Source organism: Capsicum annuum, chromosome 7 (genome assembly GCF_002878395.1).
Source record: "Capsicum annuum cultivar UCD-10X-F1 chromosome 7, UCD10Xv1.1, whole genome shotgun sequence".
Classification (NCBI taxonomy): domain Eukaryota; kingdom Viridiplantae; phylum Streptophyta; class Magnoliopsida; order Solanales; family Solanaceae; genus Capsicum; species Capsicum annuum.
Window position 1 is genome coordinate 169443323 of NC_061117.1, and position 72089 is coordinate 169515411.

Here is a 72089-nt window from a genome sequence, read left to right on the forward strand (position 1 = left end):
TTATTTTTGTACTCAATATTATTGTACCTTCATAGATACAACTCCCCTTTCAGTCATATACTCCGTGAGGATGTAGATATCTTAAGGCAGCTCGATTTTGACAATCCAAACAGATGGTGGGGCTTTACCATAATCTGTCACAGAAGTAGCGACTTACGTAAGCAGGTCAGGAACATATCTTATCGACCTCTCAATATCTCATAATATCCTATCTCCTACATGACAAGCTCCTTATCCCCAGTCCATAATATCTTAGTTTGTGTATTGCGTTAGAGATCATTCTTATTAAGTCTAACCCACAAGCTGGTTCTATCAAGTTGGTTTTTGTTCATAATAATGGAAACAACCTTGGTTATGAAGTTCTATCTCTTGAGAATATTGGAATGTCCACTTGTCGGTGGTGTGCCATTGACAAGGTGGTACCACCACTGCCTTGTTATGGACAAATAAGGAGTAGCATTCAACTTTTCTTTAGAAAGGGAGTTGCTTATTGCATTTGCTTTGTTAAAACAATGGAGGAGGTTGATGATATACAAGTAGATGTTCTGGATATGGTTAATGAGACCTACATTGGTCGTACTACTTTCCCTAGAGCAAGTTTCTTCCCAGAGTTGGGTATGCTACATCTCTTAGATTGGAATGGACGCCTCTCCTTCGCCCAACTACTGAAAGATGAGCTTCATGTCTTGGTACTAGATGATCATATAAAGTTGAAATGGGTTGAAACAAAGCGCATCATCAAGATGAACTTCTTGAAATCATCCACGTATCATAAAGAGGAGCAAATAACATTCCATGCCTGCGATAACATGTCTACTTTGATATTTATTTGGTAGCAAAATAAGGGAAATTGATTCTTAGGCTATTATGACATTTATACGAGGGATTTTTATACTAGTGAAATGTATGCCAGCTGCTTCAACGATATAAATTATGCTGAACATGATGCTGAACTGGTCATGTTTGAGGTCGTTGCATTATCCTTCTATAGAGCAGGCTTGTAGGAATTAATGCTTTCTTAGATATTGTTCTTGTTATGCAAAAATATATTTATCTCTGTGAAGAATAACTCGACTATGGATGTTATCTCTAATTGATATTCTGTTTAATCCTTATGTTTTATGCCTCTTGAGTTATCGTGTTTCAACAATTTTGTTTTGCTCATCTACTCTTGCTGGTATTTTGAGTTTATGCTACTGGTATAAAGGAGCTTTTGAAATGGAATCTTTCGATAAGTATAGAGCTATGGAGTGTGCTTTGTGCGAGTATTTCAAAAAGTGAAAGTTCTTTCAACTACGTTGTCATTTGTTAACTGTTATCAACCCAATGGACGTGTATTTTCCCCTGAAGATCATGTGAGATGCAAAGAATAGTTAAATAGGAAATTCTGGGGCAAAGAAAGGCATGCCTATTTATGGGCAAAGAAATTTTATTAAATTGAAATCCGTACAAAATTCGGATTATGCTAAAATAAAAATAGATTAGTCCCAAATAAATATTATGGATTAATATAATTGGATTAATTATTTAAGTCCAAACATGTATGGATTTAATTAAAGTCCAATTTTGAATAGGCTAGCCCATTAATTTGGCTATAAATGATGAGCCCAGTTTGCTAAGCGCAAGATATCCTCATATTCTAGAGGCTTAAATAAGCGTCACGTGTCAAATAATGTGGCATACCAAGTCAAGTGAAAGAGCCAATAGGACCATGTCACATGTCAAAATGATACACAAGCCTAGTGAAATCAAAATCCCATAAAAGGTGTCATGTCACTTAAATCTGATTGGTCAAAAGAAGTTCATATTCATCATGACTCTTCCCTTTCCACCACTATAAATAGAGGTCTCATAATTCAGGAAAAAATCCCAAAACTCTAACAAAAAGCAAGAGAAAGTTCGTGGATCAAACGCCGCAATTTCTTAACAAAGCTCAAGCATTCAAGTCAAGTTCATCAAGATTCAAGATCAAGACCTCAATATTCAAAAACAGGCTCAAAAGCCCTTGAATTCAAGCACAAGTCAAGATCAAATCCCTCAAATCAACAAATCAAGTTCAAATTCAAGATCAAGCTCTAATCCCTTGAATTTATATTTGAAAAGACGAATCAAAGTATTCATAGAGATTGTAACACTCATATATTGAAATCAATAAATTGATTGTTGCAATAATTTCTTGTCTCGATTATCTATTTTTTGACCTCAAAAATTTTACTGTCCAACAAATTTTGGCACACCCAGGGGGGATAATATCTACCTCTAATCTCAACTTTTTCAACATAAAAATTCATGTAAAACTCCAAGTCTGCACCCCGAACGTCACACGATGCTTACGACCCCAAAGGACCACAAGCTAACCCATGACTGATAACTGCTATGAGCACTGAATAATAATACAGAAATAATATGGAAGTTAGGATGAAATGTCAAAAGGTTCATAATATGAATACTGATAAATATAGAAACTGATTATAACATCTGACGAACTGAATACTAGCTGAACTAGTCTAGTCTGAAAAGTCTCGAACTGAACTGTTTGAATGTGGAGTTGATGGGACAAGCCCCCAACTAACTTCGACTACAGAAATACTAAAGTTACTGTTATACTTAAATTAAAGAATATTCTCAATATATGAGGACTCACTACTAAATCTGTTGTTGTTAATTGAATCTGTCTAAGAGCGGTCAGGAACCTGAGCATCCGAACCTATGACATAAGATATCATAGCACAAAGAAAGAGTATGCGTCAGTACGTGGAATGTACTGGTATGCTAGATGAGGTAAGGATGAATGTAAGGGTTCATATGCATGAACAATAACTGACTAAATGATATGAAATAATTGAACAAGAGTACATGGATAACTGAAACTACTGTAAATACTAAGTATGCAATACTGCGCATATACATATATATACTATATCTGAGATTTATACTGAAACTGAGTTCTGAGTTCTGATATCTGACATTGCTGATAACTGAATTGCTGATAACTAGATGATTGTGTCTAACAGTCCTAATTCTTTAGAACTGAACTGATTTTTATAGTGAGACTAAAACTGACACTGTGGGAGGTAATCATCTAATCGATATGCCCCTTTCTGAATAGATTTGGAGTTCAACCTATAACCCTAGCTGGAAGGGTATCACTATCGTGCCACGAGTAAAGACAAATTGAAGAGTCACCCTCATCTGGCAGGTGCCTTGAATGAGAATAGTGGTACCCTGAACTGGCAGGAAAAATACCTTATCAACCCTCAATTGGCAGTTTGATATCTCAACCTACACTGTCTATGTAGTTCTAGAATGCAAGGACTACTTCTAAGGATCACACCCTCTACTGGCAGGTGAGCCCTCATTCTTGGCTTCACTCAGTGTTGAATCCTACTTCGAACTGAAGACACTATTTATTATACTGAGCTGAACTGGACTGATACTGAGTTTCACTAGGTTCTATAACTGACTAAGTACAACTGTTTGTGACATTACTATGATTATCTTATAACTACTGTAGTTCTAGGTAAACGGATAGATTTTTGGGTATAGAATTTCCCCAGGACCCGATTGAAAGTAAAGATGGCATGATCTCAAAAGCATAACAATAGTTGCTTGTTAACAATGCATTCATTTAAACATTTTGTCAAACACTTGAGATACATGAACTTATGCATGAATCGGACCACATAATAACATGTCATGATTTCACTATTCAATTCACATAGGACTTTTATCAAACACTTAGAGAGCAGATTATTTCACATAATAATAGTCAATATATGAAAATCATGGATACAGTACTCAATTCTAAATTCAACGTTCAACATGCAAATCATATAATTTATCACACATGCTAATTTAATTACTTGAAACTTGTAATTAATCATGGATTAAAAACCCAAATAATAGCATGGACATGAATACAATAAATTTCAAATACTTAATTCATAAATCTGAGAACATGTATGTTTAAATAGGGTTCTTGGACCCCAAAGGTGAAAGGACCCCATGAATGAACACCAAACATACCTAAGAGAATGAGGTCTTGGAGGATTTCTTAAGAATTGCTCTTGATTCTTGAAGTCTAGGATTTTGTATATTGGGGGAATGCTCTTGAATTTGGGGAAACTTTAATAAAAAAATGACTAATTAGGTGATTTAGGGCATAAATCTTTTGTTTAGGACTGATAAGGGCAGTGGAAAAAAACCAGATTGCCCTTGGAAAGAAATTAAAATTCATCACTGAAAGTCCCGATTTTGGCCTCCACCACGACATGGTGGCATCGCGGTGAGCCACTGTATCTTGGCTGGAAACTATTTTAAAAAAAGGCAAGCATGAAATTGACCCTTGGCATGCCACGGAGGGATCACGGAGTCACACTGAAAAATGACGATTGGGAAAAAGGCCGTTGGCGCGATGTGCCGTTATCGTGGAGCTTCACTGGAAAAAGCTAATTGGGAACTGGCATTTCTTCGTGATACAGGCTTATCATGATGGAACACTGGAATTTGAGAATTGCCATTTGGACCCTTACTGCGAGGCAGTGCTTCTCCAGTTCATACACTGTTTTACAAAAACTGCTATAACTCTTCACCCGAGTATTATATTTGGGCTAATTTTATATCGTTGGAAAGCTGACTGAATTTTCTATGTAATAATAGGTCTTAAACAGAAAAATTCTAAGTATTTTGAAAAATTTATATAGAAATACTCGTGTACTGAGAGTTAAACTGAGCTAGGGAAATATGGGGTATTATAGTATCTCCCCCTTGGAAACATTCATCCTCGAATGAGACTGATTAAACTAAGAAATACTGATAGACTGAGTTTACATACTGAACATGCACAACTGAAGAATGCGTTCATGACTGAACTGATTCATCAATGCATGACTGTCATGAAGATGATATGCAATGGTAATTGATACTAAGTTTTTCCTTGTAACTAAACATGGAACTGAGTAAAGTTATGGAAGACTATTACCTCAAGCTGAGTCTGAGTTTGTGGAGAAGAGGTGTGGATACTTGGTCTGCATAGCTACTTCTACTTCCTAAGTAGCTCCCTCAATGGACTAATTCCACCAAAGAACTTTGACCAAGGGAACTTCTTTGTTCCTTAGTCTACGAATCTAACGATTGAGGATTTGAACTTGAACCTCTTCAAAAGAGAGATCCTTCTGAATATCTATGCCCTCTAAGGGGACTACGACTACTGGGTCACCAATGTATTTTTTAGCAAGGATACATGGAATACTGGGTGTACTGAAGCTAGATCTGAAGCCAACTCAAGCTCATAAGCTACCTTTCAAAAACGGCTGAGAATTATGTAAGGACCGACATATCGGGGACTAAGCTTTCCCTTCTTGCCGAACCTCTTTACTCCCTTCATGGGATAGATTTTAAAGTACAAAAAATTGCCAATCTCAAACTCAAGATCCTTTCTTCTCATCTCTACATATGATTTATGTCGGTTCTAGGTTGCCCTAAGCCTTTCTCTGATCAACGGGACCTTCTCTAAGGCATCAAATACTAAGTCAGCCCTACTACTGCGGCCTCACCTAATTTAAACCAACCAATTAGAAACCTACATCTCCTACCATAAAGAGTCTCAAATGGAGCCATCTGAATATTGGAATTATAGTTGTTATTATATGTGAATTTGAGCAAAGGCAAGTGATCATCCCAACTACCCTTAAAATCAACAACACACGCTCTTAACATATTTTCTAGGGTCTAAATGGTCCTTTTTACTTGACCATCTCTCTGAGGGTGAAAAGTCATACTGAGGTGGACTTGGGTACCAAGACCCTTTTGGAATGCTTTCCAGAAGTGAGAGGTAAATTGGGTATCTCTATCTGAGATGATGGATACTGGGACTTCATGTAACCTAACCAAATTTTTGATATAGAGTTTGGCGTGGTCCTCAGCTGAATAGGAAGTATGGACTGGCAAGAATTTAGCAGATTTGGTCATCCTATCTACGATAACCTAAATTGAAACATGTTGATAACGAGCACGAGGCAAACCTATCACAAAGTTCATGTTCACTTCTTCCCATATCCATGTGGGAATACTAAACTCCTGTATGGACCACCCACTAGGCTTCTGTTGATCAATCTTAACCTGCTGACATGTAGAGCACTTAGCTACAAACTCTGTCATATCCCTCTTCATCCCACTCCACCAATAGATCTCTTATAAATTATGGTACATATTTGTGGACCCTAGATGAATCTAGTAATGATCACCGTGCACTTCTATAAGAATTCATTGCTTCAATTCATCTACACATGGTACACATAACCTACCCTAAAACACAATACACCATCTCCCCCTCGGGAGAAAACTTTTACTTTCTAATCTTTGACTGACTCTTTCAACTTAACTAGGATAGGATCTCTGTCCTCCTTTTCCTTTACCTCATAAACCAGAGATGATTCTAAACTATTCTGCACCCATACACTATTCTCTACTGAATCAACTAAGCGAACACCTTATCGTTTAAGCTGATGAACTTCCCGAACTAACTTTTTCTTACCATCCTCAACATGAGCAACACTATCTATAGATAATCTACTGAAAGTATCTACCACTACATTGGCCTTTCCTGGATGATACAAAACACTCATATCATAATCTTTCAACAATTCTAACCACCTTCTTTGATGTAAGTTCAAATTTTTTGGAGAGAACACATACTGCAGGTTTTTGTGATCTGCGAACTCATCTACATACACCCCATACAAATAATGCCTCCAAATCTTTAAGGCAAATACTACCTTACCTTTTTGCATAAGGAAACAACCCAAACCTCTTCTGGATGTATCACAGCACATAACAAACTTATTTGAACCATCTGGTAATGTCAAAACTAGGTTGTAGTGAGTCGAGTCTTCAAGTCCTTAAAATTCTTCTCACAATAATCTGACCACTGAAACTTGACTTTTTCTAAGTCAATCTGGACATGGGGGATGCAATAGATGAAAACCCTTTAACAAACTGACGGTAATATCAGCTAAACCCAAGAAACTCCTGATATCTGATGGAGAAATAGGTCTAGGTCAGTGTTTCACTGCTTCGGTCTTTTGAGGATCAACTCTAATGCCATCACTAGAAATAATATGACCAAAGAATGCTACTAACCTTAGCTAGAATTCGCACTTACTGAATTTGGCGAACAACTAATGGGCTTTGAATGTCTGATGTACAATTTTAAGGTGATCTGCGTGATTATTATTGCTATGAGAATAGACAAGAATGTCATCGATAAATACTATAATGAATATGTCCAAGTACTGGTTGAACACGTGGTTCATTAAGTCCATGAAAGCTGTTGGAGAATTTGTGATACCAAAGGACATGACTAAAATCTCGAAGTGACCAAACTGGGTTTGGAAAGTTGTTTTCAAAATGTCACATTCTCTGACTCTGAGCTGATGATAGCCTAATCTGAGGTCTATCTTAGGAAAGTAACTGGCACCCTGAAGTTGGTCAAACAAATCATCAATTCTGGGAAGTGGGTATTTATTCTTGACTGTAACTTTGTTCAACTAACAGTAGTCTATACACATTCTAAGAGAACCGTCTTTCTTTTGGATAAATAGCACTGGTCAGCCCCATGGGGAAATATTGGGTCTGATGAACCCCTTATCTAAAATATCCTTTAACTATTCTTTTAACTCTCTAAGTTCAGCTTGAGAAATTCTGTATGGTGGAATAAAGATAGGTTGAGTATTGGAAAAAGGTCTATTCTGAAGTCAATTTCCCTTTTGGGAGAAACTTTAGGAAGATCTTCGGGAAACATATTTGAGAATTCATTTACTACTGGAACTGACTCAAGACTAGGGGTCTCTGAACTAGAGTCTTTGACTCACATAAAATGATAGACATATCCCTTGGATATCATTTTTCTTGCTCTAAGGTATGAAATCAACTGACCCTTAAGCGTTGAGTACTATCCCTCTATTCAAGGACTGGTTCATTTGGAAACTGAAAATGAACAATTTTGTTTCTATAATCAACTGAGGCATAATATGAATGGAGCTAATCCATGCTGAGAATAATGTCAAAATCTCTCATCTCTTACTCTACTAAGTCTGTTGAAGTGACTTTCTAATATATCATAATCGGACAGTTCCTGTATACCCATCGGGCTGTGATAGACTGACCTACTGAGGTATAGACTGAGAAAGGCTCTATTAAGATTTTTGGTCTGACTTTGAAATTGACTGCTATGTAAGGAGTTACAAAAGACAAAGAAGATCCTGGATCTAATAAGGCATAAACATGTAAATAAAAGATCTATAATATACCAATGACCACATCAGGAGAACTTTCTTGATCTTGTCGAGACTAAAGTATATAAAGCCTATTTAGACGTTGCCCACTGGTGGTACTGGAAGTGACACTCTGCTGATTCGGGCGACCAGACTGAGCTGAGGGACAATTGTACTGACCCAAAGAACCTAACTGAGGAAAATCTCTGATTCTATGGCCTGGCTTGCCATACCTGAAACATACATCACTGCCAGCCCTGTAGACACCCTGATAGTTTCTACCATATTTTTGATATAGAGGATTTTTTCGAGCAATGCTAATAATACCCTGAGATTTAGATCCTGGCGCCCTATGGAACTGAAGATTTTGGGCGAAACTGGAAACGATTAGCGCCCTCTGACTTAGGCCGAGTAAAATTAAAGATGCCTATTCTAGCTCTCTTGTTCTCCCTCTCTCTCTTCTTATTTTTAGCCTCTTTTATCGGTTGGGAATGGACCATAAGCCTAGATATGTCCATATCCTTAATTAGCATCGCAGTTCTGCACTCTTTAACCATACTCTCTGACATCCCAGACATGAAGTTGCTCATTTTGGATCTATTATCTGCTACTACATGGGGAGCATACCTAGCTAACTGAGTAAACGTGAGGGAATACTCTTTCACACTCATGTTTCCTTGCTTGAGGTTGATAAACTCTAACACTTTGGCTTCTCTCAGCTCTAAGGGAAAGAATCTATTTAGAAAAGTAGTAGCAAACTCTTCCCATTCTATGGGCTCAATATTTTTACCCATGTCTACCTTCCACTACTTAAACCACGTATGAGATACATCTTGCAGCTGATAGGCAGCTAACTCAGCAATCTCACTAGAATTCATGCCCATAATATCTGTGACTTTCTACACCTAATTGAGGAACTCTTATAGATCCTCTTCAGACTTAGATACTGAAAATAGGGGAGGATTTATTTGGGTGAAGTCCTGGATCTTGGTTGCAGCAGTATTGGCCACTAGGTTGGCCTAAAAAGTAGCTGGCCGTTCATTTTGAGCTGCTAAGGAATGGGCTAGAGTGGTGAATACAGCTCTGAATTCTGCGTGGGAGACATGCTCGTCCAAGGGATTGCCTGTATGGGCTGAGTCGCTGACTGATTTCCTGTTCTTTTTCCATTGGTCTTTTTGGGAGGCATGTTCTATAAACGGAAGGAAGAAAAAAAATTAGACTGAGAATTTAACTTGATCTCATGCTCACTCGCACGACATAAATACTGAAAGAAGGGAAACTTTTTCCTAGAACTTCTCATAGCCTCTATTCCATAAGTATGGCATGCTACACACCCATGCACAAGACTCTAATAGATGCAGATTTCAAACTCCATGGGACTCTTTTGGACCTTAGTCTCTGATACCATGTTTGTAAGGCCCTGAGTCTGCACCCCGGGCATCACACAGTGCTTACGACCCCGAAGGACCACAAGCCAACGCATGAGTAGTACTTACTGTGAGAACTGAATAATAATAATAAAATAATGCAGAAGTTAAGTTGAAATTCCATAAGGTTCGTAATATGAATACTAATAAATATAGCAACTAATAATAACATCTGATGAACTAAATACTATCTGAATTAGACTAGTCTGAAAAGCCTCTAACTGAACTATCTAAATGTGGAGTTGATGGGACAAGCCCCCAACTAACTCCGACTACTGAAATACTGAAGCTATTGTAATACTAAAATAAAAGAATATCCTCGATAGTTGAGGACTCATTACTGAATCTATTGCTGCTAACAGAATCTATCTAAGCGGGGTCAGGAACCTAAGCATCCGAACCTATGATATGAGATATCATAACATAAAGAGAATGTATACGTTAGTACGTAGAATGTACTGGTATACTAGATGATGTAAGGCTGAATGCAAGGGTTCATACACATGAACAGTATGCAATACTGTGCATATACATATATATAATATATCTGAGATTGATACTAAAAATGATTTTTGAGTTCTGATATCTGATATCTAATATCTGATATCTGATATCTAAGATTACAGATAACTGAATTACTGATAACTGGATGACTATGTCAGACAGTCTTGATTCTATAGAATTAAACTAATTTCTATACTGAGACTGAAACTGAGATATGAAAGGTAATCATCTAACTGATATGCCCCTTTCTGAATAGATTTAGAGTCTAACCTATAACCTCAGCTAGAAGGGTGTTAGTACCACTATACGAGTAAAGACAAACTAAGGAGACACCCTCATCTGGTAGGTGCCCTAAATGAGAATGGTGGTACCCTCAACTCGCTAGTAAAACACCTTATCAACCCTTAACTAGCAGGTTGATATCTTAACCTATACTGGCTATGTAGTTCTGGAATGTAAGGACTGCTTCTAAGGATCACACCCTCTACTGGCAGGTGATCCCCCATCCTTGGGTTCACTCTATGTTGAACCCACTCGCAATTGAAGAAACTGATTATTATACTGAGTTGAACTGAACTGATACTGAGTTTCACTAGGTTCTGTAACTAACTGATGACTACTGTTCATGACATTTCTGAGATTATCTTATAACTACTATAGTTCTAAGAAAACAGCTAAATTTTCGGGTATAGAATACCCCCAGGACTCGTAGCATTGAAAGTAAAGCATGGCATGATCTCAAAAGCATAACAATAGTTGCTTGTTAACAATGCATTCATTTAGATATTTTGTCAAACACTTGATTTACATGAATTTGTGCATGAATAGGACCACATAATAATATGTCATGATTTCACTATTCAATTCACACAGGCTTTTTATCACACGGTTAGGGAGCATGATTGTTTCATATAATAATAGTCAACACATGAACATATGGATACAATACTCAATTGTAAATTCAAGGTTCAACATGCAAATCATATAATTCATCACACATGCTAATTTAATTGCTTGGAAGTTGTAATTAATTATGGATTAAAACCCAAATAATATCATGGACATGAATACAATTAATTTTAAGCATTTAATTCATAAATTTGAGAACTTGTATGTTTAAATAGGGTTCTTGAACTCCATGGGTGAAATCAACCCATGAATGAACACCTAACATACCTAAGAGGATGAGTTCTTGAAGGTTCTTAGAGGATTTCTTGAGAATTGTTCTTGATTCTTGAAGTCTAGGGTTTTGTATTTTGAGGGAATGCTCTTGATTTTAGGGAAACTTTAATAAACAAATGACTAATTAGGTTATTTAGGGCATAAATCTCATGTTTAGGATTGATTAGGGCCATGGAAAAAGATCAGATTACCCCTGAAAAGAAATTAAAAATTGTCACTGAAAGTCCCAATTTTAGCCTCCACCGTGACGCGGTGGCATCGTGGTGTGCCATTGGATCTTGGCTGGAAACCGTTTAAGAAAAGACAAGTGTGAAATTAACCCTTGGCGCGGTGCGGAGGGATCACGGAATTACACTGGAAAATGACGATTGGGAAAAAGGCCCTTGGCGCGATGCACCGTTATCGTGGAGCTTCACTGGAAAAATCCAATTAGGAACTGGCATTTCTCTACGATATGGGCTTATCATGATGGCACACTAGAATTTGATAATTACCATTTGAACCCTCACCGCGATGTAGTGCTTCTCCATTTCTCACACTGCTTTACAAAAACTGCTATAACTCTTCACCCGGGTACCAGATTTGGGTGAATTTTATATTGTTGAAAAGTTGAAAAAATTTCCTACGCAATGGCAGTTATTAAACTAAAAAATTCTAAGTATTTTGAAAAATTTATATAGAAATACTCGCATACTAAGAGTTAAACTGAGCTAGAAAAATATGGGGTATTACAATTCAAGAACATGGAAATGACTTTCACAATAGAAGAACAAATGGAAAAGCAGTTGAATACTTGACAAATTGCATTCAAGAACAAGATGCTAAACTTGCCAGGTTAATAAATAACATAGACAGCATGTATGAGAGAGAACTAAGTCAGACACCCATAAAGCTTCCTAAATTTGAAGAGAAAAAAGAGTCATTAAAAAGGCACACAACAACGACCAAAGAGCTTCAAGTCTCTATTGAAGGTTTGATTCCTATTGGTCAATTAAAAGACTTCATCATAGGAGCAATCAAAGATAAATTTGATTCCTCATCCAAATTTTCTCTCACATATGCAAAGTTGTATACATAAAGGATTGATAACTTGAAGATGCCTAATGGATATCAACCTCTTAAGATTCAACATTTTGATGGAAAAGATGACCCTAAACAATATATAGCATACTTTATTGAGATTGCAATGAGTCTAGATCATATGGTGATCATCTTGTCAAGCAGTTCATAGGATCTCTCAAAGAAAATGCCTTTGATTGGTACACTGTCCTCGAACCTGGTTTTATAGATAGTTGGGAGCAATTGGAGCAAGAATTTCTTAATCGTTTCTATAGCACAAGATATATCATTAGTATTACTGAACATACAAAGGCTCGCCAAGATGAATATGAGCCAGTTGTTGACTTTATCAATCGGTGGAGAAGTTTGAGCTCAACTATAAAGATCGTCTTAGTGAAACTTTTAGCATTAAAATGTGCATTTAAGGCATGAATTAGGGTCTTTGATACATCTTTCAAGGATTAAAACCCAATACATTTGAAGAATTGGTAACTCATGCACATGATATGGAATTAAGAATGGCTATATGAGATCAATAGATGCTTGTCTATGAGCATCACAAAGTTGAAGATATAGAATACCTTCATAGTGGGGGCAAGTTTACACCCGAAGATGAATTTGAAGAGACTATTTATGGCTCAGATCTCCTCAATGTATGATCTTAAATTGCAAGTTACAAAACTCCTCAACGTATGAGTCTAAACTACAAATTAAAGTGCTCTTCAACGCATGAACATAAACTGTAAGTTACAAAACTCCTCAACGCACGAGTCTAAATTACAAGTTAAATTTCCCCTCAACGCATAAGCTTAAACTGCAAGTTATAAAACTCCTCAATGCACGAGCCTAAATTGTATATTACCAAGCTCTTTAAATTTAAGCTAACTGTTACAAAGCTCACCAAGTTGCGAGCTAAATTTTCAAATCACAAAGCTCTTCAAATTCGAGCAAAATCTTCAAGTCTAATTGCCCCTCAAAATGCGAGACTAAACTATATATCACCAAGCTTTTCAAATTTGAGCTAAGTATTTAAGTCAAAATACTTCTCAAAACATGAGCCTAAACTCTATATCACTAAGCTTTTTAAATTCGAGGTAACTCTTTAAGTCTAAAAACTTCTTATGGCACGAGTATAAAATGCATGTCCACTCCTGGCCTACAAGAGTATAAACTGTGTATGACTCTAAAAAAATACTCACCTAGAACTACGTTGTGACTTGATCCTCTTTATTGAGGTAGTAGGCACTTGGAATTTCATCCTGAGTTCAATTACATAAGTGTGAAAAAGTATATGTCCCAGCTTGATTCGCCATATGAAAGTTAATCTTGCATATAACTCAATTAAGTTTTTGACTCATGCCAAATACTTGTGGCTCAATAGGGGCAACCCATCAAAAAGAAAAAGAGTTCCTTCAATGGAATTTGGAATGCTAAAGTTCTCCAAGCCTACAATTAAAAGGATCTCAAAATTTTTATGCCTTAAGGTGGACAAAATTTGTCCCTTTGCACCTTAAGACAGGCTCAAATAGGTTTATGCTAGAATGGATATCAAAATTTTCATTCCTTAAGGTGGATAAGATTTGTCTTTTTGAACCTCAAGCTGGCCTCTCACGGTGCTATCCTTAAAAGGATATCAAAATTTCCATGCCTTAAGGTGGACAAGATTTGTTCCTTTGCACCTTAAGCTGGCCTCTCACGGGTTTATCCTTTAAAGGATATCAAAATTTTTGTGCCTTAAGGTGGACAAAATCTTCTCCTTTACACCTTAAGCTGACCTCTTATGTGTTTATCCTTAAAAGATTTCATAACTTAACGTGGACAAGATTTGTCCCTTTGCACCTTAAGTTGGCCTCTAATAGGTTTATCCTTGAAAGGATATCAAAATTTTCATGCCTTAAGGTGGACAAGATTTATGTCTTTGCACCTTGATCTGGCCTCTCACGGGTTTATCTTTAAAAGGATATTGAAATTCCCATGCCTTAAGGTGGATAAGATTTGTCCTTTTTCACCTTAATTTGGCCTTTTACGTGTTTATCCTTACAGAAATATCAAAATTTTCATGCCTTAAGGTGGACAAGATTTGTCCATTTGCACCTTATTCTGGCCTCTAATGGATTTATCCTTAAAAGGATATCGAAATTTCCATGCCTTACAGTGGACAAGATTTGTCCCTTTACATCCTCTCACGGGTTTATCCTTAAAAGGATATCAAAATTTTCATGTCTTAAGGTAGACAAGATTTTTCCCTTTGCACCTTAAGTTGGCATTTAGATGGATTTTTGTTATGCAAAGGGATGGTTTTGAAGTTAAATTGGTCGATCTTAGAGGGTACGGAGGTGAAGTTAAACTCTCGCACCCTAAGCTGATTGTTGCATAGACACCGTCTGAAAGTCAAATTGGTTGGTCTTAGAGTGTACGGAGGAAAATTTAAACTCTATTAACCTAAGCCGATTATTGCATAGCCACCATATTGAAGTCAAATTGGTCGGTCTTAGAGTGTACGGAGGAGAAGTTAAACTCTCGCACCCTAAGTCGATTCTTGCATAACCACCTTCTTGAAGTCAATTTGGTCGATCTTAGAGTGTACGGAGGCAAATTTAAACTCTTTCACCCTAAGCCAATTGTTACATAGCCACCATCTTGATGTCAAATTGTTCGGTCTTAGAGTGTAGGAGGAGAAGTTAAACTCTCGCACCCTAAGTCGATTGTTGCATAGCCACCATCTTAAAGTCAAAATTGGTCGGTCTTAGAGTGTACGGAGGCAAAGTTAAACTCTCTCACCCTAAGTCAATTGTTAAATATTGATATTTGTTTCAACCCTGCAAAAAAAAAAGGAAACAAGAAAGAAAGCAAAAACACAAATAGAAAGAATATTAGCTATCAGAACATTGCGCTCTTGAAAGTTGTATATCGCCAATTTGGATTGAGACAAGATGTCTTGATGATAATAAAGCCCTAAAAATCTATTTGAAAGCAATCAAAATTCTCTTTATTGGTGATGGTCCCATATCAAGATATAAATTATTTGGTGAGGCGATGCAAATCTGAAATCCTCTGCCGGACAGCATATAAGATCGACTTCAAAAAATCATCTAGAACAATCTACGAAGTGTTAAAATTTAAATTTTGGATATGTTATATATGCATATTTTTGGGATCTATAAATTAAGTGCATCATAATTTTGATACTCCCACATTGAGATATAATTTTTTTTGGTGACGTTGCGTAAATCTGAAAGTGCTGATGCATCAAAACTAAATGTTGATTTTGGGATAACACCTAAAATAATTTCGGAAGTATTAAATTATGAATTATAAATATGATGTATATACTTTTGTTTTGTTTCACAAGAATCAAGCTGCTTTCAATTTTGTCTTTCCTGCTTCAAGATATAAAAGTTTAGTAAAGACGCACAAATCTGAAATTTTTAGCATGATAAAATTCAGGATTAAATTAAAAAATTATCGAGAATTATATTGAAAGAATTTAAAGCTGAATTTTTTTATATGTTATAGATCTCAAATTCTAGTTTTTGAAATATCAAACGGTTCATGATTTTGATATTCCTACAATAAGATATGAATTTTCTACCACTAAGATGTTGTGAGAAAAAAAAAGTGACGAAAATAAAAGAAAAGTAGGAGGGAAAGAAATTACCTTAATATTGTTCATGGCTTGAAAACTTCAAAGTTGTTATCCAAAAAGTGGAGAACCTACATTCTTTTATAGAGTTGTAGGATGGATGTTTTCTTCTCCAATATAAATTCAAATTGGAAGAGCTTCCATCTCCAATACAAATTCAAAGCTTTCATCTCCAATACAAATTCAAATTGGAGGTTGTTTCCTTCTCTCATATAAATTCAAATTGGAGGTTGTTTCATTTTCCCATACTAATTCAAATTGGAGGTTGTTTCCTTCCCTAATACAAATTGGAAGAGTTTTTATCTCCAATACAAATTCAAATTGGAGGTTATTTTATTCTCCCATACAAATTCAAATTGGGGTTTTTTTCTTCTCCAATATAAATTTAAATTGGAAGAGTTCTATTCCTGGTTAAGTAAGGCGGTAAAAAGTTTTTCAAAATCTATTTGGAATGGGATGTCATGCCTCACCATCGGGTCTTACGTGTAGAGATTCATGAAAAAAAATAAGAGATTTCTTGAGAGGAAATATCAATACATAAATTGCATGATTCAACTTTATGGAAATATTTGAAACGCGAAGAGAACATGTTTAAATAAATCATAATTCAAGTCTAGTCTCAAAAAGATTACATATCTCGACAAGTCTTGAAATAGGGGGCATTTTGTGGTCAACAAAATTTTATTAAATTGAAATCCGTACGAAATTCGAATTATGTTAAAACCAAAATAGATTAGTCCCAAATAAATATTGTGGATTAATATAATTGGACTAATTATTTAAGTTCAAATATGTATGGATTTAATTAAAGTCCAATTTTGATTAGGCTAGCCCATTGATTTGGACTATAAATGATGATCCCACTTTGCTAAGACCATGATATTGTCATATTATAGAGGCTCAAATAAGTGTCACGTGTCAAACAACATGGCATGCCAATGCAACTGAAAAGCCAATAGGACCATGCCACATGTTAAAATAATGCAGCAGACTTAGTGAAATCAAAAGCCCATAAAAGGTGTCATGTCACTTAAATCTGATTGGTCAAAGAAAGTCCATATTCATCATGACTTTTTTCTTTCCAAAACTATAAATAGGGGTCTCATAATTCAGAAAAAAAACTCAAAACTCTAACAAGAAGCAAGAGAAAGCTCGTGGATCAAATGTCATAATTTCTCTACAAAGCTCAAGCATTCAAATCAAGTTCATCAAGATTCAAGATCAAGACCGCAATATTCAAGAACAAGCACAAAATCCCATTATCAAGCCTCAAATCCTATTGGGGCAAACTGGCACCCGTAACCGAGGAGGCCCGGGAGAACTAGCTCATAACCTTATACTTCCCATGCATACCTCTATGACAACCCAAAATTCGAACAGCATCATGTCGCATATAAAAGGAAATAATCACCTGTATAAGCTCGAGCAAACATATATATGTATATACAATACTTGGCCATTGGAGCCATCACGTCTATTAACAAAAATCCACCTTGATTGTACATTAGGTATACAAAGGCTCTAGACTATACACAGAGTTTAACTAAGGTCGGGACACACCCCGACATATAAATAACTTCTATACAATACCAAAAGTGACTGGATATGACACAGAAAGCCCCGAAGTAAACTGGAGCTCGCCAAAAGCAGCTGGATATCCTGGCTCCTACTTGTGCAGTGTATGAGCTGAGGTACCTGTGCCTGCAGCATGAAATGCAGATCCCCCGTAAGGGACGTCAGTACGAAATATGTACTAAGTATGTAAAGCTGTAGATAATCACATATGATATAGGAGCTCAATAGAAATCAGAAACAAGTGAATAAATCGTAATAGGAGTGGATCACACTTACTAGAACTTGTGACAACCTGTACATTGTATTTATTCAATTACTTTACCTTTATTCTTATCATCTTTGTAATCATTACTGTGCTATACTGTGACCATTAGGCTGCCTCCAGTACATATCAACTGGAATCGACCCATGATATACTTATGCCCTTGGGATACCACCCATAAACACATAAATAGGGATCCACCCATGATAGGCTTATGCCCCTGGGATACCACCCAATAAGAGAGAACTTCCATCACTTAGTTCAATTAATCTTTGAGATTGTTATTTCGGTTGCCACCGTATTTTTGATACTTTGAAACAAGGATACATCAATAGGAGACATATAAATAGACCATCAATGCAATAACAATGAAGTAAGAACTCATTGGCACATCAATGAAGTGTTTTGGAGCATCAATGCCATAACAATGAAGTATGAACTTATTGGTATATCAATGAAATGTTTTGGAGTCATTAATAGCACATGGATCATATTTGAGTAACTGGATACCTTCTGACATTCATTAGTGCAATAAACATGTAAGATTTGGAAGACAAGTAAGTATTGGAATGTCTTGACATCTTGTAGGATGGAAACAAGTTCATTAGTAACGTAGGACATCATACAAAACCATTATGGATCATATGTTATTGAATAAATTTGGAAACTTTCTTAATAGAACAATTGTTCACTTTCATGCCAAAGATATGGTATAGAGTATGCTTTACATACCTGACTTTCAACCTTCAATACTAATCCCAAATGGACTTCCCGTTTTTTCGGATTACTTATCTACAATGAACATATATAGCAATCTAGTATTAGTGACCAAACGTCACAATTCAATTATTTGAATTCACCAAACTAGTGTTTAAGTAGTAAGCCTTAATTACACCATAAAGGGTGTCACTTTAACCCTCTTATACTCCAATTACATTCACATGTCATGCGTATTCATCAACATCGTCCAATATCAAGTTTGGATTCATTTATCCTTCCAACCAATCCATTAAACCAAATTGAGTCATAGACATAAATAATCATCAATTCAATAGTATATCACCGTATCCACCTTCCATAACTCAATTACCATATCCACCTTCCACAATTCAATACAACCAAACCATGCAAAATAGTCCATAACCCTATTTTCATCACCTTTCAATATCAACCAATACATATAATCCTCTATCACACATATACATATGGAAAAGAAAAAAGGCAAACAATATTCATACCTTAGAATTCACCTCTTGATTATGCAATCCTGTTTGCACAAATAATAGATGCCGTTCGAAGCTCTCGAGATGACAAACGCAGTTATCGAATTACTTTGGAATTTCTACGGCTGAATCAAAAGTAATTTAAAGGTCAAATTTTGCTAGGGTTTGTTCTTTCTCAATGATTGATGATGAAAATGAGTTTTTAAACTCATATACATGTATATATACACATATTCCCGTCCATAATATAATAGGAAATGACCAAAATGCCATTAAAATTTAAATAATGTCAAATCTGTCCTTTGGTGGACTGTTTTGATATGCTAAAGTAGATCGACCATAACTCTTTGCTCCGATATCGTATTTAGGTGAAATTGGTATCATTGGAAGTATAATTCAAAGGGATTTCATTTCATATAAAGTAGGCCACCCAGTTCCTCCTGTACAAGGAGTTATGGTCGTTTGAAGTTGATCCTAAAAATCTGTTTTGATAGGCTGAAGTAAAACGATTATAACTCTTTACTCAGACGTTGGATTTGGATGAAACCAATTGCATTGGAAAGAAGACTCAAAGATCTTTATTTTCATAGGTTGAAGATATCCCAGTTCATTATATTAAGGGAGTTATGATCATTCGAATTTGACCCGAAAATTTGGCTGGCCTCAGTAGTTTGTGTGCAGGAAATTTTCCTGCACATTTATTATTCTCAAATATCCCGGCCACCATTTTATAGTTTCGAACGTGCTCGATTATATCCAAAACCTATCCATTTTTGGAAATCTTTATATCGTTGGAAAGCTTATTCAATAACCTTTGCATGGAACCATCGACGGGCAAATTCCGGTATAAATAAAATAAAAAAAATTAATTCAATATAAATAAGACCAATACACGTACTTGAATACGCCAATACACATACTTGAATACGGGGTGTTACACCCTTGAATTCAAGCACAAGTCAAGATCAAGTCCCTCAAATTAACAAATCAAGTTCAAATTCAAGATCAAGCTTTAAGCCTTTAAATTTATATTTGAAAAGATGAATCAGAGGATTCATAGAGATTGTAACACTCATATATTGAAAGCAATAAATTGATTGTTGTAATATTTTTTTGTCTCGATTATCTATTTTTTGACCTCGAAAATTTTACTGTCCTATTGTTGAGTCAAATGTCTTGTTATCCTCACCTCCCTTCTAAGTGTGCTATGGTTGCATTGGAATTGAGTTCTTTATATTCTTATTCCTTCTATGATATATATTTCTCTTTGTTTTAATTGCTTTTTTTTTTCATTTTGCAATGTACTGAGAGTATCAGACTAATGCAATACCAAAAGGATTATCAATGATGGAAGATTCAGGACGTGAGGCACGAGAAAAAAGTAGTACTACTTTCTTCTTTTTTCATTAATAGTAGTTTTAATCAATGCCATTACTTTTAACAATTTTCAAAGTTATTTACTAAATATGTGTATTTTATGTTACATTGCTTTACTTTTACAATTCAACATATTCTCAAGTTTATAATTATGTTTTCTTTTCAGAGTGAAAATATTACAAAGAAAATTAAAATTGATAATGAATTTACTATATATTTGTACATATATTTTCCATTTTCCTCATGCATCACCACACAGAGTCACTCCCACGGCTCAACTCACGGTTATATATTATACCAGAGCAGCATGGCCCGTGTCAGCACAGACCCAACATTAAGATATTTTGACTATGTACAATAAGTTAGGTTGATGTCAATTTCAATTGTGAATTATAAAACGTGAATACACAAAACATATTAACTACATTTTTCAAGGAGCCAAATTATTTCACAAGATAATTATGTATAGCTTATATGTCTAACAAAATTCAATTTATTTTGAAGTTTAGATCTTTAATCATATGACTGAGATTTGTTACATTAAGTATAAAATATGAATTTAAAATTGATACATAAAACTTGACATTTATTGTATAAAATAGAGATTAATTATTGAAAAAGATAAAAGGTTATCTAGTCATTCCATATTACATCACATGTGAGTTGAAATTAATAACTCAAAATTGCATTGTATTCCTCTACTAAGCCGACATAAAACATCATTTGATTTCATTTTTCCTTCTTTTTTATTTGTCAATTTCTTCTTTGAAGTTAAATTAAATTAATATTTTAAATTTAAATTTTAAGTATTTTGAAATTCTAAAAAAAAAAAAATATAAGTTACCATCTGTCATATTAATTTAAGTTATTTGACTTTGAAAATACGATAAAATATACTTCTATAAATGTTTTATCGAACTTTGCTTTTGTAAATGTTTCTTCCATTGAAACGTAAGAGTCTTTTGTTAGAGTGTATAAAAATAATTTTGAATAAAATGTATTGGTAATGTTTGCATTAGTAATGTTTGTATTAGTAATACTGGTATTATTTATACTAACATTAGTTCTTAAGCATTGTTTGATGTGCTATATTAGAACTTGCGTTTTCAATCTTGATATATTTAACAAAAGTATTTTAAAAAAAAAAAAAAGAATAAGATTCATTCGGGATCTAGCATGAGTTCAATATATGTCATTTTTTATCTCAATTTATGTGATACAAATAGAATTTAAATAATCAATCATACTTTTAATATGTATTTAGATAATTTAATTTGTTAACAATTGCAATTTATAATATTTTTATGTAATTTTCAAATAATATATATTATTTTTCTTGTTCTAACTTTTGTGGCATTGATAGTCAATTTTATTTTAAAAATAATTTTAGTTTTTAATTATTGTGATTTATAATACTTTTATTCTATTCCAATTTAAGTGACACTAAAATAATTTTGAGATTTAATCAAATATTTTATATTTTTAATTTTTATAAGTTGTTAATTATTGTGATTTATTATATTTTTACATATTTTTTTGAAATATATAATAGATTAAATTATTTTTAGATATTTGAAGTTGTTAAATATTTTAATTTATAATTTTTTAATGTAATTTTTGAATAATATATGTCACTCTCAATGTCCAAAGTTTTGTGCCGTCAATAGTCAATTATATTTTCAAAATTATTTAAATTTTTAATTATTGTGATTTATAATATTTTTTCTATTTCAATTTAAGTGGCACAATGCTTATATGGCTATAATATTTAATTAGAGGTGATATAGTAAAATCACGATTGAAGCAGTGATGCATAAATGTCTATTTTATTTTTTAATTAAATATTATTAATTTTTAATACATAAATTACTATAATAATTAATTAGAGGTGGTATAGTAAAATCACGGTTGAAGTAGACATGTAATAAATATTTATTTTATCTTTTTTAATTAAATATTATTAATTTTTTAATACATAAATGACTTATAATAATTAGGGGTGATATAATAAAATCACAAATTTAATATTATTAAATTTTTAATCTATAAATGAATTATAATAATTAATTAAGGGTGATATAGTAAAACTACGGTTGAAACAGACATGTCATAAATGTCTATTTTTAATTAAATATTATAAAATTTTTTAATATATAAATAACTTATAATAATTAATTAGGGGTAATATAGTAAAATCACGAAGCAAGCAGCCTGCTGAAGCAGGCATGTCCAAACCGCTGCTTCTATATAATAGAAACATATTCCTTGTCGTATAGAGAAATTCATGGTAAAAACTTACACGCACTCCGTGTATACACCAAGACAATACATGTATGGAATGTGTTTGAATTTAGAGTTTATGTTACGTAACCATGATTAATTATCAAGTATTTTGCTTAATTTAATCACTTAATCATGGTAAAGAATATTAGTTTGGTGTATACATGTGCATGTAAGTTTTTACCGAAATTCATACGCTGCCCACGTTATTTTCCTTCTCCTTGTTAGTTTGGGATAAGAATCCTAATTGTATTATAAATAAACTTTTCCTAGTTAATTGGCTAATAAATCTCTTTAACTTTACAATTAGGAATTGAAGCCTACTTCTATTTTCTCATTTTAAAATAAAATAACAAAATAACTTTAAAAAAGAATCGGGCCAACAATAACGTGTTAAAAACTCTGAGAGGCATTTACAAATATACTTAAAACATAAAATTCTAACTCATTTTTTCAATTTCAAATTACTTTTTTTTCCTCTCCCTAACTTTTTTCTCCTCTATTCTTACTAAAAACTCATTGTTTCTTCAATTTTTCAATTTCAAATTACTTTTTTTCCCTCTCTCTAATTTTTATCTCCTCCATTCTTACTAAAAACTCATTGTTTCTTCAATCTTCTCCTTTTCTTGAAGCTAGTATTTTATTCCTAAATGTTCTGTCTCCTCCTAAATTTGTAAGTTTTCTACTCTCCTTTATGTAATCGGTTGGATCAATAATTGATCTGTACATATATCATTCAGATTAATAATTTATCTGTCGGATCGATAATAGATTTGTCCATATATCAGTCGGATTGATAATCGATATGTCCATATATAGGTCAGATCATCGATTTGTCCATATATAGGTCAGATCAATAATCGATTTTTGAATCGATAATCGATCTGTTCATATTCGGTCAGATCGATAATAGACCTATCCATCGCAAATCAGATTTTGGACTAATTTGTAAAATTTGTAAAATATTTGGTGGGAGAGGTTTTGTTTAAATTTTGTAAGTTGGTGATTTGTGGACTAAGTTGTAACTTTTAAAACTTGTAAATAATTTTTAAATCACAAATAAATTAAAACTTTTAAAAGTGGGTCATTTCCCTAAAAAAAAACTTGTAGTCTATTTAATTAAAAAGAAGACTTGAAAGGGTCATTTAACAAAGAATCCCGTTAATGCATATTATTTTTTATTATAAATGAAGGGTAATTCTTGTTAGAAGAGCCAAAAAAATCTCAAATTGAGGTGACAAATTTCTGTCATGAAGCTACTAAGTGGAATTTTCCCTTCGGTGTCTGTTGAGTGGTGTGCAGTGGATTTATGACACTTAAGATGATTAAAACGAGGATTATTTGCAAGAATAAGGGTATGTTTATGTGGATATGATAGGTTTTCTAGTGTTTGCAGGTCAAATGGACTTAGAGAAGAAAATGATGAAAGAGATAGACAAAAAGGCATCATACGAGCATTGCCATGGCTGTGGGATCTAATCAGAGTCGTACCAAAGCCTTCGTGAAGTAAATTAGAGATGTGGAAAAAACCGAAGTCAATCAAACGAAGGGACCACAATCGTGGCTTATCGTACCTAATAATCATAAGAAGCAACTCAAAGTTCAATCTGCAAGAGTCAAGTAGAATGAGGATCGGAAGATAGCTTCCCACAGTTGTGCTTTGAAGGCACAATCGTACAATGGTATCACGGGGAGAAGCCTCAGTTTTGCAAGTTTAAGAAATTCCAGTAGATAATCGATCAAACGAAAACATTCCACAGTCATAGGATGAAACCATGAGCTTATACCAAGGATCGCATCATTAAAGATCTGAAAGCTTACAGGTCAGTAAAAACCGCAATCATTAAAGAATGATCGTGAGTTCTAACCACAATCATACCTTCTTATCATTTGAGGCAAGCCGACACTGTGTTTCTATGTTATTTAGGTCAGTATTTGTTTTTTCTATAAATACTCCTATGGGATTTTTTGTACGATTTTTTACGCGCTAGTTTATATTTTTACAATAGTATATTTTGAGATTTTAAGTCATATTTTTGGTGTTTTACGAACATCGGTTCTAAGTTTTAATTCAAGTTGAAATTCTGGAGGTTTATTCTTATTGTAAGTTCATAATAATATTTTCATCTATGAATTCTTCTTGATTTCTTGCAATCATAAGTAGTTACACACCACAACTAAGGGTTTAGACAACTTAATCCCAAGAAGCTCATTGTTCAATTTTTCATTAAAGTTTACAACCACAATAGTGTAACTCTTTATTCATTGCCATTTCCCATATTTCTAGTTCTTTCTAATGGAATACACTCCATTGGAGGGTCCACCAAGTGATCTCTTTCTTGCTCCATTATTGTACAAATTTATGATAAAAAATCTTGGTTATTTCAACTAGGAAAGTTTGGTATTGATCCAGAGTGTAGGCATTGTGTAATAATTTTTGTTGGTGCATTTTATTATTAAAATAAAAACATTAAAGTGCATGATAATTAGTAGACATAAAGTGGAGAAAATGGTTTCATTATTCATGTAACTCACTGCATTATCTTTTTGTGTTAGTGGATAAATTGACAAGAATATGGTCAATTATTTTGATGTAACTCATGTTACCACAATGTCATTATCTCTTACTAATTGTCCTAGTAATTCTCAAATGACTATCCACATTCTTGACATTTATTTGTAGAAGAAATCTTTCACCTATATAAAGGATGCCTCTTCCAGCTTATATTTAGACAAGAGAAAAATGTTAAGTGTGAAAAAATATTATAGTATATAGTGAGGTAAGAGTAGTGAAAGAGAGAGGTGAGAAAAAGAAAATATTCTAAATCTACAACTATATTCAGTCTACAAAAGCAAGTTTTATATGTTGAAGGACAATGTTCTTATAGTGGAGCTTTGGACTCTTCAACTAATCCGGAGTTACTTGATTTGTACATCAATGATGGATTGTTGTGTCCTGGAAGGGATAGGCCAAGAGATATGCTGCTGGATCGGTATAGATTATGTCGTGGTGCGCTTGAATCTCCTTAAAGAGAGTGAGGTATCCGTGCCACAGCCAAGAAGAAGATTATCTTATTTTCTTCATTTTTTGTTTATTATTATAACTATAATTATTATAATTTGTGGTATATTATACCAATAATTTTTTAGGAATAAGTTCAACTGTATGTGTCTTGCACTGTAACGTTTCATTATCTAAAATGAAATGATTTTTTTTATTGCAAAGATTTTTAATGAAGTATAAAAACTCAATTCACTTTTCAAAGATCTTTCACACTTTAATATACTCTCTCCATTTAAAAAAGAATGACCTACTTTGACTTGGCACAAGGTTTAAGAAAATAAAGAAGACTTTTGAATTTATGGCCTTAAATTAAAGTTGTTTCAAATGTATCAAAATGTCCTTTAATTTTGTGGCCCTAAACATGTCATGTGGAAAGTTGAAATTAAAGTATTGCCAAAAAGGAAAGGGGTCATTCTTTTTTAAATGGACTAAAAAGAAAAGTAGGTCATTCTTTTTTAAATGGAGGAAGTAATAATATAAAATAAATATATATTTTAGTGTAAAGCCATATATATTTTACCACCAAAAGTTTCAAGTGGTTGATGAAATATCACTTTTGCGTTTGTCATGCAATACCTCTTTACCTTTGTTGCTAGAGGCTAAGAGAGACAATAATTTAAATCATATTTATGGTACGATTATTTTTCTTTTTTTTTCCTTTGCAAAATCATTGATTACATTCTTATTACGTACTTAAAAATTTTAAAAATTTGGTACTTTTTATATTTTTATTATTCTAATGCTATTGTATTTATTTTTAGATTTTTCAAATCTTCTTGAAATCAAATTTAGTTGATTTAAAATTCTTAAATTAATGAAAAAATATCAGTTGCATTAATTATTATGACTTTTAATAAGGAAAGATTTACCATAAATATATTTAATTAATTTTCAACTCTTAAATATTAGAAAAAAATTATGAAAAGACAATTTTGTCCAAAGCAAAAACTTTTAATGAAGGTCAAAAAGTTTAAACAACATTTCTAAGGTCCTTCACATTTTAATATATTACTAGATTAACTGGACGTGCCTCACACGTGTAACATTTGATTTTTAAAATTAAATAATTTTGTCTATTACGGAGATTTTTAATGAAGTGCAAAAAGTTCAATTCTTAACAATTAAATACAATGGAAAAGGCTCAAAAATGCCCCTCGTTAGATTTTTGGCTCAAAAATACTTCTCCGTTAAATATTTGGCTCAAAAATACCCCTCCCTCTAACGAAATTCGGAAAAGGATCAAAAATACCCCTGAACTATCTGAAATGGCTAAAAAATACCCCCCCTTAATGAAATTCCACCAAGTATGCCACCTAGATAAAAAAAAACTGCGTGACTATGCCACATTACCATGCATATGTAAAATGTTAGTATTTTTTAATTATATGACATTCCTTTCTTCTTTATTTTTATTTTTATTTTTATTTAAAAACGTCAGTGAAACGGATAAAATTTACACGACTTTTTTATTTTTAATCAAAGTAGACAAACGGTGGTCACATAATATTTTTTTAAAAAAAAATTATTAAATGTAACGTTGCTATTATCAAATTTCTTTGATCATCTAAAAAAAATAAGTTTTTTCCTGTTAATAGGTTTAAAAGTGTGAAACCCAACAAAAGAGTCTTATTAAACTGATAAAACCATTAAGTATTAGGCCAGTATAAAAGTTAAAATTAAGATTTACTCGTAAAAGTAACAAATTTCAAATTAAACTTCAAATTAGTTACTCAAAAGATGTGTTCAGCTTTGCTAGATTTTACTCAAAATGCTTATGTTAAAATGATTTAATAAATACCTCCTCTAATCTAAAATTAATGAATCTTTGAATGTGACACACATCTTCAAAAAGTTAATGCATGACATAATTAAATAATAATTTATCAATATTAAGTATCATTTTACTTCTTTTCAAACTTGTTCTTAAAAGAATAAGATTATTCATCAAAACTGAATTTAGAAAAATGAATTTATTTCAAATGATTAAACAAGTGCTAAAAGGAATTCATTTATTTTGAAAAAGAATTTGCATGTAGTAAATTCAACTCAATTATTAGTACATCAACATTTGCTATCTTAAAAGTTAAAATTCTAGCTCCTCCTCCAAGTCAACATCAGATCAAGATCAAGTTATCCCTCATCCCAAATGACAATAACAAGATGAAATTTAGAACTTTTAAAACACTAATGAAAAGGTGAAATCTAAAACTTTTAAAACACAAATGAAGTAATTAGCAAAAGATTGGTTTTTTGGTTTTTCCGTTTCACTGCTTTGCAAAAAAATAAAAATAAAAATAAAATGAATGTCATATAATTAAAAATACTAACATTTTACATGTGGATGGTAATGTGGCATAGTCACGTGGTTTTTTTTATCTAGGTGGCATGCTTGGTGGAATTTCGTTAAAGAGAGGGGTATTTTTGAGCCATTTCAGATAGTTCGGGGGTATTTTTGATCCTTTTTCGAATTTCGTTAGAGGGAGGGGTATTTTTGAGCCAAATATTTAACGGAGGGGTATTTTTGAGCCAAAAATCTAACGAGGGGCATTTTTGAGCTATTTCAGATAGTTCAGGGGCATTTTTGAACCTTTTTCATAAATACAATAATATAAACATAAACATATATTTTAGTGTAAGAACATATATATATATATATATATACACACACACACACACACACACATTACTACCAAAAGTTTAAGTGGTTGATAGATCCTCACTTTTGCGTTTGTCAAGTAGTAGACATAACAAACATATCCAAGTAGTTTGAAAAGAATGAAAATACATTATTAACCGCAGTATAATGTTCATGAATGTTGTTTTAAAACAGCAGCAATAGGGGTTTCGATAGTGTACCTCATAGGCTCTTCGCTCTATTGCAGCTTGTAGCCATATTACTCGTTGTTTTTCTGCTTCTAGACTAATTGGCTTCTATCCGTATGCCTAATGAAGAATCATCCATAATAAAGAATGTAAAGATAAATATTTTATAGATTGTATCTATATATTAAGTGGAAAGCTCCTAAACATGACACAAACGATATTTTCCTCCCATAATATAATATAATGTAGAAAAAAGCAATTGTAATTGCAAATATTATATTTACTGTATTAACTACAATATAATTGCATCAATTATTGAGAGTTAAAGTGAGGTGAAGTATTGATCGGAAGATAGAAACTGAGAAGAAAAAACTCATGACCTGGACTACTTCACTACAAACTTCGGTGGTCATCAATTTGACCTCTTTAATCGTGATATGTAAATGTTGAAGTAGCCTTCTTTATGAGAATTGATATAATATTTAGACTTCAAATAGTGGTAGGATAAAATATGACAAAGTTAAAATTAATACATATGTTTTCAATATATACTGTATAGTTTCTCCTAGGGTATATCCTCTTTAAAACTTTCATTAGTAGAATATTAATTTTACCTAAAACAATGGAAATTGGTAAATTTGGTACTTCTTAAATTTTTCTTATTCTAACACTTTTATATGTATTTTTAAATTTTTCAAATCATATAAACAAACAAACATGTAAATCTCAGGCTCAAATTTCTCCAACTTACAGACTTGAACAAAAAAATGATACTGCACCAATGAATACACTCATCTTAGGAAAACATCTGGCTACTTTAAAACGTCTTCTCTATCTGTAAACTACAACAAAATAATATGATGCTCGAGATATTAGAATGAGGCGATTAAATCCTAACCTTAGTAAAAACAGTTCCTCAAAATCTGATTGAACGTTCATCTACCACCTGTATTGCACAGTAATCGAGATCTTAGAACAATACTGTTAAACCTAACCTTAACAAAAAAAAATCTTCAAAGATGTGACCGAACATCCATCTACAATGTAGACTTAAATAGAATAGAAACTGCAATAAAACAATAAGATAATTGAAATATTAGAACAATACAATTAAGCCTAACTTTTTGTGATTATTAGACAATGCCTTTAAAGCTCGCTGAAAAAGTAGTTATAAAAATATTTGTTCCACCAAAATTTATCTTGTAAATGCTATTACATTATTATAGAAAGAAAAAGTCCTCAATTTGTATAGGCCCAAACCATTTTCCTCCAAAACGGATTAACTAAATATGAAAGTTTTCCATCTGGCATAAACTCACAAAAATTTTCTATCAATAATATAATATAAAAATAATAAAGTTTCCCAAATATAGGCTCAGCAACAGCAACACCAACTCTATGTTTCTTGAAAACAAACACTTTATTTCTTGGTTTTGATCTGTTAACTTCTATAGTAGCTTTCTTGGCGCTTTCATTCGCTGGATTTTCTACAGAATCAGTTAAAGATTGAGTCTTTTTTGGTGATTTGAATGGTTTTAGGACAACCCCAGATGATGATTTTGATAATATCTTTCCAGAAACTATCTTTGTTGGAACATTTATGCTTCGAACTAGGCCAAAAACTGAGTTGACAACAGTTTTTGATAACTGAGTTGCTTCAGTTTGAATCGAAATTGAATTTGACAGGCTTTGTTTGTGTCTAAATCTATAAGCAACCACCTCGCTTTTTTTTCGTATCAATAAGAAATGCTCTCACATGGTAGGAAATTTACATTACATTGCATGGATTATGCTTAAAAGTTCTTATTCTCCTCACTCGGCAGCAGATGCTCATCTTCATAAGGGATGGATCAGCAATCTATGTTGCAATTCCACCAGAAGAGCTATGTCACAATTTTTTTAAAAAACAAAGGTTTCCATCAGAAGGGATAAATTCAATTTTTTTGAGATACGACAGGTATGCTACGAAGCACAACAACAAGAGTTTAGAATCTACTGAATATTAATTGTATTGTCATAGGGATGCATTGCTTATTGAGGCAGACAATGTTTGGCATAATAGATGCTACAATAATTCAGCTGTCCATTGTGTTGCTTGAATTGCAGTCATTGTTGTCGAATTTATTCGATTGATGCAACCATAATGATGTGTTGTGTATGACTAAAATCTAGAATATGAAAATATTAAGCCTGAGCGACAATCTATCCTAGTAGCATTGAATTTAAGTGAAACTATTTTCTTTTGTTCATTCTTCTTCTTTTTTGTTCGTCATTTTCATTGTTTGTTCTGATAGTGATATACTATTAATTATTCTGTAATTGACGTATGTTTGCATCTTCACTTCATTTTTCAGAATATATAAGTCCTATGATCGAATTTAAGGACACTTAGCAAGGTTACAAATCTTAAGTGTCTTGATGCAAGGTATAAAAATCATTTAATGTTGGTAGTGATCGGACTGAAGCATAATGATAAGCTAGAAATTACACATCATAACTTTGTAAGCATTTCACACATATTATATAATTCATGACACTTTAGTTATGTGTGATACAAACGTTAGTCAGTGCAGATAACTAAGAAAGATTCTATTCAAGTTTCAAGCATATGTGGGCCAGAGCAAACTTGAACATTCAGGAATTTAATTGTGGAATATGTAGTCTTCCAGCCATGTACTTTGCCTAATCTTTAGGAACAAGATCTGATCGGTTAACTTCTAGAAGAATTGAATTCGCCTTTTCTTTCCTTCGCATGAATTTGTCTAAACTGATATCACATGATTGTGCTGCTTTGATTTCAGCTATTAGCCTCTGTCTAAGAACCTCAATAACAATCTACAAGTGTTTTTAATTTTCCTATTAGTCCTATTTTTATTCATTAATTATAGAATTTAAATTTTTTTAATTCTTCCGGTCGACGTTTAATATATTTAATAGCAGATAATTATCTCTGCAATGCCGATTATAGCGCCACGTGGATGGTCATAAACCATAGTACAATGCGGTGTCTATTCTCTATAAGTCCTCATCGGGCAATGAAAACTATATACTTAAAGTACATGATGAAAACTATATACTTTTCTATTTAAATGTTTTATGCAGAACTCTCCCTCTACAATAATGGGAATTCAATTGCCTCATGTCGCTCGAATGCTGATCAATCAACCTCTTCTCTGAAATGGAGCGAATATCGGTACCTTTTTCCTCATCTAAGGTATTCGCTTTGTCAAATTAAGTTGAACTATTTTGGAGTTAGTCATTTATCCATGTTATGTGTGGTTTATTTAATCCTCCTATAAGGCTAACCCGTTAAGAAATATTACGTTTTCATTTTTGATTCTCAACTCAACCAAAATATAAGACAGATGTCCTGATTGTGAATATTCTTCAAAATTAATATACATGCTTGAAGTTTAAAGATTAATTCATCAGTATAGTCATTACGTTAAGATGACACGATGATGAGGAGGGTCTGTAAAATCCATTTAGCTTCCATGTAAATTTTTTTTACTACATATAAAACAAATGTATCTTGCTAATTTTTTATGGAGTATCTTATCATTTACTTAATTTTATTGATACTAAACGTTGTTGCTTCAAGCTAATCACCTCATACACCAAAAAGCTCAAGTGATGAATACTACCAATATGGGTCGTCTCCATACATACACTTAGGGTAACTTTGTTTTATCTTGCTTCTCTCTTCCTATGATTAAAAATCCAAACAATAACAAAAATAACGTGAGCATTGCAACAAAGTTATAAGTAAATAAAAAAATCTCTTTTTTTTTATAACGAAGCAATGGGATAACTCAAAGAGAGTGAAGTCGACAACAAAAGTTCTCACAAGTATAGTAATTGTGTAGATCAAGTTAAACATTAGTAACAATATCATGTTTCTCTTTTCTTAAATATGGAAGCTTAAGAAGTAAATGTCTTCAATACGTTCTCTTATTAGTTTGTTTATTAATTATATGTTCACCAATTTTCCTATTTTCTTTAATCATTTTGTGAATCGTTTTCCTTTTGAAATTTATGTGGTATATTTATTCTTGTGTTTTATTTTTCTCAATAAATTATTCACTTTTTGATCATTAATTTAAGTTTAAATAAGTCTCATTGACATTTGACAATGATTTATTAATTTCCTTTGATCTAATATATATATTTTTTACCAAGTACACTACATTGAAAAATATGATATAATTTATTATGTAAGTAAGTCAAGTAAATATTTTCAATTATTATAATTTCTTAATAGTCCGTGCAACGCACGGATACTAATACTAGTTATTATAGAAAGAAAGAGTCCTCAATTTGCATAGGCCCAAACCATTTTCCTCCATTAACTAAATATGAAAGTTTTCCATCCGGCATAAACTCACAAAAATTTTCTAACAATAATATAATATAAATATAATAAAGTTTCCCAAATATAGAATAAGTCGTGCACGTTCGAATAATAATGTAATATAAAAATAATATTTTTTACTATGTCGAGAAAAAAAATATGAGGCCTAATACTACCAAATCTTGAAGAAAAGAATTCTCGTGATTTTGATTATTTTCCTTATTTTAATTTATAAGAAAAAGGTTGCTATTAAATTTATTATTCTAGTTTTGATGGAATATCATCATATTTTTATTTTTTTCCTCTTATTTTATATTTAGTAATTCTTTCTCAAGTATACGAAAAGAAACCTACCAATAATAAGTCTCCATATATTTTTTTCTTATCATATATTTTAGGACTCCTTTATGTTAAATATTATAAATTTAATGATATAATAATTATAGGAAATAAGTGAAAAGATAATTTTATCTATTTGGGAGACTTTTAATAAAGGAAAAAAAAAAGCTTGAATCACTTTTTTAAGAGTACTAGTTTAGGATACGTGCGTTGCACGTGTATTTTAACTAAAGACTTTAATCATTTTAAAAAATATTTAGAAATAAAATTTTTTAATTGATTTCAAATTGCTACATATTAGGAGTTTCAGCATAATTCAAATAAAAAAATAATAATTAAAATTTCAGTTAATTTTAAGTTATTAAATTTTAAAAAACAGTAAATAAAAAATTTTAAACAACATTCAGGAAGAACTTTTTTAACTTAGAGTAGTTGATTTCAAAATGCTATATATTATGAGTTTCAATATGATTCAAATAAGAAAAGATTTAATAATAATTAAAATTTTAATAGATTTTAAATTTTAAATTTAAGAAAAATAATAAATGACAATTTAAAATATCTTAACATAAATAGTACCACTATGAATGAAACAACCAATAAATTGATAAGTGATAAGTAGAAAAAGAATAATAAGTCATAAATGATATCGTATTTTGTTAGCACATTGTTACTTCATTACTAAAAGAAAATTGAAATTTAGACAAGTTACTCATCAAAACTATGTTCATTATAAGGACTCCTAATCAAAGCAAGGTCATCTAACATATTTTATTATTCATGTATGCATTAGTAACGAATAAAGATTTTTCACAAAAACAATACACATATCTATTATCTATATCTATATCTATAATCTATAATTTATATTCTATAATCTATATCTATCTATAATCTATAATCTGTATTCCATAATCTATATCTATCTATAATCTATAATATATATTTATAATCTATATATCTATATTATATATTAAAAGTGTGAAAGGCCTTAGAAATGTCTTTTGAACTTTTTGTCTTTCATTAAATGTCTTTGCTTTAGAAAAAATCGTCTTTCCATTATTTTCCTAATATTTAAGAGTTGAAAATTAACTAAACATATTTATGGTAGAATCTTTTTATTATTAAAAGTAATTAGAATTAATGATAACTAAATATTTTTCATTAGTTTAATAATTTTAAATTAACTAAATTTGATTCTAAAAAATTTTGAAAGGTCTTGAAATAAATATAAAAACGTTAGAATAAGAAAAATTTAAAAAGTACCAAAATTTTAAAATTTTTAAGTAAATAATAAGAATGTAGTGAATAGTTTTATAAAGATTTGAATATTAAGATTATATGTTGTCATATTCGAAAAGGAGTCAAATGCTCCAATAAAAGTTTCGATCCCATCAAAGTTGATATTGAAAGAATGCCTTCACTTATGGTAAATAAATAATATAAATGATTTCGACGTTAACCTTTAAGTAAAGACCAGTATGATGATAAATTAAGGTAAGAACATGTTTTATTAGACTTCTGAATCCTTGTGCCAGTTATATTGAATTAATAAATAATATAATTTTATTCAAGTGATTTCGTATAAACTGGCAGGTGAACTAAGTTGATTAACAAAATAATACGATAACAGAAATATCACAAAATTAAACTTAACCTTTACACTAACCTCAAAGCGGACCGACATTCATCTATCACATATAAACTACAACAAAACATTACAATAATAGAGATATCAAAATAATACAATTCAGCCTAACCTTTGCACAGAAATTTACTCAAAGTTGATCGATATTCATCTATCACATGTAAACTACAACTAAACAATACGAAAATTGAGATATCAAAATAATAAAATTAAACATGTTAAGTTTATTCGCAAAAATAATTAAATTCATAGTTGTAGTTAGTGCTCAAATTACAACATTGATTATATATATATCGACTGAATTATACAAACTCTCAAAAACTATTAATTCAATCGCCTTTTTGCCCTTTTTTATATCATGAAGTAATTTTGGGAAAAAAATAAATCCTAAAATTCTTTTGATTTCATCTTGTTTTATTTAGGAGAGTCTTAATACAAACAAAGTTAAGTCGAAAATTTCACGCCTAATTAGGATTCTTTCAATATTCAAATCTAGAAATAACATATAAATCATTCAGATATCTTTCACCAAAAAAAATCATTCAGATATTCATTCAGAGTTAGACGTCTTAATCATAAAAAAATAAATGCACCCTAAAAGAGAATATAAGATAAAAAATTGAGACAAAGAGATTATTTTTTTTAATCCTCTGAGCAACTAAAAAGGAGTGAATATAAATATAGTGTACAAAATTTGTTGCTTCCATATATATGGCTATCCAGAGAGCTATACATACTATAAGTAACAAACCACATTATAGATGACCATTGTTAGTAGTCTCGTAAACACCATAATAAGACAACTACAAATCAAGAAAACTAGTGTCTTATACAAAGGCTTTTCTGACTAACGATGCTAATAATTAACGTCTTTTGGATAAATTCACCCACTATTTGGGCATTCATATCTTTATAAATTGTAGTGCCGCCCATCATCTTCGTGTTCATAACCACTTCACCATAACACAATAATGAAGGAAAAATTGAAACAGAACTAAAAGTTAAGACTTCAATAATCATAACAAAATATAAAATTATTCATGATTGAAAAAAATGAAAGATGAAATTGTGAGTAAAAATACTTGCTAAATCACGAAAACCAACTGTGGAACCTTGTTGCTACTAATCAATGGGTGCTAGTAGACCTTGAAGTAAAAAAATTTGTCACTATGGACAAAACACATTAGGGAATAATTTTATTCTTTAGATATAAATAAAGAGTCAAAAACATAAAAGGAATCAAAAGCGATAAAATTTTTACCTAAAATAATTAGAAAGAATTAATTTGTTATTTATTATTTTATATGATTACATCATATTACATAACTCAAATAAGGAAAAATAAAGATATTTAGTTGATTTTAAATTCAGAAATATTGAGAAAATGATTAAATTACTATTCTTAAATATTTAAAAACATAGAAATAACGGATGCTACTTAAATAGAATTACAAAAATTCTTCTTTGCTTAAGGTAAAATTCTAATTAACTTAAAAGTGTTATAAAATCATAAAGAACAAAGAAGAAAAGTAGAGAATAGAGAGTAATTCTTATTTCTCTTGAGGGATGAATTACAATGAATGAAAACCCCTTTATTTATAGGGAAAAACTAACATTAGGGTTTGTAACTTTTTCATAAATTGACATACACAATATATGGTAAAGTAGGTATTCACTATATATGGTAAAGTAGACATTCACTATATATGGTATATTTATAACACTCCCCCTTGAGTGTCTAATTGATAGATAATGTGCTCGTTAAAAACTTACTAGAAAAAACCCAGTGAAAAAAAAAATCTAGTGAAGGAAAAAGAGTACACATCTCTAACAATATGCATATAGACTGCCTCATTAAAAACCTTACAAGGAAAATCCAGTGGGACAAAAACTCGTAAGGGAAAAAGAGTACAACACGTATTAACTCCCTCTAATGAGAACATCCTTGAGCCTTTGTATCCCGATCTTGTGCACCCTTTTCTTGAAATTTGCAATTGGAAGAGACTTGGTGAATAAATTAGCCACATTGTCATTTGAACGAATCTGTTGCACGTTAATATTATCATTCTTTTTGTAACTCATGTGTATAGAAAAACTTTGATGAAGTGTGCTTCATTCTATCTCCTTTGATGAATTCTCCATTAAGATGTGATATGCATGTTGCATTATATCCGTATAAAATTGTGGGTAGATTGTCATATTTTACACCACATTTTTGTCAAATGAGATGTATCATGGACCTCAACCATACACATTCTCGGCTTGCTTCATGAATAGTTATTATCTCAGCATGATTCGATGAAGTGGGTACGATAGACTGCTTTGTATATCTCCAAGATATTGTAGTACCACCACATATGAACACATAGCCTATTTGAGACCGAGCTTTATGTAGGTCAGATAAGTGCATAAAATCAGCATGAACAATAAGATCAGGACTGCAAACTTGCTAACAAGTTAACTTAAAAAAGGCTATATCAGGCCTTGTAGTATTTACAAGATACATTAGTGCATCAATTACACTAAGATATGGTGCTTCATAACCAAGGAGTTCCTCATTCTTTTCTTGAGGTCGGAATGGATCCCTATTAAATTTTTGCATGTTTCTCATTTAAGCAAATACTCTATTGCTTTTGAAAACTCTCCAAGAATTTCAATGATACTGAAATCATCAAATTATATTTTATGAGGATAATAAAAAGTTTCCCAAAAACTTTATATGCTTCAGGAATTTTGAATCCTTTAGAGATTTTCTTATGGATGTTTGTCAAGTAACAATATCCAACATGTCAAGTGTGACATCTTCAAGTGTATGTACTGCAAATCAAATAAGTTTTACACTTACCAAAATGCATCCTTTCAGATCACTTGATGAATATTTCTACGTCAGCATGCTTAAATTAACGTAGAATTCAGATTCTCATAATCTTTTACAATATTACGCCAATATTGTATCAAAGATATTATCGACGATTTCTTATTTTGTATCGGTTCACAATGCAACGTAACATTTTGAGACCTCATCACTTCATTATTTTTAGGTACCTAAACCTCTCATAAGGTTTCATGAGTGTTATGTCATAGGCTCTTCAAGAGCAATTGCCTTCTTATCATGATTATTTTCTCTTTATCCTTTTCAAGGATTATTTCATTTGGAATCGATTGGTCTATCATGCTTCATGCACGCATAGAGTTTATCCTCTAAGGATACAAAATAAGAGCACTTGCAGAAATATGAGATGTTTTCGGCATTTGACTTGAATTATTTTTTGAATGAGGATCTGATGATAATTACTAATATATTTCATAACTGCTTATAATCTCCCCCTTATGTTAGGAAAACTAACATGCATCCTCCATCTTCTTTGAGAAATCCATCTTTGTGCATCATGGTATATTTATTAATCGTATACCGCACATCAAAATTATTAGATGGAATAGTTGGTTCGTGACCTTGAACCAATTGAGAGGAAAGAAATAATCATAATATATTGGTCTAAAGCATACAAGTGTTATTGTATGCAATATATCATATTTCATACCAATACATGAAACTTTGTTCTCGTTAGTAATGATTCAGCTATTTATGGAAGACATTCAATGTTAAACCATCATCATCAAGATGAATTATCTTGATTACATAATCTGAAAATCATGCTCAATTTATATTGAACAAATAACTTTATGAATGTCAAACATAGGTTGACTATGAATGTCCATGTGATCATCTTATTGATGCATCTTTTCAACATATCACGTGATAGGTGAACGGGTCCATATTCACCTTTTATATTTTCCAGATTTAAGGAATTCAATCCCAACATTAGTTGGTCCAACCAACTTATCATGAGAACAAGCGACATAAAAAATTCTCGAAGAATCTTCTAGTCCTTTAATACATGTCTAATATTCAATATCCACATCTTTGACATGTCACAATCGTTCATGTCAATTTATGAACTTTTATTTTAGTAAACTCCAAGTTTACCATGACATATACTTTTTTCTTTAGTAAATCTCAGATTTACTATTACATGAATAAATTTTAGATTTACTACTTTAGAAGTAGGTTTCAAAATAACTCTTCTCGGTTATTCTGCCTCGTTCGAAGGTGAGTTGTGAAGCCGTCATAATCAAGTTCACGTTTATTGATAAGCTTCACTAAATATCACCGCATTCACCCTGGAAATGGATCTATGCTTATAATAATTAAAATTCTCATTCCCATGAATGAAATATAATGTGCCTCAAGCCTATCAAATTGATAGCTTATAACCTTTTTTATGATATTGCTACTTCAGGAGCACGAGGCATATATATGATCTAGAGAATTTTTCTCTAACATATCTTATGATCATAAAATGCGTGTGAAAATATCATCACTTTTGATGATCATTATCATGTTGTCCCTCCACACATATATTCGTGCATTCAATCACTTGTCTTCTTTAAGACATATTATGCACTACCACCGCATTCACTTCAAGAATGGAGCAAGTTGTCACTTTCAGATTCATCATATATTGCTATCATATTCACTTCATGGAGCATATCAATGGGATATTGTGATTTTTCATCAAATATTGCCTTAGCCATCATAATATAATCAATATAGTGTATTGAGACAATTCAAACTCAATATCTTATCCATATAAAGGCATCTTAGGAATAAATCAATGAGATTTGAATTCAATTTTTTTCTATATACAAAGAGGATTATTTTGTTTCATTGTAGCCATTAGTAAAAAATTTTCCGACTCTTCATTACGCAAAACATCATTGCTTTTCTAAGGAGGTTAAAACTCGATCAATCCTGCCACTCAAAAACAACTCCTCAGAGAAGATAATTAGTACTCGAATTATGTATGAACTTATAAATTGAAAAGATACGCTACTAAAGGATATAGTGTTAGACAGTACATACATGTGTACTTATAATGTTAGCAAGTAGTTATTGTTTTTACATAGAACATCAAGACTTCAAAGACATAACTGTAATGTTATAAAATAATTTCTATCTTTGGTACAAAAACTCACCAACTGTAATAAAAAATTAAAGAATCATATCACCTTGAAATTTTTTTTTGTCGGATTGTCCTTTCAGAATTTGTTTTGCCGAGTTGTTCTTTACTTAGTTGAGAACACTCGTTTATGTCACACTATAAACTTTTAATCTAGTAAACTCCAAGTTTACCATGATATGTCTTTTTGTTTTAGTAAATTTCAGATTTACTATTATATGAATAAATTTCAGATTTACTATTTCAGAAGTAGATTTCAAAAATCTCAGCTAGTCTGCCTCTTTTGGAGGTAAGTTGTCATACCATCACAATCAAGTACACATTTATATTAATAAACTTCACTAAATATTATCACATTCACCCCAGATCTGTGCTTATAATAATCAAAATTCTCATTCCCCAAGAATAAAATATAATCGTGTCTAAGCCTATCAAATTATGATAGCTTATATATCTTATAACCTCTTTCGTCATATTGCTACTTCAGGAGCAAATTGAGGCATACATATGATGTAGAGAATTTTTCTCTAGCATACCTTATAATCATAATAAGCGTGTGAAAATATTATCACTTTTGATGATTATTATCATATTGTCTCTCTACACTTATATTCGTGCATTCAATCACTTGTCTTCTTTCAACAATGAAGCAAGTTGTCAACTTTCAGATTTATGCTACCATATTCACTTCATGGAATAGAGCATATTAATGGGATATGTTTTATGATCTTTTATTAAACACTCATTATTTTGCCTTAACCATCATAATATCATCAATATGGTGTATTGAGATTCAAACTCAGCATCTTATCCGTATAAAGGTGTTTTAGGCATGAATAGATGGGACTTGAATCCAACATATCATCATCCTTTTCGATAATATTGTTCTTGGGGAATAAATTTAAAATATAAATGGTTCCAAACCAATTATTTTTCCTCAAATCCAATAATAATTATATTAGTAGTAGCAAAAGAAAGATAACATAAAGAATTACTAACCTTGAAATCCTTCAGATTTATAATCTCACCTTGTTTGATAGAGTCTCGTGCTGATAACGTATTATAAAATAATAAAGAACAAAGAAGAAGAGTAGAGAATAGAGAGTAATTCTTATTTCTCTTGAGGGATGAATTACAATGAAGGAAAACCCGTTTATTTATAAGGGAAAACTAACCTTGGGGGTTTGTAACTTTTCCATAAATAGACATACACAATATATGGTAAAGTAAATATTCACTATATATGATAAAGTAAACATTCACTATATATGGTATACTTATAGTAAAAAGTATTAAATATTATAACTTCTTACCTAAATCAAATTACCCCAAAAAATCAGACCTTTTAGGTAACTGAAATAAGGTAGATTTTGTCAAGTTGGACAAAAATAAAAATCACACTAAAAAATCCTAAATATTAGGAGTTTTCCTACAAAAACTCACGGAATTTTTTTGTCAAGGTTTTATTTTATTAGATTTAGGACTTCTTTATTTTAAATATTATAAATATAATGATATAATAATTGGAGAAAATAAGTAAAAAGACAATTTTGTCTATTGCACAAACTTTTAATGAAGGGCTAAAAGTTCGAATCACTTTTCTAAGGATCTTCAGACTTTTAATATATTATATATAGATATATAGATTATAGATTCCTTTTAATATATTTGTAGATGTAGATGTAGATATTTTTTTTTTACCAATTTTTATTTGTGGATGATTTGCCTATAAGGGTTTTTGCCTATTTTTGAGGGCCAAATTTAGTTGAAATGAGGTTTTCTGCCTATACTTTAGGAGTGTTAATATATTTCAACTTTTCAAATAATGTTTTTGCCCTTTTTTGACGTTTGCAGGGTGTTTTTGACCTATTTTTGGGTCAAATTTAGTTGGGAAAAGGTTTGTTACCTATTTTATTGGACATAACTTAGGAATTTAATGAAAACCTTCTCCATTTAAATTTAATATGTTTATTTATTACAGTCAATAGCAATATTTAATATTATAGAAATAATTGTTAAAAGGTAAAAAGATAATTTTGTCTAAAACAAAGACTTTTAATGAAAGGCAAAAAGTTTAAACAACATTTCTAAGCACTTCGCACTTTTAATAAACTAGTTTAGTGGTATGTGTCTCGCACGTGTAACTTTTGATTATTTAAAATTAGACTATTTTGTCTATTGTGAAGATTTCTTATGAGGTGCAAAAAGTTTAAATCACTTTTAAAAAAGTCCTTAATACGTTAATGTAATAATGTAAACATAATAGATATTTTATTATAAGCACATATATATTATACCACCAGAAGTTTCAAGTGGTTAATGGATCGTCATTTTTATATTTGTCATTTAGAACTTTTTTCCTTGTTGCTAGAGACTAAGAGAGATGCATCAATTTGAACTATATTTGTAGTACGACTATTTTTCTCTTTTCATATTTAGAATATTTCCTTATTTTTAAAGTTAAATCTTCAGAAAATCTTTGATTACTTACTTAAAATTTTACAAATTTGATATTTCTTATATTTTTCTTATTCTAACACTTTAGTATTTATTTCTAGATTTTTCAAATCTTTTTAAAATCAACTATCAACTTTAGTTGATTTAAAATTCTTAAACTAATGAAAAAGGTATTAATTATCCTTAATTTTGGTGACTTATAATAAGGAAAGATTTACTATAATTATTTAATTAATTTTCAAACTCTTAAATATTAGGAAACAGTGAAAAGACAATTTTATTTAAAGCAGAGACTTTTAACATATATACATATATATTATATATTATATATTATAGTATATTATATAGATTTTAATTTTCCTCATACTTGTATCATATATTTATCGTTTATAATGTATTTTAGAAGTCGTTAATAAGAGTGTATGAAAGAGTGATATTTCATTCATATGATAATGATGGAAAACATTAACCTCTTGCTATTAAAGAATAAAATAGTACCTATTGCTACATTTGATACAACTCTATTTGCTCACACAAATCAATTGTATTTGACTTGATACAATGAATACATCATCCTCTCTTTCGCCTCTCTCCTTTCTCTCGTAAATCTCGCTCGCCTCTTCCCTCGCTCTCTCGCCTCTATCTTTCTTTTCACTTTTAGCTATGAATTGTGATCAAGCAAACTATAACTATAAATATCGAATTAAGTTCAAATTATAGTTATTTTATGAAAGTTTCTCACAATAAAATATGATTATTCTTTTTAATGGCTAGATGAAGAAAATAGATGCACTTTGTAAGATTGAGCTTCACATCAGCTTACTTATTATTTATTTTTGTTGGTAGATAATCAAAGAAAAGTTATGTAACAGTTTATGGGTTTTGTATGAATTTTAAAATGATGATTTCAAGTACTAATATCTGAATTCTAAATATTGATGTGTGTATATATATATATACACACACACACATATACTAATATCTATATACACACACACACACACACATATACTAGTTTAGGTGTATGCGCCTCGTGCGTGTACCTCACTTTATTGAGTTCAAATGTTATACTAAATAGGATATTTGTTTAAATAAAAAAGATGAATAAAATAATTAAATTCAACATCTTTTGGAGAATTAATTTAATTAAACCTAACATTTACCAAAAAATTTCTCAAAATCGATCGGCCTTCATCTACCAACTGTAAACTGCAACAAAATAATATGATGATAGAGACATCAAAACAATATAATTAAATCTAACCTTTACACAAAAATTTCTTCAAAGTCGTCTGACACTCATCTACCACCTGTAAATTATAACAAAATAGTACGACAATAGAGATATCAAAATATATTTTAGGTGCACGTGCCTCGCGCATGTACCACACTTTATTGAGTTCAAACGTTACACTAAATAGGATATTTATTTAAATAATAAAGACTTTATCTCAAAAAAAATTCCTCAAAGTCGACTGACATTCGTCTACCACCTATAAATTCATCTACGACCTGTAAACTACAATAAAATAATACAATAGTGATCACATATAACATAAAAAATCGATTCTTTAAAATATCATATAGCTAAAGTAAATTACCCTTATAACAAAATGATGTTAGAGAGAGGTTTGAGTGTAGTAAAGGTAAATTAGAAAAACATATGTTATCGCCCATTTTTCTATGAAAATAACCAACGGAAGTTTGTCAGTTTTCCTAGAATATTGGTTTTTCGATATTGTACATAGATTTTCTCTTATGACAGGTTTTGTTATATCTGCTATTTATAAAGTCTACTGCAATTTTTGAGTTATAATTTTAATTAATTAATTATTTTCACTAATAAAAATTGTTGTAAATCAACCATATATAGGAGGTCGATTTTTTCGCAAAAATCGATCAAAAATTATAATCCTATTTTAGGAGTATTTTTCTATTATATTTTAGGAGTATTTTTCTAATTGATCAGTACAAAGGAAAATATTAATTGATTATCCTACCATATATTTTAGGAGTCTAGTTATAATATAATAAAAATAATTAAATAATAAATTTTAAAAAATAGTGAAAAGACAGTTTTGTCTAAAGGAGAGTCTTTTAATGGGGACAAAAAGTTCAGATCACTTTTCTAAGGGGCTTCACACTTTTAATATTTCTAGTTTAACCACACGTGCTTCGCACGTATAATGCTTGATTATTTAAAATGAAATGATTTAATTTAGTGCAAAGATTTTTAATGAAGTGTAAAAAATTCAAGTCACTTTTTAGATGCTTTAAACTTTAATATAACAATGTAAACATAAACATATATTTTAGTGTAAGCACATTATTATATTCTACTATCAGAAGTTTGAAGTGGTTGATGAATCATCGTTTTTGCATTTGTTATACAATACCTCTTTTCCTTGCCGTCAGAGGCTAAGAGAGACTGCATCAACTTGAACCATATTTGTGGTATGACTTTTTAAAAATATTTAAAATCTTTTCTTATTTTTAAAGTCAAATATTTACAAAATTACAAAATTATGGATTACATTCTAGTTACTACTTAAAACTATTAAAAATTTGGTTCTTTTTAAATTTTTCTTATTTTAACACTTTTATATTTATTTCTAATTTTTTCAAATCTTCTTAAAATTAAATTTAGCTGAGTCTAAATTCTTAATCTAATAGAAAAATATTAGTTGTCATTAATTCTGATGACTATTAATAAGGAAAGATTTTACCATAAATATATTTAATTAATTTTAAAATCTTAAATATTAGAAAAAATTAGTGAAAAGATGATTTTGTCTAAAGCAAAGACTTTTAATGAATGACAAAAAGTTCAAACAATACTTCTAAGGCTCTTCAAACTTTTAATATATATTATACACATATATATATATATATATAATGACTTTTTGAATACAAATATATAGTTGGAGCATACCTTGATTCATGTTTAATGTCAAAATTTTGATTAATTTTTTTTAAAACAGTATTTTTCTTTTACCATATAAAACTATAAAAACTAATTAGTTATAATCATATACAAATTCTTTAATCCAGCACATTAATGAAACAATAAAAAGATTAATTAGTCATAATTATTAAATTAATTATGTCGTTGCTACTTTGCTCCAAGTATCAATTTTCCTTTCACGAAAGATCCAATAGAATCATAATAATTTTTTAATTAGAAGAAATACTCATAATTACACCCGAAGTAATTGTTTTGTCCAATTCAAATATGGAAAGAATTTATATAATATACATTTATTTGTTTTTAAATTCTTAAATATTAGAACTTTTTAAATGTTATGTTCTTTATGGTGTTTCAAATTAATCATTGACATTTTATGTTCTTCAAAGTTATATTCGATAATTTTTAATAGGAAAAGAAAAACTTAAGCAGAGGATTCTTCTCAAGTTAATATTGCCCTAATAAATCACCTGCCACAAGCTATTTTCACTTCTAAAAGATTAATGCCATGCAACAATAGAAATTAAAATGGATTCATACAATTTATTTTAAACTCTCGGTGACTATTAATTTTATTAAAAATTTGGCTAAAATTGAACTTAACAAGAAGAACCTCCAACCTTGGAGCTTGATTCAAAAAAATTATCGTTTTCAAAAATTTGTATATTCATAGGATTTGGTATATTGTAAATTTTCAAATTTAAAAATGATGTTGGTATTGATACTTGAAACACACTCCAAACCATACAAATGAAAAACAAATTACATTATATATGAGTATAATAATATAACACAACTATTTGTAACAAATTGTAACATAGAAAATATTAAGGTAAAACAGAAGGTGACAACCTCAAAGTTGTAATGGGAAAAAATTGAAAGTCATTTATCAAAGGGCTAACAACATCATAAATTTTCCATAACATCTATTACAAATACAAAAGATAAAATATGAATATAATTTGTCGATTTGGCTCCATCATTTCTTTGTTGTTGTTTTTTTAGAAAAGACAACTTACTAAGTTTGGAATGAATTATTTATATCTATTAAGTAAATTTTTTAACATAAATACAAAAATTTTAATAAAGCTGTTGAATTTTGCCAAACATAAAAAAAAAAAACACACACATGCTAATCGGTTAGAATGTTATGTTTTAACTTGAAATTATTGTCCAACTCACCTAATCTATGAGAAGTTCACATGCATATAAGTTGTATGGCTATAACAGAGAAAAAAGAATTCTCGAAGTTGGGTGCCTAACAGATCATGCAGCATCAAAGATGCACTTCCTTTGTTGTAGAAATCATATGCCATGAGCTTCCCATCCTTGTACGACGTTGCCCAAAGACCTCTATCTGATCATCCTTGTCCGACGTTTCCAATGACCTCCATCTGCTGTTAAAAAACGGATGATTAATTATTCGATTTTATTAGGATTTTATTTATTTTCGAAGTCGTTAATTTACATGTACATCTCTTACCATATATTCTCCTTTACTTAAATAGAGTTGTCAAATTTCTTTTTTATATAAGGTAAAATTCTAATTGATTTAGAAGTGTTTGATATTGAGTTAAATCAAATAAGGACTTTAATTAATTTCAAATTCCTTTATATTAGAGTAGGAATTAACTAAATTATGTGAAAAGACGATTTTGTCTATTGCGAATACTTTAAATGAAGGGCAAAAAGTTTAAACGACATTTCTAAGGCCCTTCACACTTTTAATATATTATAGATTATAAATTATAGATTATATATATATATATATATATATATATATATATATATATATATATAGGTTATAGATATAGATATAGATATAGATTATAGATATAGACTAGTTTAGTGTACGGTGAACGTGTATATCACATTAAAAGACAAATAATGTATTACTTTTTTTATTTATCACAATTTTTTACACTTAAATAAAGGCAAAATGACCTTCTGGACCCCTGTACTATGTCGGTTTTGTAAGTTGGACACTTTTACTTACATGTTTGTCATTTGGACCGTTGAACCCCTTAAAAACAACATTTTGCATCCTTTGACATTTGACCTCGCCTACATGACATTGAATTGGTGACTAGAACAAGGAGAGTGTAGTCACTCGCTTGGGGGTGTGAGTGGGGTCAATTTTTGACCAATTTTACATTAAAATAATTTAAAAAATATTGAATTAAAAAAATTAAAAAAAGATTTTGTTTTCCTCCATATTTTTTTTTAAAATATAAAAATAATAATTTTTTTTAAAAAAACCCTTCCCCACTCCACCCCAGCCCGTCCCCATCCCCACCCCTCACCCAGCCCCATCCCACCTCACCCCCAGCCCCTTCCACAAAATAATTTAAAAAAAAAGATAAAAAATATTAAAATTTAACAAAAATAAAAAAAGGATCCTTTTTTTTCTCCATCTTTTTTAATTTAAAAATATTTTTAAAAATTTAAAAATAATATATATATATTTTTTAAAAGAAAACCCTTCCCCACCCCACCCCAGCCCGTCCCCAACCCCCACCCCCACCAACCCTATCCAGCCCCTCCTAACCCTACCCCAGCCCCAACCCTACCTCACCCTCAGCCTCTTCGATCCCCCACACCCACCCCAACACTCTTCCAGCCCCTCACCCCCCACACACATTCACTTTTTATTTTTTATTTTAGTTTTCTCTCTCAATTTAATTCTTTTTATTTTTTAATTTAAAATTAAATTTGAAATCTTTTTATATTTTTGGGGATTAAAATTTAAATTTAAATTGATAGTGAGTGATAGTGAATAGTAAAAAATATTAGTGAATTTTGCTTGAAAAAAATTTAACTTTTTGTGAATTTGTTAAAAATGTTCAAATTTAAAAATAAAAAATTTATTATGTTTGTATATATGAATTTATAGTTAAAAATTTAATTTAGATGGAGAAGAATTTCAATTATTTGGAATGGATTTGATGTTTAATTTGTGAGCAAAAACAAAAACATGATTATTCAAATTTTTCTACAATTTATAAATTTTTCTTATTTAATTAAATTAATTTTAATATTTAATTTGTTATGTAGCATTTTAAAAATGACTTGGAATTTAATGTAATACTTTTTTTTAAATGACGTGAGAGATGACGTGGTAGACGTGGCAGCTGACGTAGTAACTGACATGGGGGAGAGTGTGTTACACTCATCAAAAAAGGGTTTAAAATATTATTTTTTTAGTGGGTTCAGGGGTCCAGATGACACACATATAAGTAAAAGTGTCCAACTTACAAAACTGACATAGTACAGGGATCCAGAAGGTGATTTTATCCTTAAATAAACATAAAATAATTCTGAGAACTCAATTTTACATACCTTTAAAACTCAATTAATAGGAGTACTACATGTTTTAGATGTGTACATCAAGTCAATTAATATAACACGATAAGATGATCAATTCGTTTAAAAATAACTATTAACATTATACTAAATGCAATACTTCAATTTGTTTGAATAATGATATATTGTATTAATACACCAATTACATCCAATATCTTTTGAACATGTAAAGATGAATAATTTAGTTGAATTTGTTAATTTGTTATCTAAGATATGTAAATATCTAAGATACAAATATGTTAGGTGGAATACATTGAGCGCCACTTAAACTATTTTTCAGTTAATTTTATTTAAATACACAAACTACGGCCTGTTCCAATCGAGCACCTAAACAAATATATTCTATTTATTATCAAGTGTCTATTAAATATTAAAGCTAACCAAAAAATTTTTTTCACCTTCTTTAGAACAAGGCTAAGGTCTTACAATTTATTGAGGTTAATGTGTATAATTAAATGAGACGACAAAATTTGAGTAGGAAGTGCCTTTAAGAATACCTTATCATCTGTTCAGATGCTCAACTGAAATAAACTAAACCATGAAGATGTAAATGTTTGAATCTGAATATAAACTTGATCTGCAAAATTAAAGCCTTAACCGACAATAAACCGTTAAGGACTGCTAACTGATTTTTGAAATCAATAACAACTATCTTATTGAATTAGCATGTTTACAAATCGATAGCGATAGACCTAATTAATATTATACAAAATCAAACCAAAAAATATGTCCCAGAATTCATACAATAGTGAGGCACAAAAGAAGCTTGTTGAAACCTCGAGGGCTGCACCACACAGTGAGGGACCAGGTCCCTCAAAATTAGTCACAGGCAAAAGCACAGTAAACCAACTAGGAACACAACATAGTGCAGGAAATGTAAAAGACACAGGATATAACGTGGAAACCTCCTTGTTCAGGGAGTAAAAACCACGGCTTGCCCTCACAAGCACCAAAAAGCTAACTACAATCAACCTCTTGATTACAGACTCGAACTTGAACCAAACCCTAAGTTCCTCCTGCTTGTAATAACTCTACTACAAGTCCAACTTGACAACTCTGCCAAGACTTCTCAATACTAGTTAACTTTAACCAGTTTCAAGCTTAGGAAACTCTACCTAAAGAACTCTCAAAATAAGAAGAAAAGATCATTACTCTTATAGAATAAGTAATTCATTTACAGACCTAAGATGGACTCAAGAACTCTCTCTATTTCAGTACACACAAAAGATAAGAACTTGAGCAATGTTGAATATTGGGTTTTTGCCTCTCTCACTCTTCGGCTTTCCAAATTTACAAAAACTCATTGATAGAGAAATATCCCTTTTTTTTATAGTTGCATGATGATAAAGGTTGAAATGCAATTGGACAAGGTTTCCTAAGTAGTACAAGCAGCACCTGCGCAGTTTGTTACACAAAAGGACAAAATTATGCAGACGTGTGCCAGTACTGTAGCCTTGAACATCCAGGGACCTGTTCCCTTGTAATCATCTTCTCATCATCAAAACAAGATATAATAATTTCCCCCTTTTTTGATGATGACAAACCAGCCACAGAGATTTTAGCATCAATACACATTCATCATATTTAATTAGTGTGATTACCACTACTAAAGATGAATGTTCACAGTATCATGCAACACCAACCATGCTTCCACCATCATGCAACTTAGGGACCTGGTCCCTTCTTGTCAATTGATATCAAGACAATCATTTTCATACTCAGTCATTCATTCACATGCCCCATCACTATTCCTTCATTCCATCTATCTAGTACCGGGTCCCTACCTTTTATACTCAGTCATTCATTTACTTCTCCCTATTACTATAACTCATGGACACTAGGGCAACACTAATAAGAAGAATAATTTTAAAATAAAGAGGAAATAGATAAAGCACACAAACAAAAATTTATTCATGATAAAGTAGGATCAGTACCATTATAATATACCAAATCAAAATGATTGTTTGTAAAGGACATGGAAGAAACATGAAATGGAAACTGACCCAAAATTGACAAACTGATACAGGAAAGATAGGACTCAGGTAGAGGGGGGCTTGGGGGAGAGGGATTTTAGCAACATCTCCATTCTTGCATGCTCTGTAGCATGGGCACCCAATAACTGCATGGTAAGGTTTTTTAATTCTTTATTTAGTCCTTGAACTTCACCAGTAAGTTCTGCAACCTTGACCTTAAGCTGAGCATTTTCTGCTGTAAGTTCTTCAAAAGCACCTGGTCCCTCAGAAGATAACTGTTTAATTTTCAATTTCAATTGAACTATCTCACCATCCTTAGAGGCTAATTTAATTCTCAACTCCTCTATTTCCTTGTTTAGATTTTCTTAAAAATTCAGTAACTCAAACACCTGGGACACAGTTCCCGCTTTCCCTTCAATGCATTCATTTTCCATTAGTATTGTCAGAGTGATCTTTTGTTTGACTGTTCCCGATGTTCCACTAGTCCTAACCACTCCAAAATGATTAAACACCTTGTTCAACAAGTACCTATAAGGTATTTCATATTTTTCTTCCTTTTTATGTGCTCTATCATTAGAGCAGACAAACTCATCAACTCAAACTTACTCAGACATTCTATTAAAAACAAATCAACACCAAAGGCAATGGCTTTTTTCTCTGATCTTGGAAACAGGACCTTGTTAATAAATTCAAAAACCAGCTGAAACTCACTTTTTAGAAACTTCTTCTTTACTGCAGCTGTTGAAGTCCCACTCACTTTTGAGGCCTCAATCATAAATTTAGTTGTGGGTTATTTCTTCACAACTGTCCTCACACCTATAAGTACATCCAAAATTCCTCCCAAGTTTTTTTCATCCAGTCTTATTTCCTTTACTTATACCTATGCAGATAGACTCAATCCATTTTCTGAGAAATCTATTGAATAATAGAATTCTCTAACTTTATTTTCAAAAACCACTAGTGATGTTTCCTCAAATATATGTTGCCATCCTTAGTGCCTGATATACTCTACCAACTCTACCATACAAGTTTCCTATAGATCTTTGGATCAAACACTCTTCCTGACAGAACCTTTTGTATTTTCAGGCTTCCAATCCTCCTTTCTCTATACATGTCTTACTTTTCTTCCTCATTTTTTATTTTTTTTGACTCATTACTTGGATATTCCTTTTCATCTATTTTTCTCTTCTTGGGACCAGGTTCCTTAAAGACTTTGTTCTTCTTAACAACAATATGTTTTTATTCCATTCCTGCAGGGCTTCTAGATATTGAATCAGAGGACCTAGTCCTCTCAGCAACATGAGCTTTTTGTTTTCTCTTATTAGTTGCAGCAGTAACATCGAAATCAATATCCTCATCTTCTCTAACCTCCACAACTTCAATACTTTTCTCCTCCTTAATAATAGATTTCTTGATTCTACTTCTTTTAGTGGTAGAACACTTACTTTCCCTTATAGCATCTGTTAACAATTTCTTTTTAAACTCCCTAGTGGAATAAGATCTTGTAACCTATACACCAGAGTCAATCATTTTATCCTTTCCTTTATTGTCCCTCGGCCTCTTCATTTTCTAACTCAAAGGTTGTCCATCTTCATCCTCTTCATCTTTCTCATTTATAAGTAATATAAATTCCTTATCCTTTGTCAAATCATCCTTTTCTCCTACTATTTTCTCCTTCACACATTCTGCACTTTCCTTGGAATCATTTGCAAGCAAGAGTAAATTCTCAGCTGCCCAATTTACGTTGCTGAATGGATTAGATTTCTTTACAGGAATCTCTTCGTTAACCAATTGGGAAAATATGTGGTTTGACTAGAGCGAGTGGAGGAACCAGGTACTTGTAAGTTTTCTAAAATTTCAGTACCTTTCAATTCTTATGAGGGGATATAAATTTGACAAAACATTAGAGGACTCTAGTATTTTTGAGGAAAAAAGTCCTTTGGATTGAGGAATCTCTTATTCAATTAGAGAACCAAAGCCATTATTTAAGTTATCTTCCAAGAATAACTCAGCAGGACATTTGCTAGAGCTTAGAGTTTCTACTAGAATAGTTTCACTTAGGGTTTTAGGAATTTCATGAGAAGGACTGATGGTTAAAGCACTTAGTAACTCTTGAGGATGATCAGAAGATAATTCTTTATAGGGTTTGAAGAAGATAGGATTTCAGCCATTTTGAAATTTTATGGGGTTTGATATACTTTTGATGGAATATCAAAAGAAAGTCCAACCAAACATGGAGGGCCTTACAGGAACTCATGAGGGGTGCCCATGTACCATTGGGGTATACGAAGCTTTACAATATTGATCCAAGAAAAAATGTTCACTCCGTAAAGGCAAGTATTTGTGGGGTTTCGGGATGCCTCCCTGTGCTAGATGATTGGTGTTATAGAAAATACATCATTCCAACCATGGTTGACCATTTAGGTATACCTTGAGAACCTTTACTTGTTCCATACTTCTTAGAAGGGTATAAGGTTTTTGAGATAGTGAAGGTTTCCTTCACCCAATGTGGGTACTATGAAGAGGTGTGGTGTGACATCTTGTAACACCCCAAATTACTGAACCAAAATAAATACTGAATAGTGCGGAAACATGCACTGAAAGACCATAAGTTTTAATACTGAACATAACATGGATAAAATAACATCTGTGGGGGTAATATGATACCCAAAGACAAAACTGTAAACACTGAAGTCTGAAACATAATAGTCTGCATCTAGTCTGAAAGCCTCTACTTTCTGAATAATCTAAGTAAGGAGTTGATGGGACATGTCCCTAACTAACTCCAACTAATAACTAATCAATGAAATAGTAGAGAAATAATCATATCCTCAAAGGATGAAGACTCAATTCTATTTTAACTGCTGAGACTGGAATCTACTACTGATGTGGAACTCGTGTCTCTGAACCTATGGTATAACATAAAAAAAGCACCATAGAACAAATGCGCCAGTACAATGGAATATACTGAGCATACATATGAGGTAGGCTAATACAAGGGTTAACATGCATGAATAATGCTAGCTGACTGTCTAACATGAATGCGATAATGCATACATAAATACGTAACTGTAACTGTGAAATCATGATTACTGAATCCGAATACTGATGACATGACATACTAATAAATGATATAACTGATAGCATAAATAGCTATATCTGAATGTAACTGATAACATAGGTGATTATATCTGACAGTCCTGAATCTGATGAAACTATCTGAGTTTCTTACTATATCTGAGTCGATTGTATCTGACAGTCTTAAATCTGAAGAACTATCTGAGTTATTTTACTGAGAATGGTACTAAAATAATGGGAGGTAGTATTTAACCGATATGCCCATGATATGCCATTATGACTGAGTTGGGGTCCAATCTGTAACCCCAATTGGAAGAGTGTCAATATCGCGCCACTGGTAAGGACAAGCTATGGGTGACCCTTATCTGATAGTGTCCCCAAAAGAGAATGGTGGGGCCCTTATCTGACAGTGCTTATCCACCTTATCAACCCTTATCAGACAGTGTTGATGTCTCAACCTACGCTGGCTACATGTTCTGGAACACAAGGATGACTTCTAAGGATCATATCCTCATCTGATAGTGTGTGTCCCCATCCTTAGGTTCACTCGGTGCTAATTCCTACTCTCATATGAATGGACACTGAACATAATTTACTGAACTAAACATGAGCTGAGTTACTAAGTTTCGTTGACTGACGGAATACTACTGATATCTGACGACTGACTGATTCATGAGATTATAGATATTTCCTGAGTCATAAGACTATCTGAAGTCTAAGGATTCATAGCTTGACTAAGAGTATCGTGAAAACATGACATGGCTCTAGGTACACAACTAATGTTTCGGGTACAAGTAACTCCAAGACTCAATGGAAGAAAACTGACAAAGCATGACTTACTTGAATACATAATAATCATCATAATACATTTACTGAAGTATTTCATCAAACTGTGATAGGCATAAGCTTGTACATATATGGGGATTTCATGATATCATGCTAATTAGACACTTTCCCTTCATCTAGGCATTAAACCAAACACATAGTAGGCGTAGAATGTGTAAACAACACCACACAACAATTAACTGTCGTGATTCAATTCCAATTTAATCATTCAAGGGTTTAGTCCTAGGGTTTCATGAATCTATACCGATACAAATAAAACCATATGGAATTTAACACTCATTCATGGAATACAATTCAATTACTCATTATCAACATGAACAAAATCAGCCCAATCATGAAATTTATAAGAAAATCCATAACTTGAATTTATAAAAGGTATTCTTGGGCTTCATGGATGAAAGGAGTCCATGAATGAACATTATGCATACCTTAGTTTGTGATTTCGTGAGGATTGATAGTGAAACCTTCTTGAATTTGAATCCTCAATAGAAAACCTAGCTTGTTCTTGAGAGAAACTTGAGAGAAAATAGTATATTTTGGGTGAAGAATAGCTAAATCACGTGTTATTGGGTTTAAATAGGGGTAGGAAATTAACCTTTTTAACCTTGGACGTGTCATTTAATTTCAGTAAAATTTTTTGAACTGGGCCCCTGGTGCGACACGGCGTTATAGTGCCATGTCACTAGAAATTGACAATTGGGAAATTAAGGGATGGCGCGATGTGGAGCCATCACGTTGCCCCTTTCTTCGTGACCTGGAACTTTCGCGCAACGCAGAGGAAATCGCGCCGAGACACTGGAAAAAGGACAATTCTGAATTTGAGTGCTGGCGTGATATACCATAATTGCAGACACCTACTTGAAATTGCAAAATGCCATTTCCTCTTGTGGCGCAGCGCACCACTGACTAATATGGCCCTGTTTTACGACGGGAACTTGAAATAGTCATAGCTTCTTACCCGGTTATCAGATTTAAGCTAATCATATATCGATAGAAAGCTTATTGAATTTTCCACATGAAAAAAAGTAAAAATATTAAAAATTCCTCATGGAATAATTATCCTTCACTTTAGAAGCTAATACTAGGCATTCTTGGGATGAAATTTGCTAAAAATCTTTGGGGTATTACATATCTTCCCCTTATAACAAGGACATTTATGTTTGGGTGACAATTGGTTTCCATAAAATATAGTTCCCAATGTGCAAAATTGGCCTAATATTGTAAGAGACCAATGGGGAAATCATCTATTTCCACCTGTTCTTCCCAAATCTCAAAGAGATATAACCACTTACTCCAAGCCTAAATAAATTAAGAGACAAGATTAAGAGGAGTAAGAGAGTACAAGGTGGAAATCCAAGAGAGGAAAAAGGAGAGGTTAAGAGGAGTAAAGTAAGAGGGTTTCCACCAATCAGAGCTAACAATGTTTGTCTTTCTTTTAATAAGGACATGTGTGTAGATAATAATATGGAAAACGGAGGAGATTGCCAAAAGAGAAGATTCCTTTGAATATTTGATGAGGGCAATCTTAGATGCTTCTAAATATTATGAAAGACCTTCACACCAAGGTAAAGAAAATTCTCAAGAATCTCAACGTAAAATAGCTAACTCTTACACTTAGTGTATGTTAATGGTGATTGTATGGCTAGTAGACGAATGAGTTTGAGTAGTAGCTTACCTGAATGTGAGTCTAATGATTCTTTGCCTCTTTATGATGATTTACATGTTATGAGAATGGATGCACTAGTTGATCCTATTGATGAGCGAATTGACTCTTCTTATAATATTAATTTGTGTCCACCTATTATTAAAAATATTATGTTGAATGATAGTACATCATCTTGTAGAAATTATGTTGATCAACTTATGTGCGAAACTAGTCCACTACTTGAGGATGTTTGTGATGTGATTAATGAACCTCAAGTGAGTGATGAAATTGAAAATGTTGGTCAAGAACATAGGAGTGACCCTTTGAGCATTTTATTTAATGAAGATTATAATTCTTGCTTGGCTCATAGGGATAATCATGTGTTTGAAACATCTTTGATGCTTGATAATTGTCTTTTAGAGAGTGAACTTGCATGTTATACATCTTCTTCATGGATAAACCCTTCCTTTTTTAATAATAATATCTTGTTTGAAGATGAAAAACTCACTCTTAATGAATTACCTAGTAGTGTGGATAGCATTAATGATGTGGCTCATCTTATGGGCTATATCTTACATGATAACCTACTATGGCGTGACAACATTCCTCCTAAATATGTGAATCTCTTCTTGGAAAATAATAGTACTCTTAATGGAAAGGAATGCGAAGTCTTGAAGAGGAATAATCAATTGGGTGATGATAACTTTGATTTACTTGAATATTTGAGAAACCTAATTAATGATTGTTCCTATGAAAATGCTTGTTATTTTGATCCTTTGTAAGACACCCCACCTTTGTTTGATAATTATGAGGATGAATTTGTTGCTTCTTATGAATACTTAAGTAATAATTCCTTTGAAGTTAGTGGTGGTATATGTCTACTTCAGGATTCTTCCATTGAAAGAGAAAGTACCAATTGTTTAGAAATTGCTTCTTCTTTTACTTTGTGTGCTCCTATTATTGAGAATACTCATGGCAATGATCTTGAATCTAATTATGAGTACACACATGAGGACACCTTAGTTGAAGTTGACTTGAGTGATACCTTTCTCTACTCTCTCTTTATTTTTGATGATGCTTATGATAATATGGAGAGTATCTTTTTTAGTTTGGGTGAATCCTATAGGGAAAAAGAGTGCGTGTTTCAGTTATTGATCCTTTACATAACCTTGTTGGATCTCTTATTACAGTTGTCTTATATTGGTGTTCATTCGTTGCTAGGTGTTTTTAGTTATATTAGAATAGGCTCAGGGGGGCGGTCTATGGTCCTCCGTGGACTTAGGATACCTGTCACGGCCAAGACCTAGTTTGAATCATGACACATCCCCCCTTATGGACTCAGCATCCTCACGGAGGTTTGCCCCACCTAATGGGATTTTCCTAAACTAAGGATTGAGGTTTGCACTGCCTTATCGATATTTGCCTACACTTAGTTTGAACTCTAGCCCACATTAACAAGGCTGACACAAGAGCAGCTCTAATACCATTCTTGTTGTGACCTAAGTCGAGGCCCTATTCATAATGGTCATCCCAAACTACGAAGGCCTGAGAGACCCCCTTAGCCCAGCCCATTAATGATTTTGTCCGCTCCGGGCCTAGACCCTACGGCTTTAAAATGCATCACTAGGGAGTAAGGCTTGCTTACTTATATACCCATCATCCCTCCTGTGTTTTGCCAATGTGAGAATCCTTATCCTATGTTGGGGTGTTACATACACCCCTACTTATGGACTTAGCGTCCTCGCTGAGGTTTGCCCCATGATGGGATTTGTGTAGACTCAGGACTGAGATTTGCCCCACCTTATCAGAATTTGCCTAAACTCAGTTTGAAATCTTTCCCACATCAATAGGGTTGACAAAGGATCATCTTTGATACCATAGCTTGTGTAGCTAGCCATAAAAGTAAAGGTCCTGAGGGATTAATACTAGAAACTTACATTTGTCAGCGTGAGGGTTATCTTGATGACTGTGTGCTTGGGACACACTATAGATATATGTATCATGGATGGCATAGGGTTGTGTATTCATTGACTTTCTATGATATCTACGGTTCATATGGATAACATGCACTAGGGCCCATCCAGCAAAGGGGCTGGACCTATATAACCCGTAGGTGTTTTTATGACAATCAAGCTACATAGTCCAGGTTAATATTTTACTCTTATGCTAAACCTTGTTCCCTATTCTGGAATGATCTATATATATATGTATGTATGTATATAATTGCTTTTTATAATATCTCCGGTTCATGTGGCTAACACGCACTAGGGCCCATCCAGCAAGGAGGCTGGACCCATATAACCCTTGGGTGGTTTAATAATAGTCAAGCTACATAGCCCAGGTTAATAATTAACTCTCATACCAAACCTTGTTCCCTATTCTGGAATGTTTTTTTATATATATATGTATGTATATATATGATTGTGTGAATTGGTTTTGAATGATTTTGAACTGATTTGATCATGACATTACTTTATTCCTTCCCCGAGTTATATGTTAGCGCTCACCCCGCTAACCGTCTCCGGACATTGTATCCCCATTCGATGTAGGGTACGAAGATACTTCTACTTTCTCTTCTCAATGATAGATGATTTTTAGAAAGCTCGTGAGTCAACATTGAAGTGGTGAACTTCCATTATCACGAATACCCTCATTTTATGTTCTTGTTTCATTCATATGTCTTAGAGTATTCCTTTTAGACTCATTTTGGCAATGGTCGGGGGCTTGTCTCGACTTAGGTTGTTCTTGGTTATTAGAGGCACTGTGGATTACTATGGGTTGGGATTGTTGTTGAAATTTTTAGATTCCTTTTTGAGCGAATTACCTATCTATCTTGTTATATGCTCGGTATTCTTCTGCTGCTATATATATATTGTGTTTTGTTTGACTAGGCAAAGGGGTTGATCTCCGATCCTCAGTGGACTTGAGATATCGGTCACGACCAGGCCCTGATTTTGGTCGTGACATGAATACACACACACACACACACACATATATATATATATATATATTTCATACATATATAAGTATAACTACATATAATGTTCTACAAATTATGAGATATGATTTTTTCCTTACCAATATGCATAATATATTTTCTCATATATGTATGCATATTGAACCTAGCTTCCTATGCATATATATATATATATACACACACACACACATACATATATACATTACAGTGTGTCGTGGATTTGCTTATTGACTTCTTATATATTAAGTTTTGAATATAGAAATGGATATCAAAGTTCAACTTGCCTCTGTTATTCAATTAGAAAATCTAATTGATGACTCAAAAAACATGAATGAGACTGATGAGGAAGTTGAAATAAAAGATCATTCCATTGAGCCGACTAAAGTCCAAGTACTTTTAAATCAATTAACTTTCGATTATTATTATTTTTTTTTTACAATTTAAAAAATAGTTACATTTATGTTTGCTTAGGTGGATGGATGTATGGTTGAATGTGTAAAAGGTAACCCTTCTCATATGGATTTACAGATAGTTGATGTCCCGACAGATATCAGTAGTCATTCTCATGAGAATCAGAACATGGTTGCAGCCCCTATTCACATAGTCGATCCCTTAAATTTAAGCAACCCAAGTCCAGTCAAGATCTAACAGAATTTTAGTATTTGATTCCTGATGAATTGCTCCCAAGTATAAACACTGATTGACATATTATAGATCTACAAAAATCTAAAGTTGCTGGAGAAACACCAGTACTACCACCAAGGATACAAAAATCAGGTCGATGGAAAACTTCTCCTTACATGACCGATTTCAGATATGGATCTGGTAAATATTGTTTTTTTTTTTATAAATCTCTTTTTATTTAGTAAAATTGGTATATTATTTCTTCATTAATGTATATTTTTTCAGGTTATTCATCAAGGATTCCTAAGATTTTTGACATAAAACTTTCTTTTGTATCCAACACCATATACGGGCCACCGAATGAGAACTTGTATTGTTGTTTCTTGGCTTGGTTTCATCAAGGAACACTAAACAAATATGCTTCCAAGTTTGTTATCTTGTACCTAATTTATTTTGATAATCTGTATATATGTATTTACTGTACATTTAGTTACAAAGTATTAATTTTTCTTTATAGGAGTCCCCTTGACGATCACTATCTGAACGAAAAAGTAGTCATCAAGTCACAAATATTCTTTAGCATTGAAGTTGTTTGACACGTGCTACCTATTTGCATGTAAAATACTAAAAGTAAAACTGATGGAAAAAGTTTCATCTCAATATAGAAGTAAAACTGTTGACACGTGCTAATCCTTTACATGCCTTGTTAATATCCTTTTCTCTTTATCATTCTTATATATGTGCAAATTTTAGGGAAATCCTGAACTATGTACCAAAGCCACACAGTAAGTGAAAGAAAATCAATAAATTTACCTAATTCCACATTTTACATAGTACCTTACCAAAAGAAGAGAAAAAACTAAAGAAAAAATAATATCAAAGTTGGCAGGATAGGTAACGCAGGAAAGCTTAACTAATAGACAAGAATGTTAGTATTAGTGCTAGTGGTTCCAGAAAGTTCTTGTTTATCAATGCACTTATAGACTGTATAGAAAGGGAAACACACAAAAGTTATTGTAAATATTAGTATTACCAAAGCCACATTGCGAGTATTCTACTGAATTGGTGGAATCACAAATCCCTTCGCTTTTGCAAGCTATATTACAAAACAACACCCCCCTCTTTTGTTGGGAAATATGTAGTTACAAATTTGAGTATATCATGCCATTGATACACTATATCCTTTCTAATATTATGTTTAGGCTTATGCATGTTTACGAAAAAACCTTTCAAAAAAGCCAGATTTGAAGAAGACCAGAGAAGTATATGACAAGCATGTACAACCAATTTACAACAAAGAACTATCAACATTTTAAAGTGGCTAAGACTCCTTCTCCCTTAGTAAATCATAACAGACAATGACAAGGTACCTGTGGGACAGAGGACAAGAATCACTCTTTTATGTTACTGATCAATACATGTGGGAAAAAATCACAAGCAACATAGCTGAAGAAGTAACTGTACTTTTTGGACTAAGATGGTGTGCATACAATAATTTCAGATTTGCTATGTCTGAAACTAATTCTGTTTTGCTCACTAACTGTATCAAGGGTGAAATAAAGATTCTCTTATTGCATGCCAGACAAGAGAGTGATTTGTGCAGAACTGATTCTGACATAAATGGCCAAAGGTAGATCATGCACATTAAATCTTGGTGGAGGGTTTCAAGGAATCTAGAGTTGTGAAGATCCTAGAAATGATTAGCACCTGCTACGTGGAAATAAGAGCTTATTTCCGTAGAGAAAAAGATCAAGGTACAAAATACTTTCTCATATATGACCATTGATGCTAAGAGATCAGTTGTTGCTCCACTAAAAAGGTATAGAGGAAAATAGTTAAAAAAGGTTTACATCACAACATTCTTAAGCACAACAAACTGCCTCATTTTACTATCCTTTCTTTGGTAAGATATGCAGCTGCTAGATAGCCAGGAGGAGTTAGAACTAGAGATGATATGCATGTTTTGGCAATGGACTCACAATTATTGTTAAGGACATTTTTGATTCGCAAATTAACAAAGTTGTAAGTGGAGCATTGGATCGTTTGTATCATGAAAATGATATGTGTGTAAGATATGAGAAGTGATGGCGTCTATGGATTATTACATAAAAATCAAGAATTCTTCTGTTAGGACCACTCATCTCCCCTTTCACATTCTTCCCAAATACTACTAGAATAAATAAGTTTTTCAAACACTATCTTTTAAAAAAAATAAATTGAACCCCCAAGAATCAAGAATGGATTTATACCATTTTGTTCATCTTCCACCTCCAAAGTTTGAATCTTTCAACCATGGCTACAACATTGAGGCCAAAAAGTGTTTAGTGGATTATCCACATAAAGCAAAAATACAACCATGCGTCTCTTTTCATTGCTTTTTTTTATTAACTCCTTTGACTATAAATTCAGCTATTCGACAAGTTTCTGGATAAAAAACTAGCCTCAGTGTTGCATCCATGGTAGAAACATACAAACTTTGGAGGAGGAAGAAGAACAAAAGGGTATAAGCCATTCTTGATTCATGGGGTTCCAATTTTTTTCAAAAAAAAAAAAGAAACTACTGTTTGAAGAACTTGTATATTTGCTCTAATACTATTTAGGAAGAAGGTTAAAGTGTCACAAATAATGGGAACGGGGAGAGTAAAGCTACAAGGAGAAAATATAAGGAAATTGCAACTGTAAATTGCTACAAATAGACTATAGGGAAGGGAAAAACTAAAACTTTTTTTTTCTAGATGGTCCATTACATAGGCTATACATACGTATATATAGTGTGTGTGAGAGGATTACAAACAACAAAATAAACAAAATATCTCACATAATTCTAGGTATATATGTGGCTAACTAAACACCACTCATTTTAAACCAAACAACTTGTTTAGTACAAAATATCTAATATCTAGGAGTTTCTACTACAAAAATATCTAATATCTAAGGAGTTTCTAGAGAAATCTGATTTCCTAACACTCCTCCTTATGATTTTTCATTGAAACTCCCTGCAACGTCCTTTGAAGCTCAAACTTGTTGGTGGGAAGAGCCTTGGTTAGAATATCGGCTTGTTGTTTTTCACTTTTGCCATGTACCAGCTTAACTTTGCCATTCTTCTCGGCATTGTACTGGAGTTTTGACCAAAGTAATGGCCGATTTATTATCCATATAGATCACTGTTGGTTCTTTTGGCAAAAGATTCAAATCAAACATGATTTTTCTCAACCAAATTCCTTAATTTGTAGCAGATATAGCAACCACATACTCGGCTTCTATTCAAAATTGAGCTACGATATTTTGCTTCTTTGTGCTTTAAGCAAAAATGCCTGAACCAAATAAAAAAGTGTAACCAAATATGCTTTTGTAATCATCTAAACATCCACCCCAATCATTATCTGAATAGCCAATAAAAGCTACATTCTCCACACTTCTGTACCAAATGCCATAATTTGTTGTCCCTCTAATGTACCTCAACACCCTTTTAGCAACTCCAAAATGCTTGATTTTGGGACATTACATATATTGGGACAATAAAATAAGTAGCAAACATCACATCTGGCCTGGTAGCAGTCAGATACAACAAGCTTCCAATAAGGCTTCTATAAAGTTTTGTATCTGCCCTCTCTTCTCCATCATCCTTCATTAACTTTTCATTTACAACAAGTGGAGTTACAACAGGTTTGCACTTATAAAGCTTGAACCTTTTTAAGAGACTCAAGGTATACCTCTTTTCATAAGATTGAGAAATCTCCATTCCTAGAAAGAACCTCATCTCTCCTAGATCAGAAATTTCAAAAACTTATAGTATCACATTTTTAAATTCTTGAACCACAAGAGAATCTTCACCTGTGATCATAAAATCATCAACATAAATGGATATCATAATTAAATTCCCATCAGCTTGTCTTTTGTAGTATAAAGTAGGCTCATTTAGGCTTCTATTAAATCCTTGAGACGAAGAATAAGTATCCAGCCTACTGTACCAAGCTCTCAAAGCTTATTTAAGGACGTAGAGAGCCTTTTAAAGATTATACACATTTTCTTCTTCACCTACAACTATAAAACCTTTAGGTTGTTCAACATAAATATCTTCTTCAATAAATCCATTTAAAAATGCAGATTTGAATCTAAATGGTAGATTTTCCACTTGTATTGTGCTGCAAGAGAAATTAGAAATATTACTGTCTCATGCCTCACAACAGGAGCAAACTTATCTCCAAAGTTCATTCCAGGCTGCTGGGAATAGCCTTTAACTACAAGCATGGCTTTATGTTTAAAGATGAAGCCATCTAGATTGAACTTTATTCTATAGACCCATTTGACACCAATGATATTCTTTTGTTCAGGCCTATCAACCAGCTCCCAAGTATTATTTTTATTAATCATGACAATCTCCTCCTCCATTGCAGAAATACAAGCTTTATGACCTACTACTTTTTCAAAGGAAGATGGTTCTAAAAGAGCAAAATTGCATTGCTCATAAACTTAAGCTAGTACCTGGTCTTCAAAACTAGAGAATTAGTTATCAATTCAAAATTTGAATAGTGTTATGATCCATCAATAGGACTAAAAGAACTATTACTCGTCTATGGATTTAGAGCTGCAACTGAATTACTCCCATCTTGGTTCTTCGCAACAATATCTCGATCCCAATCTAGTGGCTAGACTCATCCACTGCAAGATCTCTACTGATAAGCACCTTATTAATACAAACATTATACACTTTGTACCCTTTTGCAATTGTTCTATAGCCCAACAAAATATAGAGTTCTACCTTGTTATCCAATTTTCCTCTTTTAGCATCAGGAACATGTGTATAGCAAACTGAACCAAAGACTTTTAAGTGTCTCACAGACGACTTTATACCTTTTCATATTTCAAATAGTGTCGTTTATTAGAGTGCTCTAGTTGGTAATATTTTTAGTAAATAGACTATTGTATTAACTGCCTCATCACAAAAATATTTGGGTATCTTCTTTTCTACTAGCATACATCTCACCATCTCTATTACGGTTTTGTTCTTTCTCTCAGAAACCCCACTTTGTTCTAGAGTGTAGCTCATAATAAATTGTTGTTGAATGCCCACATCTTTACATTACTTGTTGAAGTGATGCAAAGTATATTCAACTCCGTTAGCGGACCTGATATACTTCAACCGGCAGCCACTCTCCCTATCTACGATAGCCTTGAATTCTTTGAAAATAGAAAATACCTGACTTTGTTGCTTAAAATTAGACCCATGTCATTTGAATTAGATCATCTATAAAGAGAATAAAATATTTATTCCCACTCAAAGAAGCCATCCTCATTCGCCCTCTAAAGACTTCCTTTTGGAAAAGATCGTCTATGTAATTTACCAAATTGACATGACTCACAAACATGCCATTGAAAGACCATAAATTTCATCATGGGGAAGGGAATTTCACAAGTCACATTCATAAATCCTTTTTCGAACTCAAATCACATATGCATGAGATTATACATCAAGCTTATGGAAAAAGCCAATGACAATTACATACTTTCATTGAATTGGGTCCATGATGCATTCTCTTAAAACAATTTCTAAAAAATCATTACATATATATACATATATAACTTTTAAGCTCATAAAAATCATAAAAACCTATTCCCATGAGATTTAGGATAGCCCAACGTACCTTTTAACGGATAAAAATCAAAGAGAACGTAGATAGATTTTCCCTTGAATATCAAAACATTCAAAACCTAGGTGGTTTATCCTTTCTTTCTAATGGAGATATTACTAGGGATTTTACAGAGGCATTATAATAGTTAATAGGCCTTAATTTCATCCAAACAGTATTAGGAATGGTTATGGGATGGTAAAAGAACTTTATGCCCATAAAATAAATCAAATGGAACACTTTTTGACGCTCCAGAATGGATTTACATCGCATGGCCATCGCATACCTTAGGGTGTGCGTCATATGGCCAAAGCACAGCTTAGGCAGTATGCTTAGGCAATTGGCATGCAGCATATAGACATCACACATCCTCGACAGTGCCTCAATCAAACACTTATAACTTTTGACTTCAGACTCGAATTGATTATAACGCCCCAATTTTCTAAACCAGAATACTACACGGTGCTCATGACCTCGAAGGACCACAAGCTAACCCATGCCTGATATATGTACTTGTATACTGCATAAAAGACTAAAAAAAATACAAAAACATGAACTAAAAGGCCATAAGGTTCAACACTAATACATAACTGAAAATATGGTATAACAATATAAAAACAAATCTAAAATAACTGTCTGGACATACTATAGTCTGAAAGCCTCTAAATTGTCTGAATAAGGAGTTGATAGGATATGTCCCCAACTAACTCCAACTACTGAAATAAACTGAAAACTGAAATAGTAATAAAATCATCATGTCCTCGAAAGATGAGGACTCATTTCTAACTTTGACTGCTGAGACTGGAATCTACTGCTGATACTCTGGAGCTCGTGCTTCTAAAACTATGGTATAAGACACCATAGCGCGAATGTGTTAGTACTTTGAATGTACTGGTATGCAAGTGAGGTAGGCTAAATTCATGGGGTTCATATGCATGAACAATAATAACTGGCTAACTAACATAAATGTGAGAATACATATATGGCTAAGTAACTGTAACTGAGACTATGATAGGACTGAATACTGAGTTCTGGCTACTGAGGTTACTAATAACATGGATTTACTGATATTTGAGTACGTGAATACTGGGATACTAAATAACTGAGTTTACTGATCCTAATATCGGAGTCACTAATAAGTGAGGAACTGATACTATATTTCTAAATACTGAAGTACTGAAACTATATTACTGATACATGAATAATTATTTCTAACAGTTTGGATTATGAAGAACTGATCTAGTTGACTGTATCTGACAGTCTTGAAGCTGAAAACTGATTACATGAGTTCTGATAGATGATATATTTGATAACATGAGTTTTGAGAACTGATATATCTGTTAACATGAGTGACTGTATCTGACAGTCTTGTATCTGATGGAACTACCTAGTTCCGTACTGAATCTGAGACTGAAACTGAGACTGTGGGAAGTAGTTATCTAATCGATATACCCCATATATGCTATTATAGCTTAGCTGGGGTCCAATCTCTGCCCTAACTGGAAGGGTGTCAATACCGCTCCACTGGTAAGGACAAGCTGTGAGTGACCCTTATCTGCCAGGTTATTCTAATGAGAATGGTGGGGCCCTAATCTAGTAGGTTAAGCCACCATATCTACCCTAATCTAACAGCTTAAGATGTCTCAACCTATGCTGGCTACATAGTTCTAGAACACAAGGATGACTGCTAAGAATCACAGCCTAATCTGACAGGTGAGTTTCCATCCTTAGGTTCACTCGATGCTGAATCCTACTCCCATCTGAAAGACACTGAACTGGATAACTGAGCTGAACTGATTGACTAAACTGAACTGATTAGCTGAACTGGACTGGACTGAGTTAACTGAACTGATACCAGTGGTATTGTTTAGCGGAGCTAAATTGAGTTTACTGAGTTCCTTTAACTGACAGAATGTACTGAGTTCGAAGGACTGACTGGGAGTACTGAAGTTACTGAGATTGACTGTGAATATTGAGGTTGCTGAGGTTACTGAGCACTGAGATTTCTGAGATTACTAAATTTTCCTGAGTCACATGACTGACTGATTTCTATAGATCATAGCTTGACTGAGAGTATCGTGATAACATGACATGGCTCTAGGCACACAACTATATTTTTTGGGTACAAGTACCCCCAGGAATCAATGGAAGGAAACTAACAACATGACTTTCTTGAATACATGACCAACATCAGCAATCTATAATATCATAACTTGGGGGATTTCATCGAGTACATGGTCATCATACATCTTGTACATAAGTAGGATTAGCAAGTAAGCATAGCATAATCTCATAAAACTAGCTCATGAGCTGTCCAACAACATTTACAAGACACATTACCAACATGGAAGTCATTGGAACATAGGGGCATATCATGAATCCTTCACTAAGTCACAATTTCGCTATATTGCATGATTTCTAGTTTCTTAGGTATTTTATCAAATACCTTACATGCACCGTTTTGGGCTTAGGTATAATCATCAATTAAACAATCTTAAACCACCAAATTTATAGATTTCAACTTATATGCTAACATGTTCTCATAAAATCACACAAAGATTCCAACTTGGGAATTATACAACAACAACCACATGGTTACAATTAACCCACAACAAAATATTTACAATACATGATTTAAAACTTGATTCTTGAGCTCCATGGATGAAAGGAATCCATGGATGAACACTATGCATACCTTAGATGGAAGATTCTTGAAGATTAATGGTGGAACTTTCTTGAAATTGAATCCCCAATCAACTAGTTTTCTTGGAGCTTGAGATAAATCATGGAGTAATAAAACCCAAATCTTGAAGCTTGATCTTGAAAGAAATATAACCATTTTTTTAATTATTCCTAGATTGGGAAACACAAATCTTGATGTTTTCATGATAATTCTTGAAGAAATTCTTAGACTTGTTTCTTGATTTTTTAGACTAGGGTCCTTGTCCCTTTGAGAGAAAATAAGTTGTTCTTGAGTTTGAAGAACTTGAATATCTTAGATTCTTGAAAAAAGGTTTGAATCTTGTTCTTGGGTTTTGATCTTGAAAAAAACCCTAATTTTGATGTTATGGATGAATGAGGAGTTATATGCTTTGATTTGAGGTGATTGGGTGTTAAATAGAGTGGAAAAAGACCCAAAAATCTCTTTAAAATGACGTTTCAGCGCTGTTTCGGAAAAAATTAACGTTCTGAGTGACGGACCATCACTCTAGTGACTAACCGTCACTGCAACCATCATTTTTGGTACCAAAAATGGCCTCACTGGTTCAGTTGTAACGGCCAAAGTGATGGTTCGTCGCTGACTTGATGGTTCGTCATTTTGCCCGTCGCTCCTGGACAGCTCGGGCAGCTCTCAGTAAAACGGTCATAACCTTTTACTCCGATGCTGGATTTTGACAAAATTGGTATCATTGGAAAGATAATTCAAATATATTTATGTTGAATTCTTTGTAGAATTGGAAATATACTCTTTTGAAGTTGACAATGGCAATGTCCCTCTCAAGATTTCAATTGGTAAGGGGTGTTTTGATTCGTCTAATAGCTAGAACATATTTAAGGCATTAGTATACATCAAATTTGATCATAAAACTATCAAATCACTAAGATTTATTTCTCATGAGCTTGATGTATGGTTCTACTATCGGTTGGGATTCTCGGGGTATTACAATATCTCCCCCTTGAGAACATTCATCCTCGAATGAGACTGGGAGGGGAGAAAGACAACTGACATAAATACTGAGCATGATCAACTGAGACATGATTTCATGATTGACATGACTGAAGAACTAAATATAACATACTGAACATGCATATTTAATGAATGACTGATAAGTTGAATTTGTGCATATCTGATGCATGGATAATTGACTCATGAATACATGACTGAATGTCCTGATGAACTGAATTTCTCGCAGTGAGAATGCATGTCTGATGCATGATTTCATGACTGAACTGATATATGTATGCATGACTAAATATACAAGGGTACTTAGTACCAAGTTTGTAATAAGATCTGAGCATAAACTGAATACCTAGATTGTAATGGTAATTTGAACAGGGAACTGAGTAAGTTCAAGAAAACTATTACATAAACTGAAAAGTACTGATGACCCCATGATTATGCTAGAAGTATGCATGAATGAAAATTTGAGAACATGGCTGAGGCTGAAATATGATACATAAATTGAATTTCTATGAACTGAATTGAGTCTTGAATACATGGCGTACAACTGAGGTTGGAGCTTGAGGATCAACTTATGAGTATCCCTACTCCAAACTGGATTCATTACGTGAGAAGAGACTGGGACGCTTATGTTATGAAAGTTTGGGGAATCATAGTATATCTCCTCCTTAGGACACTAGGTCCCTCTAGAAAATACTGTCTTGGCTAAGCTACTGAGGGAAACTAAGGCGAAGCGCAAGGAACCTAGGAACTAAATCATGACTGATTACGTCGGATCTAAAACTTGAGGCCTGATACATGATCTAAGATGAAGCAACTAAACTTCATGCACTGCAACTAAGACAACTAAAAGATTTATGAGGTGCTGAGCACAACTGCATGAATATACTAACTTATTTATTTAACTGAATAACTGATAGCTGAATACTGGGTATGTGAGACATGTCTGTACTTAGTCCAAATAACTGGACTAAGGCTATAAAATATTATGCATAGGGGGTAATGATTGAATGGATAACATGAGGTAACTGAGTATGAATGAGCAAAACTGTATCACCTCAAGAATGCAAGGCTAGGCGTATAACATGATTAGGGAACATCTTGTAGACTAAGGTACTAAAATACTACTGACTGAGTAACTGATAGTTGTAGCATGGGTCAAGCAAGTCTGGAACTGAACTGAGTTCCTGATCTAATTACTAAACTGAAGTTGGCACTAAAACTAAAACAGTAACTGAGATTCTTACTGGAACTAAAATGCTGGGTTCTAATAATTGAGTACTGATAACTTAGGTTCAGGCTGATATTGAAATACTAAACTCTAGAACTGAACACTAATTACTGGGTACCGAATACTGAAATTGTAACTAAGATAGCAACTGAGATTTTTATAGTATGCGATAGGGACTGACATAAGTTTGAGTTTGAGTTTCCAGTAGGAGGACATGTAACGCCCCGAGACTACACCCTGGGCATCACACAGTGCTTATAATCCTGAAGGACCACAAGCTAACCCATGACTGGTACATACTGTAAGCACTGAATAATAATCATAAAGTAACTGGATGAGAGTATATGCAAAACTGTAACTATTGAACATGCTAAAAATGTAACACTGCGCATATAAGTATGAATTATCTATTTGAGATTATACTAAATCTGAGAACTAAAGTTTGATGGTTGATTAACTAATAACTAATAGCCATGGTTCTGTAGAACTGTCTGAGTTCTTTACTGGCTACTGAGACTGAATACTGGATATTGAGTACTGAATACTGAGTACTGAATACTAAAACTATGACTGTAACGCCCCAAAACATGGGTCCCAGAGCGTCACACAGTGCTTGAGGCTACGAGTAGCCCCAAGCTAACCCTTTGAACCATTTTCATTTAGTTCAACACAAATCAATGGGGTTTCCATAAATAACCCTCAAATATCAACAGAGTAATCTTCATCCAAGAATAAAAGAATTTCAGAAAGATAACAAAATACAACTTATTAGTCAACTCCCAACATCTATACTAGTCTGACAAGCCTCTAAGAAAATCAATAAAACCAGCAAGCCATTGAGACATGCCCCAACTGACTCATACTCAGTTATCAAATGTAAGCAATTCTGTGAAACCAACATCAGACATCACATCCTCGGAACATGAGGACTCACCACAACAGAGGATGTAGAATAGCTTGCTCAAAAAATTACTGTCAAACTTGGAATTGAGAACCTGAACCTACATTCTAAGAAAATGCAGCCCACATCCAAAGATCTGGCTCAGTACCATGGAAAGGAACCGAGTATATGGGGGTGTATGCAGTTATATAAACATCATCATCATAAATATTTATTAGAAATATGCAGGATGTATGAAAGACTCATATAGCCCGAAGAAAATCATCATAATCATGAGAGGATAAAATAAGTACAATAACACATGTGAGTCATCATATAATTTGTCAATCACTTTCAGTTCATCAAGAATATAAATTCTCATAATGTAAATATTATTTAAATCTTTCGAAAGAATAACTCACAATTCTACTTTCAAATCACTTCACCATTCACCATAGGCACAAGGAAACACACACACACTGGGAGATCCTATAACAGACATAAACCATGTGAGCTACATGGAGTCCAACATACAACTCACGTTGGGGAGAGCCGTCTTATCCTTGCCATCGGAGTAGGACTATCGATATCAAATCCACACAAACTAACGATCACTATATAAATCATCCTCAGGCTCACTCCTATGGGGGCACATAGTTCTATGGAAGTAAGGTCGCTTTATACCTC